The following is a 72089-nucleotide window of genomic DNA, read 5'->3' on the forward strand; positions in this document are numbered from 1 at the left end:
TTGGTAATTAGGAGTAGAAAGACATGGTTACATATTTTGGATACGGCAGAATCTGTAATTTTCAAAAATATATGTTTTCCTGTGGTAAGCCGACTAAAATATGCCATATTTTGTTGAAGTGTTTTGAAAATTCAGTTATTTATTGCTGGGATTTTTTTGATCTATAGAAGTCAGAGCTCTAAATCTTGCTTTAGAAGTGGAAATACACCAAATTTATCGTAGATTGAGAAAGTTCAGTTTCTTCTGAAAAAAAAAAAACGTATAATTTTCCTAGGTAAACTAAAAATCCCCCCAACCCGCCCAGGAGTGCAAATGAAATGGGAAATTCTGCTGGCACTGTTTTCCGACACATTTAGGGGCCGATTCACTTACTTCGAGTGAAGGATTCGAATTTAAAAAACTTCGAATTTTGAAGTTTTTTTTGGGCTACTTCGACCTACGACTATCGAAGGATTCGAAGTAAAAATCGTTCGACTATTCGACCATTCGAAGTACTGTCTCTTTAAAAAAAACTTCGACCCACTAGTTCGCCATCTAAAAGCTACCGAAGTCAATGTTAGCCTATGGGGAAGGTCACCATAGGCTTGCCTAACTTTTTTTGATCAAAGGATATTCCTTCGATCGTTGGATTTAAATCCTTCGAATCGTTGGATTTCGAAGGATTTTATTGTTCAATCGAAGGATTATTCCTTCGATCGTTCGATCGTACTATCTGCGCTAAATCCTTTGACTTCGATATTCGAAGTCGAAGGATTTCAATTCCCAGTCGAATATCGAGGGTTAATTAACCCTCGATATTCGACCCTTAGTGAATCAGCCCCTTAAACACATTCTTTTATCAGTAGCCAATAAATCTGCCTTTATGTTTTTTAAGCATGGGAGGAAACCTGAGTAACCAGAACAAACTGACGCAGATAGCTCCCTCTCTAAAATTGAAACTAATACCCAAGCACTACATTGCAACATCCATACTACTTGCTACTACTGCTACTGTATCCAATTTTAAATTATGTACCATAACATAATGTATCATTTTTGTTATCTTGCCGTTTTCATGGTGTCAAATTAAATGCTTTTTTCCCTTTACAGAACTAATGCAGAAAACAGAACCCATATCTGTGACAAGGAGTAAATTCACCTGATCAAGCAAGATCACAATCTCAAGGGGGACAGCCCTGTTATAAAACAAGGATACACCTATTTTTCATCAGGAGACAGCTGCATGTCAAACCAGGAGTGTTAAAAGAGAAAAGCTACTCTATTTATAACATTTATGCTAGCTTTATATTCATGGACACAGTTCAGCCCATGAGTACAGATTATTCTGCACTGAGAACAACCTTTTTGTACATATCTGTATCAGTTAATATGTGCAGGAGCTGCCCTATTGGTCTTTCTGTGAAATGTCAGCCATAGATTGAAGTAAACAGTGTCTCAAGTGGCCAGTCTTTCACCAAAACAATAAAAACTTGTCCCTACAAGTGTAAAATGGTGTCTAACTGGAGGGGGTGCCAAATAACAAAGGAATTGCATGGCCCCCATATTGGCACTTACCTATATACTTATTTTTGAACTTACTTTTATATAATTATTTTTGGATGACATCACCAACTTATTTTAAATTGGCACACCGCATGGAAAATGCTGGACAGAGCAACCAACCACCTTTCATGTCACAGGACACTAAATTATCTGAAATACATGGTTCTAAATTCTAAAGTTTAGATAAAATTAATTGTTGCGGTGGCTGATATGCGGACACATCATCCAGGTACAAAAATGGCACTTGTTGTTGGCAGAGTGCACTGCTGGTCACCTCTATGACCCCTAACATTTACAATGAAGTGAAAGGATACCTTCATATCAGTTCAATAACATGTGCTCTGTATCAATATGGAACTGACAAAAGGAGATGGTTATAAATATAAGCACAACATGAAAGGGAGAAACACCTTGCCTCTTTATAGGTTGATAAAAAAAAGCTCTTTGTTGTGAAGATCTATTTCTGCCTCCTGGGAAAGCTCAGTATATAATGTGGTTAGGAATAAATGGTAAAAGCACTCCAATAATGCCTCCATTAGCTTTACCGAAAAGGCCCTCCATAGAGAGCCATTGCCAGACAAAAACACACTTTTGTATAAAATGATGAGGGTATAAAGAGGGGAAAATGGTCGCTGGCAGGGATTAATTTTAACTGTAAATCCTATTACTGAGCCTGTAAATCCAGCTCTGTGAGGCACTGGGTAGACTCATTGTCAGAGCTGTACAATGATGAATAAATTATTATTGAACTCAAGGGTGGTGTTATCCCTTCTCATGTTGCCTGCAGTTGCCAAATTGCAAGAATGCAAGGGCCAATGGGATCAGTATAAACAAGCCTGTGATTGGTTGAGGGTTCTGGTTTCATCCCTTCTGCTACAGGCTGTGTTGGAGCAGAACAGCCCAAGCTCTGCAGATCTGCTGCTAGGAGTCAGGGATGACTTCTTCTTCCACTGCTCTGCCCAGGATGTGGCTGCTTGGTGACGTCACCCACAGATGTTTCTCCAGGCCACACCCCCACGTGGGACTGAACCCCATTCACCAGTGCAATAGCTGCGAGTAAAAAGGCAGTTCACATGACTGCGGGGCAGCTCGGCATGTAGCGCCGATATTATACCTTTTATTTTATATTGGAGGGGCTGTCAGTTTACCTCTACTCTCCCCAAGACTCAGATGCGTTTATTTCCCTATGCAAGTTGGGCGTGATCTCCATGGACCAAGTGCAATCCCGGCGAAGAAAGCAGCAGCTTTTCATATAAAAAGAGAATAGAGTGCAATTGGGGACAGGAAGGAAAATGTCATCGGCGGTAGCAGCAGCGTGTGTGGATCAGTTCGCTGCCGAGTGCCTTGTGTCTATGTCCAGCCGCGCTATTGTCCATACTGCGCCTACTGGCAGCACAGCGGCACCTCCTCCTCCTCTGCTGCCGCCGCCGCCGGGGGAAGACAGGAGAGAGAACGCGTCTCTGTTCGTGGTGGCCAGGATTCTGGCTGACCTTAATCAACACGCTCCCAAGCCCGGCGGGGAGAAGGCAGCAGAGTGCGCCCTAAGTCTGGTGGCCGCTGCCAATGAGGCTTCTAGTAGGGAACCTCCAGCCGGCAAACTCGCACACAGAGCGGCCACACCTCCCCTCATACAGGAGACAAGCCCTAAACAAAGAGCCAGACGTGGGAAAAGCAGAAGTGACCCCGAGTCACCCCTCAAAAAGCACAAGTGCCCCTACTCCGGCTGCGAAAAAGTTTATGGCAAATCCTCCCACCTGAAAGCGCATTTGAGGACACACACAGGTCAGTGGCGCCACGCACACGTTGTAGCATGCTGGATGGTACCATGGGGATGGGGGGGGGGTTACATATTGATGCCACTCGTTGGTTTGCCCCGGGGCTGATTATAACCTAGTGCATCCCAAACGGATAATAGGCGCACTGAGGCAACTGCACGGCCGGTGACGGTCACACCCATGTGTGTGTTATAGGCAGGTGCCATAGAAGGAGCACTTCTCACGGCTGATCCTAGTAACAAGTGTGTGAGGGGGAGGGGCAGCTGACTTATTTCAGTGTTAGGGCCCACGGGAGCGAGCGCTTCAGGCTCCTCGTGGAACGCAGGGTGCGACGACACTTTGCTTACACTCCATTGTCCTCTGAAATAACAGCATGGATTGGCATTTATATGCTAAACTCGCAGCAGCCGTCCTGAACTGTAGCTCTTATCAGCCACAAGGGAGCATGCTGGGAGTTGTAGTCCTTATCAGCCCGTGACTTTAACATTGGCTTTGCTGTGCTTCCTCATTGCGGCAGTTGTGGCTCAGGAGAGCGGGGGCGTAATTAGGGTCACATTTGCCACGACAGGAAAAAAAGGGGAACTAGAGGAGAGGTGGGAGGAGCGTTAGCGTCACGCAGGGTCCCGGGTTAGCAGGCCACCTCATATGACCTGTGACACACACCGCTCTGCGTTCCTCCGCTATGTACAGCAACGACTAGGCGCGCTTTAGTCTTTTAGCTGAATTCAGCTCTCACGGGTGCGATAATTAAGTGGTATAAAAAATAGGATTCGATTCCAAAGTGAGCTATGTATTAAAAGAAGAAAAAAAGTTCTGGGTGTCTTTGTTATGAGGAACACGCCCCTTTGACCACGCTCTCTTTGGCCACGCCCTCGGAGCGTTTGCCGCCCATTTTTCTTGTCACACTTTCCCTCCCACTAACCAGCGACCTCGCCCTTTGCAGGGCAGCCCACTCTTCTGGCCAGCAACAGACATCACTAACGGATCCCAGATTTAGGGCTGGCTCTCAGCTAAACGTGGATAAATTAGTGTGGTGGGGCCTGAGCAAGCATGGCGGGCAAATAACCCTGCTGTACATAGTACCATCATGTTCACATAATAAAAGTTCATCCTTCCCATCAGAGCTTGTGCCAGCTCGTTTTATACCAGTCACGTGTAATATTTGTATGGGGATTGGTACAGTGATGCTCACAATAACCTTCTGTTGGAAACATGCTTTACATGGAGAGTGAACATTAAATCCATGAATTGCCTCTGTTCATCCCTTCATTGGACTGGGATTTATTGTGTGTATCATGCAGTGGTTGAAATGGAGAGATTATACTCGTCAGTGGTTTCTTGGTAGTCTCTATACTGTATATTTTTCTGTGTTTGTATTTTATTGCTATTTCCTATGCTATAAAGCAATTCTGTAAGCATTCAGAAATGAAATTGTTCTAATGAACAATGTGATAGATTCTCATAAACAATAATACCCTACATCGAGCCCTTCAACACAAATCCAAAGCAACGTTTGAACTTGTTATTCTTCAGCTTCTAGAATTTAAGTGATTTTTTAGGCTTTATTTTTGGTGACACAGCAGGAGATAAAGCACTGTGTAATCAGACAGACCTCTTGCTGCCAAGCTGTAGTTAGTTTCCTAGACATGGAGGGGGATGGGCTGCTGGCATTAAAGGGGCTTGTCTGGCAAACAACGAGCAAGGAAGAAATCATATCCACCCAGCTGCAGTATTGCAGGGCTTGTGTCTCATTTATTAGTCGAGAGAGAGCCTGCTGCTAGGTGCCTGCTTCTTATGAACCACAGTCCCCAGATGTTGGACTACAATTCCCTGCAAGTTATAACCCTTGGTTATGTGCTGAAGAGTCCAGCCATATCCAGACATTGTTGAGTTAATACCTATGCATATAAGCCACATTTTAGGGTGGCAGTCCTGCATATGTGACAGTTCCTACCATTTTGCACATATTAATGGTGAAATTCATTAATATTGTGTCATCACACCCAAGCATCACCATAGATATATCCACTATAAAGTATGGGGTTTCATCTATGGATATTATTGCTGATGGTGCTTAGTGTATAAGTGCAAACTGGCTCCCCTGGCATCTGTTGCTGGTTAATTGGTCATCAATGGAAACAAATATTAGGGGACACTTTTTCAGTCAGCTTTATGAGCACATACCTCAAGTGACAGGGGAATTTGATTTTCGGGGGTCACTAGTCATTTTGAGAAATTCATGGCAAAGAAGTGCTGTGCTAATCCTGCATCCTGGCCATGTACTCTTTGGGAATAGCCACACAGAGCTGCTTTAAGTTCTGCCAAATGTGGCTCCAAAGTCCCTGTAGCAGACCATGACCATAGCTATCAATATAAATTGTCTGTAAAGCACTTATTTCAGCAGTGGTTAGTTGATAGTATCCTGTAAAAACATAGTGACGCATCTCCAGATTACTGTTGCTTGTAGGTAGAACTCAGGGAATAAGAGGGGAGGGAGAAACTGTGTGCTATTCTCATTTAATTTAGGGTACATTAAAGGTATTTTTCAGCGCTATATAAATAAATGATGATGATGTACATTGTCTCTGGCAAATTTCGTAGTAGTATACGTTAAGTAATTTCCCCTTCCTTCTTGTGATATTAACGTTGTCTAGAAAAGTCTTGGTACAGCTTCCTGACAATATCAGCTTTCACTTTTCAGACAATGTTATGCCTCAAATTCTACACCTCCTTTCCAAGTCTTGTCAGCACCTCTTTGCCTTGAGCTTCAGGTTTCTGGGTACATGTGATCCAGGCCTGCGCCAGAAAAGACTCCAGCCTCAAAGGAGTATTTAGGTGTTGATTTCTATACTGCCCATAACTATTTCAAAAGCCTAGAAGTGAATGCGATAAGGACTTTAAATTGTAAGCTCCATTGGAACAGGGACCGATGAATGAGGAATAATAAAGGATATAAAAAAAAAAAGACAAGTGTCTTTAAGTTGATTGGTTTAAGTTGTCGTAATTTAAAAAATATAGCACAAGTCCTACAATTATAGCAAAAGTCTCTCTGACTATTTCAGGTTTTGGTGTATGTATATAAATATTTTATGTTAAATTAAAGTGAAGCTCTTTTATAATCAGTAGTTCCAACAAACTATCATAACCCTTTCTGCTGCAGAAGTGGTTAAAATCTATGTGTTCAAGTCCCTAGAGAGCAAACATTTACCTGCTAACTTCTGCAGCAGTAAATACACGAGATCATTGTATTTCCAGCTGCTTGACTAGAACTTTGAACTATTTTTTTCTCTTTTGCTCTTACTCCCAATGGAGGCTGAGTGGTACTTGCTGAGTCTGCAAAGCAGGATGTAAGTGTCTGCATTTGGTCTGCACTCATATGACCCACATTGTATCCTAACAATGAAAGATCTTTATCTGCCAGGTCATATGATTTCAACAAACTGCGCAAAAAAAGTTGAAAACAAAAAGGGGAAAACATCTAGAAGATTTTATATGTATTAAATGTCTGTATCTGGACAGTGAATTGAGGGATTTTGTTTGGCTTTTTATGCATTTTGGCCTTTCCAAGCAGCCGATTTGCAAATGAAAATAATCGAAACACATGCTTTAATACTAAAAACAGAACGAAAACCACATTCCAGATATATTTAGGATCCACGTTTATTTTCTGCCTCTGGAGCCTCCATATTTAGCCATAGCCAAATAATAATACACTGTAATCCACATGCTTTTTATATTGCATGTTGTATAGCTAAAGACACTTTTTTTGGCTGACTTTGCAAGGTTCAAAATATCTAATGTGGAAATAATGTTGGGGAATATTGTTTCTTTTATAAACAGAATGGGTAACCATTTATTATGAATGTGCATGATCCATGGAAAAAAGACTGAAACAAACTCTGCATACGTTGCCAGTGTCTGACAGTTGGAGTTACACAGAGACCCTTTGTGCTTTTGTTTATCAATGTATGGTGGATCAACTGGGAATTTGCAAAAAAGGCAGTTTAGGTCAAATGGTGGTCCTTTTATTTTCTAGCATGTAAAAAAAATAGTTATGCTTTGGTCAACATATTTAATTGTATCTTTTTTACGTATAATAGGAGTTTAACCCTTTAAGTGCCAGCAGAATTTCACATTTTGGTTACGCGAAATGCCAGCCGTTTTTGAAACATTTTGTGCTCTCTCACTTTAGGGGCATTTTCTGAGGGGAAACCTATAGTTTACCTAGGAAAACTATACATTGTTTTTTTCGGTAGAAACTGAGCTTTCTAAATCTGCCTGAGTTTTCATGTATTTCCAACTGTGCAAAAAAATTTATAGTGCTAAATACCAAAAAAAAATTAAAAATTACCATTTTTCATCGTATATCAATTTATACCAGAAAAATATTTCATTTTAGGGATGAAAATCCAACTGATTTGGAAAGCATGATGTCTCTCGAACGTGCCAATACCAGATATGTATAGTTTTAGGGAGATTTAGGATTTCTGTACAGCAAAAACTCCCGGCAGTATATTACCGAATTTTGAAAGCACTAAGGCAGAAAACGGCATGCTTTAGATTCCAAGGCAAAAAATCCTGAAACCGTAGGTTTACCCCAGAAAACCATACATTTTTGAAAAGTACACATTCTGCCGATTACAAAATGGGTAACTATGTCTCTCTACTCCCAACTACCAAACATAAAAGCTTGTCTGAACATAGCGGTTTTTCAAAAAAAAATTCAAAATTCTGAAAAATCATTTCAAAGTTTTTATTTTGCTGCTCCGCATATCCCAAACTATATTAGGTACCAAGAAAAAGCACCTGAAATATGATTGCCAGGGGTCCACTGAACAGTTTGATACCCATTATGCATAGGTTTACCAAAGTATCTGGCATTTAGAGACACCAATATGAAGTTAGCACATCCAAATTGTTCAGGACTTTACTTCAGCTACTGGGAAATCAACACATTGACTGCATTTTTTGTGGGGTAAAAACACAGAAATATATGTTTACCCCCCAAACCCATATATTTTTGGAAAGTACACATTCTACTGAATCTAAAATGGGTACCCATGCCTTTCTGCTCCAAACTACTGAGTCGCAAGGCTTTCCCAAAATTGTCGGTTTTGGTGAAATATCTGAAAATTGCCTCAAACCTTCAACTTCCCAGCACCATATCGCCCATGTATCATTACGTACTAAGAAAAAGCACCCTAAATATGATTGCCAGGGTTCCTCTGAACATTTTGGTGGTCATTGTTCATAAGTTTACCAAAGTATCTGGCATTTAGAGGCCCCAAAATGAAGTTAGCGCATACAAACAGTCCCGTGGGTAACTTCAGCTAATGAAAGATCAACACATTGACTGCATTTTTGTGGGGTAAAAACACAGAAATATATGTTTACCCCCCAAAACCCATATATTTTTGGAAAGTACACATTCTACCGAATCTAAAATGGGTACCCATGCCTTTCTGCTCCAAACTACTGAGTCGCAAGGCTTTCCCACAATTGTCGGTTTTGGTGAAATATCTGAAAATTGCCTCAAAGCTTCAACTTCTCAGCACCATATCACCCATGTATCGTTACGCACCAAGAAAAAGCACCCTAAATATGATTGCCAGGGTTCCTCCAAACAATTTGGTGGCCATTGTTCATAGGTTTACCAAAGTATCTGGCATTTAGAGGCCTCAAAATGAAGTTAGCGCATACAAATAGTCCTGTGGGTAACTTCATCTAATGAAAAATCAACACATTGACTGCATTTTTGTGGGGTAAAAACACAGAAATATATGTTTACCCCCCAAACCCATATATTTTTGGAAAGTACACATTCTACTGAATCTAAAATTGGTACCCATGCCTTTCTGCTCCAAACTACTGAGTCGCAAGGCTTTCCCAAATTTGTCGGTTTTGGTGAAATATCTGAAAATTGCCTCAAAGCTTCAACTTCCCAGCACCATATCACCCATGTGTCATTACGTACTAAGAAAAAGCACCCTAAATATGATTGCCAGGGTTCCTCTGAACATTTTGGTGGCCATTGTTCATAAGTTTACCAAAGTATCTGGCATTTAGAGGCCCCAAAATGAAGTTAGCGCATACAAACAGTCCCGTGGGTAACTTCAGCTAAAGAAAGATCAACACATTGACTGCATTTTTGTGGGGTAAAAAGACAGAAATATATGTTTACCCCCCAAACCCATACATTTTTGGAAAGTACACATTCTACAGAATCTAAAATGGGTACCCATGCCTTATTGCTCCAAACTACTGAGTCGCAAGGCTTTCCCAAAGTTGTCGGTTTTGGTGAAATATCTGAAAATTGCCTCAAAGCTTCAACTTCCCAGCACCATATCACCCATGTGTCATTACGTACTAAGAAAAAGCACCCTAAATATGATTGCCAGGGTTCCTCTGAACATTTTGGTGGCCATTGTTCATAAGTTTACCAAAGTATATGGCATTTAGAGGCCCCAAAATGAAGTTAGCACATACAAATTGTCCTTTGGGTAACTTCAGCTAATGAAAAATCAACACATTGACTGCATTTTTGTGGGGTAAAAACACAGAAATATATGTTTACCCCCCAACCCCATATATTTTTGGAAAGTACACATTCTACAGAATCTAAAATGGGTACCCATGCCTTTCTGCTCCAAACTAGTGAGTCGCAAGGCTTTGCCAAATTTGGCGGTTTTGGTGAAATATCTGGAAATTGCCTCAAAGCTTCAACTTTCCAGCATCGTATTGTCCATGTATCATTACCAGCATAAAGCATCCTAAATATAAACATAGGGGTCTACTAAACAGTTTGATGCCCAATATGCATAGATATACCAAACTATGTGGCGCACAGAGTCCCCCAAATGACAATATGTATAGACATTTTCACGGCTGACGCGCTGGCTGCTGCAATATAACCACCCGGTGTGTGTATTATGCGACATTAGACCACCTAACAGTACAGAGACCCCAGAAAACCATATATTTTCAGAAAGTACACATTCTGACGAATCCAATATGGGTAAATAAGTGTTTCTACTGCATACTGCCAAACTGCAAAGCAATGCTGAACATAACGGTTTTTATCAAATTTCTGAAAATTGTCACAAAGCTTGAATTTTACCCCATTATATGCCCCACATTTCGTAACTTATCAGCATAAAACATCCTAAATATGAACGCCAGGGGTCTACTGAACACTTTGATGCCCAATATGCATAGATATACCAAACTATGCGGCGCACAGAGACCCCCAAATGACAATAGTGTATATACATTTTCACGGCTGATGCGCTGGCTGCTGCAATATAAGCACATGGTGTGTGTATTATGCAACATTAGACCCCCCTAACAGTACAGAGACCCCAGAAAACCATATATTTTCAGAAAGTACATATTCTGATGAATCCAATATGGGTAAATAAGTGTTTCTACTGCAAACTGCCAAACTGCAAAGCAATGCTGAACATAACGGTTTTTATCAAATTTCTGAAAATTGTCAGAAAGCTTGAATTTTACCCCATTATATGCCACACATTTCGTAACTTATCAGCATAAAACATCCTAAATATGAACGCCAGGGGTCTACTGAACACTTTGATGCCCAATATGCATAGATATACTAAACTATGTGGCACACAGAGACCCCCAAATGACAATAGTGTATATACATTTTCACGGCTGACGCGCTGGCTGCTGCAATATGAGCACCTGGTGTGTGTATTATGCGACATTAGACCCCCTTAAAAGTACAGAGACCCCAGAAAACCATATATTTTCAGAAAGTACACATTCTGACGAATCCAATATGGGTAAATAAGTGTTTCTACTGCAAACTGCCAAACTGCAAATCAATGCTGAACGTAACGGTTTTTATCAAATTTCTGAAAATTGTCACAAAGCTTGAATTTTACCCCATTATATGCCCCACATTTCGTAACTTATCAGCATAAAACATCCTAAATATGAACGCCAGGGGTCTACTGAACACTTTGATGCCCAATATGCATAGATATACCAAACTATGTGGCGCACAGAGACCCCCAAATGACAATAGTGTATATACATTTTCACGGCTGACGCCCTGGCTGCTGCAATATAAGCACCTGGTGTGTGTATTATGCGACATTAGACCCCCCTAACAGTACAGAGACCCCAGAAAACCATATATTTTCAGAAAGTACACATTCTGACGAATCCAATATGGGTAAATATGTGTTTCTACTGCAAACTGCCAAACTGCAAAGCAATGCTGAACATAACGGTTTTTATCAAATTTTTGGAAATCGTCAGAAAGATTGAATTTTACCCCATTATATGCCCCACATTTCGTAACATATGAGCATAAAACATCCTAAATATGAACGCCAGGTGTCTACTGAACACTTTGATGCCCAATATGCATAGATATACCATACTATGTGGCACACAGAGACCCCCAAATGGATATATAGTAGATAAAATTTACAAGGCAAAACAAAATAAGGCAGTAAAGGGTGAAATGCAAAAAAATCCAATAAAACCACAAAAATCAATGTTTTTTTTTTCCAGACTAGTGTTATCGGCCGTCAGAATCACAGTTTGAATATTTTAGATGGGCCAAACAGGTTATACGGCTAGAAACAAGTGAACACAATATATGCAGAACTGAAAATGCAATAAAATGGCTAAAAATGCACCAAAATACCCAAAATTGCAATATAATCACCGAAATAACATACAAAAGGTATTGCACAGTACGGTTAGCGAATACGCTATTCGTAATGGCAATAAAACATTTTTTTCAGCCAAAAAAAGAGACGATGCGATAAGAAAAAAAAAAAAAAGCCACAATGCCATGTATGTGCGTGTGCATGTGTACAAATGGTAAATTACATGTTATGTGTGCGTGTGCACGTGTGTGTAAGTGCAGTGAGTGTAAGTGACCCCCCAATCCCCAAAAATGTATGTGTAAGTGTGTGTAAGTGTGAATCTAAGTGTGTATTACTGTAATAAGTGTGTGTTGGTGTGTTTGTGTGTGTAATTGTTGCACTAACCTGAAAAAGTCGCTGGAGACTGTTGCAGACGATCAGGAAGAGCCCCTGGAAGACATCTGCGACGTGGTTCCTGTCTCTGTGCTGTGGGGGCGGAGATCGACGGCGCGGTGTATGCTGCAGCAGCAGGACACGTAAGTAACACGTGCCTGCTGCTGTTTTTGGGCCCCTGGGCGATCGCGCCCCAGGGGCCACTCGATCCCCTGCTCTGCTCGTTGCCTAGGGGCAGGGGATCGAGGAGGAACGGAGCGAGCTGCAGCCGCTCCTCCGCTCGAGAACCAGGAAGTGCTGCAGAACGTAGAATCTACGTTCTGTGGCATTTCAAGTACCTTTGCCACAGAACGTAGATTCTACGATCTGTGGCATTTAAAAGGTTAATAGGTAATTAACCTTTCTTTTGTCTGTTAGCGTTCTGTTAATGATGATTATTTAAAAGCCTTAGTAAAACTGTAAGCATGCACTTTTTATTACTCTTAATACTTGCAGACTTAACTAGATTTAGGTACACATTTTTGACCCAGGTACTATGGGGATCCATTATCTGGAAACCCATTATCCAGAAAGATACAAATTACGTTAGGCCAACTCACAAAGACTCCATTTTACTTGATCCCAACTAAAGCTGGCCATAGATGTAAAGATTTTTAAAAGATCCAATCATTATCGTGAGACCACGTTTATCTCGAAATGATCGTACGATCATACGAATTGTCCATCAACTAAAAAGACCATTTGCCAGGAAAACAAAGGGTAGCTGCCTGCTTGTCCCTGCAAACATAGATAGATTGCACTGGGCCCGATAAAGATTTTTTAACCTGGCCGATCAATTTTCTGAAAAACTTAAGATGTACTATTGTTTGAATCCAACCGCACGTTAATTTGGAAGGATTGGTTGAACTTCGCTAAAATCGGTAGTTCGGCATGAAAAATCTTTGCGTCTATGGGGACCTTAAGATATAATTAATCCTTATTGGAGGAAAAACAATCCTTTTGGGTTTATTTAATGTTTACATAATTTTGTTTTAGTAGACTTAAAGCATGAAGACCCAAATTATGGAAATGTTTCTTTTCCAGAAACCCCCAGATCTCAAGCATTCTGGATGATCCATACCTGTGTAACGTAGAAGTCCAATCTCATAGTCACTAGCAAAATTAGTGCCCCTTGGGCAGTCATGGAGTTTGTGCTCATAAATACCTGCTGTCAATAAAGAGCTCAATACATTCTTGTACTCCTACCTTCCATACATGTCATGAGGCAAGGTGAGAACGGCAAGGAGCGGCCAGTTACCAGGGGTGGCAAAAAGCCGCCTCTGGTAAATTTAAGAGCAGAATCTCCATTTTTTAAAACGGAAATTCGGCTCTGCTAGTGCAGCGAGCACTATAGCATTCGCTGCACTAGCAATGTGGCCCCTCCTTGACCCCCTCCGACGCTAGAAGTGAGAAGCAGGGGCGGCCTGAAGCAGCAGCACCTAAAACGCCCCTGTTTCCATACACATATTTAACCTGCAGAGGGGAAGGGAGAATTTAGGGTATAAATGAACTGACGTAATAGACCCAGGTATCGTTATACTATAGGTATGTATTTCTCAAGACCTATTACTACCTTGACCTAATAAATAGTGTAGGCATTCAATGGCCGGTCATTTATAATGGGCCTGGTAAGCCAACAAGTGTTACATTGGTAAGTTAGATAGCCCTACACAGCATAGACATCCTTTAAAGTTGACACTATAGAATTCTGAAGCTACCACAACTCTGAACATGGCAGTAATTCCAGGGTTCCCTCAATGAGTTGCTTCAATAGTCACAGCAGACTTGTGTCAAAAGAATTGTACACGTTTACCATTGCAACAGAAGGGACCCAGTACTGATGTTAGCTGCACCTTGCCTACAATTTGCTACCACATATGTGCAGTTGCATTCATTTTGACATATTGCTGCAGCATGAGCAGCTTCCTATGCAGCTGCATTTATGCTGGCATTGTGAGAAAATATACTGCATTACATGTTAAAAAAAACATGGTTATTTACATCCAAAGTTGCACTTTGCGCTTCTGCAAGCAAGGCACATTGGAATAAAAAATTTGGACCTAACCGTTAAGGTACAATAACTAGTGATAGTGGAGAACATATAAATAGCTCTGCTGTTAAGAGATGGATGGTGTGAGCCAAATGTCCGAATGAAGCATTAGGAATAGAGGGGAATATTCAGGAGCAGTTACATATGGGTTGAACGGTGGGCTGAGTATGTACTAGTGCAAGAAAAATATACTGCATTGCAGGTTTAGTTCAGGCTAGTTCAGAAACCCTGTGTGTATAGGTAGCATGTGTTTTATAGTGCTCCAGTTACAGTGTGCGTGTATGTGAACAGCTTGTAGCATAAGGATTATAACCAGTTTATGGATACATTTGGATTACCCTATCCACTCGGGCGAAATACTTGTCCAAACTATACAAATGCAACCATGTCCTGTTCAGCCATATATTTTTAAACCCTGAATTATAGTAATCTCATAATCCAAAATTGTTGTTAGTGATTATGGCTACCTAGAAATCACAGCCTTATATTATGGACAGTTTGCTGCCAGTAGTGTGGAGAAGGGAATGCATTCAAACCCTCTTTTCACACAGTTCTGCCAAATGGGAGAGGAGCTGCTATAAATTATAGTGAAATTCAGAGATTATTCAAAATGCATTATGTTGGAGGGGCACTCTCTACATTACCATGCACATGGGATTTATTATGTGGAATACTTGGGACCTGGGGTTTTCCAGATAAACTTTATATCAGCATACCAACACTAAAATATTATATAAACCCAACAGGATTTTTTTGCCACTAATATGGATTTATGCAGCTTAGTTAGGATAGTTACATTTACTGTGTTATTATTTGCTTAAAATGGACTCTAGGACCCAAATTCACTAAGCGCCGAAGCGTCTAACGCTAGCATTTTCGTTACTTCACAAATTCACTAACGAACGCTGTCGTAAATTCGCTAGTGTTACTTCGCACCCTTACGCCTGGCGAATTTTCGCTACGGACGTAACTACGCAAATTCACTAACGCGCGCCGTGTACTGAACGCTACCTTTTACGCTAGACTTCCTTCGCCACCTCAGACCAGGCGAAGCGCAATAGAGTAGATAGGGATTGCTTCAAAAAAAGTTAAAATTTTAAAAACGCTGGCGTTTTTTCTATATTATGGGTGATAGGCTGAAAAAGATTGAAATTATTTTTTGTAGGGCAAAAAAAAATATTTTATTTGATGTTTTGAAGGTTTCCCAGGCATTTGTAGTGATTCTACGTATTCCTCCATTGAAATTTGAATTTGGCGCCGTATGCAAATTAACCATCGCTAGCGTAACTTCGCTTCACTTAGCGAATCAACGCTAGCGCAACTTCGCAACCTTACTCTACCCCTGTGCGCAACTTCGGATTTTAGTGAATTTGCGGAGCGCTGGCGAAACTACGTCCGGCGAATTGCGGCAAAGTTGCGCCTGGCGCAACTACGAATCTTAGTGAATTTGCCCCTATGGGCGATGACGTTTCTATTATTTGGAGCTTTCTGGGTATCAGTTTTCCAGAAAAGGTGTGCCATACCTGTAATTAGTATCACTGGCTTGAAATATTTGTAATTCCTTCCTGTACATTAGAATAAAGTACTTTTTGCCTGGGTGTAGCACTAAACGTCTCCTTATAGCCACGCTTTAAAAACAATATTTTGCACTTACATTAAGCAGGCACACACGCAAGAGTAAAGGGGGGATGCAAATGGGATTTAATTGCTATTCATTCCAGGCCCCTTTGTAGATTTTTTGGCTGCAGGGGGGCTGGCAAGCTCTAGTTACACCACTACCAGCCACGCCTCATATGTGGTACACTTCCAACAGTATTATCTGTGTAACTCAATTGATTATCTTACAGAGCCTGGATAAGATATCAGGAGGCCATCATTATTAAATGGGCCAAAAAGTTTCAGAACCAACATGGTCCAGGAGTGGTTGTGTTGTCTGGCAATATCCAGCCTACTGAATCTTTCTGCAGTCACCCAGCTGTAGTCTTCAGTATTTACATACATTTCTCCCATGAATGCAAGTGAATGGCACTAGAACAGGTGATTCTGCCACATTGTAAATAGTCTTCTGTTCTGACTGTGTAGTTATTCCAGAAGCATGCAATGAAAGGGGCCTTTGAGTACCGGGATAGTTTAAATTGGTGGTCTGCAGTGCAGGAAATGGGGTCGTAATTAGTATGAAAAGTTTTCAATTGAATTTAATTCAGTCTGACAGTAACAAAAAGTTAAAAAACCCGAACTGTTGCTTAGCTGTATTTTTAGAATTGCCATATTTTGTCATATTTGGTTACAATACAGAAGCAACTTTGCATAATTCCATGCATGTCTCTGTGACAGGAACATCCTTACACTTGAGGTATTACACTTTCCTGCTGAGCCCAGTGTTTTGCAGTTCTTTTGTGTTACTTGAATTATTTGTGCCAGAATAGGCCAATAAGCTGTAACATTGGAAAATGGAAGTTGTAGAACAGTAACACAAAAAATATGAAAGTTTATCAAAGTAATAAAATTATCATGTACTTTTTCCCTGCACTCGTAAAAGTTTTGTGTTTGCTTCACCACAGCTTTGTTTATATAAACTATAGTAGTCTTTTTCCAGTGCAGGGCAACAGTACATTATAATTTAATTGTTTCGTTTTTTTTTTGGTGTTACTGTTCTTTTAAAGCAACAATGAGGGGAGTCATTTAAATAAAGCCATAAATATAGTACACTATTGAATTAAAAAGGAAGTAATATTATTATAATCGTATTTATAGTGTTGTATTTGAGAGGTAACGAGTCATTGTATTTGAGAAGCAAGATTGCTGAATGGTGGTTTTTCTGCAAAGCACTGTACGAGACAAAAACTGTATTTTGGCTACTTGACTTAAAGCACATTGCCTTGATCAGATTCTGTAAAATGCCATATGGATTTTAAATTTGTGCTGACTTATTTGCATCTGTCATTTTCAATAATAAATACAAAATCCAGGGCATTATGTTACTGCTATGTTCTAAACCACAAAATCTTGGTGTATGCAGGTTTAAAAAGGGCTGAAAAAGCATCACCACCCAGAAGGAAACCTGGTCTAGTAATATTCCCAAAATAGGACCTCCAAGCAAGCAGAAGGTTTCCCATGAGGACAGCTTCCCATCTGCCCACAATACAGAACCAACTCTTTTATCAGTCATTATTTGGTGTGTTGGGGTTTGGACTTCGTAAGAATTTGTGGAAAATTAGGGTTCCCCCCACACAACCCATTTGTCTCTCTTCCATAATTAACCCATAATTAGGGATGCACTGAATCTAAAAGTTTAGGATTTGGGCATATTTCTGCTTGGTGCCAGCTATAAATATTTATGATACATGTATACTTTCCCTTTCATAAGCCAGCAGGAACACACAAACCAGCAAGAACACACAAACCAGCAAGAACACACAGACTACCTGTACTTAGTCTGCTGAAAATACCACTGTATACAACCCTGTTCATATGGCCTGTTCATTCTACCATACCATACCTTAATTAGCAAGATGATTTATAAGTAGCCACTGGGTATATGTCAATAGCAGGGGTGAGCATGTAGACCGTACTACTCTTAGGATAATGTCAGATGACAAAATGGCCCATCTACATAACCTCTTATACTATTTTCTAATATAAAAAACAGTTATTTTAGTGGCAGGGGGGTGTAGGCACTCATTTATTTTTCCTCACCCGGCAAAGCATAAACTAAAATAGAGAACGGTATTTAAATTAGGTTTGGGAAAGTACCAGTAGCACCTGGTGATTATTAGATCCCCCTGATGATTATTTTCTTTAAGGATAAAATGTCAGATAACCAGTATTCCAGCTGTTGCTTTGCTACACTGACGTTTTACATCCAGACATATGGTCAAGTGTTGGGATTCTTGGGCAAATGGGTCTGTACGGCTTTGGTAGCTAAGGACAGCTTTAGAAACAACCACATTATCAAGGAAACCTTTTTTTTCCTGTAAATCCTTAATAGCCATTTACTTGTCAAAATAGAGATGTGAATCCCAAAGGGCTGAAGATTGCAGTTGGCTGCGTTCTGTTTTACAATAATGTATTATCAGGCCCTTACAGTCAGAGGATCAGATGGAAAATAATGAAATTGCTGCCAAATGTACATGCTGCCAAATTTGTTTCCTACTTCACTATTATCCATAGCATCTTACTGAAATCTCTACTGAGATTTAATGGAGAATTAAGTTTTAAGATCCCCATAGACGCAACGATTCTTCTTGCCGAACAACGGATTTTAGCGAAATCCTACCAATCCTTCGAAATTATCGTGCGGTTAGTGGGATTCGAACGATCGACCATCTTACGATTTTTCGGCTGACATCTGTCAGCAAATTGGTCGGCCTGGTTAAAAAATCTTTGTCGGTCCCAGTGCAATCTATGTTTGCAGGGTCTTTTTAGTTGATGGTCAATTCATCCGATCGTACAATTGTTATGAGAAAATCGTGGTCTCATGATGAGGATCGGATCTTTTAAAAATCTCAACATCTATGGCCAGCTTTACTCCTGACTGGCAACAAATCAAATCACCTGTTAGATACACCAGTGATTTAAAGGTTGTGACTTTTTGACTTTTTGACTTTATATGTAAAAATGACAAAGCAATTTCTTGAGCATTCGCACCTGAAACAAGGGGAGTGGCAGCACATCTAAATCCAGTGTTGATCTGATTCCTGAGGGTTAAGACTTAACCATGGGTATAAATATACAAAACAATGGCAACATAAATAGTCAGCATAAGCCTGTATTGCAAATTGCTCTATGTCTTCCTTTTAATGCACAAAAAAATTCCAAAGGGATGTGTGTGGTGTGTTTTGAGGCAACCCTTTCGCCCTCCATCTGTTTCATTTGCACAGCTCCCAGGAGAACTAACAAGGTATATTGGAAACTGTGGTCCTCCAACAGCATACATGTGGCCAAGAATGAAGCAGTGACTTAACATACTCAGTGAGATAATATCATAAGAGAAATCCAATTTAATCTTCCCTTTCCCACTCTGGAATCAGATATAATAATAAGGAAAAATTACAGTACCCATAATGCTTGAATGTATCTGTTTATTGTTACTCTGTTTAATGGTTCAGGACAATAGATAGTCGGAATAAGGGGCATGTTTACTAACATTGGAGATAAATATCTGGAGAGATTTCTGGAGATGTTGCCCATGGCAACCAATCAGCAATTAGATTTAAACAGCCACAGCCAAGTTAGAAAACAAAAGCAAAGATCTGATTGGTTGCTATGGGCAACATCTCCAGAAATCTCTCCAGATATTTATCTCCAATGTTAGTAAACATGCCCCTAAGTGCCTTAATTTCAGAGGCTCTGAGGAAGTGAGATTCTCACGAAACGCGTTAGGCCGAAAGTTTCAGTATTCCCTTTGAGGATAGTGGAGGAGTGGGAGATAGGAGGAACTAATCGATATTCAGACACAACGGTTTCCCAAAGAGACTCTGCGTGTGGGGAACGGGTCAGATTTAAATAACGTAACTTCAGTGACAGCTTCAATCAAAATGTTTTTTCTCATTTTAAGAAAATGAGAATGAGAAAGAGAATTTTGCCTCTATGCTATTTCTTCTTTTCCAAGTTTTGCCCATTTATGCGTAGTTGTGCAGTTAAAGGTGACCTATAGTCTTGTAAAAAGAATATCACAGAGAATGCCCAACGCCAACCATTGGCCTGACATTGGCCTTATTTTTGTGAGTATAATTGTAAATGATCAGAATAAATAAATAAATAAAGATAAAGTGGAAATAAATTTGTGTTGAGCGCTGCTGTTTGGTTGGTATCCAGCAGAACAGGGACTCCTATGCACTAAGGAAATAATACTGCAACCCTAGATAAACAGATGATTTCATTTTATTCTTAGAAGTCATGAATATTTCCCCAGATGTATAAATAAACTCAGGGCTGTAGTCTCTCCCTCCTTCATTGCTATACTCCTGAGACAGGAATTTATCTCTCCCTTATCTGAAAATGGTCTTCGCTGTACAAACACTTTATTTGGCTTCCCTGTCTTCCTCCAGAGCTCCTGCATCATGTCTATTCAGAGGCAGCAGCCAGAAAATATGCAGTGGTCAGTTTTGTGACTGTCAAAACATTTGTTAGCAGTTAAGCCTAAATGTATCCACTGGGCCAGTCATGTTTATATAAGGTATACTTTTCAGGATACAGTAAAGCTGATTCATTGTTTTCCACTCCAGAAATGGTTCAAGGACATAGAGAAATCTTTCTCTATGAATTTGCAGTTGTCAACAGTTGTTTCCCTAGACAATTGTTTGTAATTAAGAACACTCTTAAGCTGGCTATCGATGTAAAGATTTTTAAAAGATCTTTTGGTTATCGTAAGACCACGATTATCTCGAAACGATCGTTTAAATGTACGATTTGTCCATCAAAAAGATAATTTCAAGCGATATTGCCAGGAAAACTGAGGGTAGCGGCCTGTTTGGCCCTGCAAACATAGATAGATTGCACTGGGGCCGATAACATATTTGATCAATTTTCTGACAGATGTTGGACGAAAAATAGTAAGATCCACGATCGTTAGATTCCCACTAACCTCACGATAATTTGACGGATTGGTCGGATTGCATTGAAATCGATCGTTCACCAACGAAAAATCGTTGTAGTCTATGGGGACCTTTATGCTAACTTCTGGTTTCTTGTTTAACATTCCTACTTCTGAAGCTCGCACAGTTATTTATGCTGTATTCTCAAGTAATACAAATTATGCCACAACACAGTACATAAAGCCAGGTGGGTCATGTAAATCATGCTAAATGATAATGGGAAGCAATGGACATTATGGCTTTCTAAAGAAAACATTCATAAAATGCGGGACTGAGGGAATTGGTAGAATAGCACAAGAGCTCCTAGCAACAAGTACTGTGAAGTAAGTACCACAGTTCAAATAGATGATGGAATAACAAGACAGGGATATACAATGATGCAATGACCAAGAGGTGACATGTAGATCTAGGTGCCTGGGAAAATAAAATACAGCTGTATAAAGTGAACATCTTGATGTCACCTATGTGAGAACACCTTCTATAGTACAAACAGGGTGCTGTTGTTCAGAACAGACCCTTTTAAAAATTGAAATGTAACATTGTGGTGATATTAGAAGCCCGTGCTGTCCCTAGAACCCCTGTAAAAAGAGAATTCAATGTATCTGCTGAAACAATACATTCGATTGGTAACTGAGCTACTAGGGCTGATTTACAAACAGCAGCTAAATTCCAGAAGTGCAGTTGCCAGTAGCCACCAGTCAGCAATTATTTTTGAAAAGTCTACTACAAGTTTGAAAACAAAGGCCTGATTGATTGCATTTATGGCAGTATACCCCAGCCTCACCATTCCCCTTCTCAATACAGATGTGCAGGCCTATAGCTGAATATAGACAGGATCATACCATTTGTTGCAGACATTATATGAAGAATGAATATGTCCATCTGTCTCATCCATTGGTAGAATTATTTGGTAGAATGCTACTAGCTTTGTTACCTGCCTCTCACATAAAACTGGCCTCACAATGAGAGATAACAAGTGCTCTGCAACAAAGCATGTGTCCTAGGCTCTGTGAATTTAGGGCCATTGGGGAGAGTGTATTGACTTAATAACACTAGCATATTAAGTGCAGGATATCTGACATTAGTATTGCTTAAAGAAAACTGGGCAACCTAATTTACTTAAAGGAAAACTATACCCCCCAAACAATGTAGGTCTCTATTAAAAGATACTGAGTAAAACAGCTCATGTGTAAAACCCTGCTTCATGTAAATGAACCATTATCATAATAATATACTTTTTTAGTAGTATGTGCCATTGGGTAATCATAAATAGAAAATTGCCATTTTAAAAAATAAGGGCCGCCCCCTGAGATCGTAAGATTCACTGTGTACACATACAAACCACATGTAAGGTCACATGAGCCAATTAACAGACAGAGTTCTGCCTTTTGCTTCAACACTTCTTCCTGTTACAGTTAGTGTTTTAGTATTTCTGGTCAGGTGATCTCTGAGGCAGCACAGATAGAGTCACGAAATGGTGGTTCAAGGCAAGAGATGTAAAAGGGCAATATTTATGTAAATATATATTCCAGTTTGGTAAGATTCTTTAATATGTCATTCAATTTGATATAAACTATCTGTTGCTTAAGTATTCATTTGGGGGGTATAGTTTTCCTTTAATCTATATGAAGTTGACCAACCAAACGGAAGAAATATATTACAATTATCAATATACAGACAGCAGGTCTTGGGACAGTATTTTTGCCATTAATTATTATCAAGACATCATTTTAGCAATACATTTGCTGCAGCAATTAGTTTCAACACAAATGCATTATCTATAATTATGTATGACAACTTGAAGTCCCATAAATACAGTGTAATCTCGATTTTACATTAATTTAATTCTATGGTGAAATTCCATAGTACATCACCCCCAGAAAAGACTTGCCTTCTGTTCACATTCTTCTCATTTCTAGTGGGCTGAGCTGTACTGTTACAATTTGCTACATTTGGTTGATTTCAATTGATACATTTCTCCGCAGTATCTGTGGAATATTAGCAACTATTTTATCAATTCTAACAGCCGTCTTTAATGAAACTCAGGGATTCAGCTCAGCAGGACCAAAGATAACAAATGTATCAACTAATCAATTATCAATTGAGAGCAGTGACCCCAACCCTCCCAGACATCTTGTGTGTGGGTAGCTTTGGAAGGGGAGACTGTATTAAATAGAGAGATTACAATATAGAGCAATTAACAATTGCACTAGTGAAGTTTTTTTTTTTTTTTTTTATAAACCAGTCCTTTTATTTCCTGGTCTTCTCAGAAATGTATGCTTGCTATTAGACAAGAAAAAATATAATGTTTCATTTCTTAGAGCTATACCCCCACCATATTTACTGTATAGGCAAAGTCAACTCTGTTAAAAATAAAGTAAATGAATGTTTCTTAATGGCCTTGATTATTTGTGGTGTACTGCTTTGTGAAGGGGAGTTACCCCTTTAAATTGCCAGTGCCACAGACCCCAGATATATTGTTGTCTGGGAAGAGTCAACCCAGTCCATTAAAAAGGAGTATTTGCTTGTTTCTTTATGGCAATGTGCACAGGTTACCAGGGGAAGAAAAGAGACTCATCTGGTAATTTAAAGAACCAAATTTGAATTTTTAACAGCTGCTCTGACACAAAAGCGATAAGCTGGGAGTTAGGGGCAGCACATAATAAAGTACATTATAGCTTGTAGAGGTATTGTGTAGCAGAATTGTAACTCCCATAATAATAGCTTTATGTCACAGAGTGACTATGAATGCTTTTGGGCTAAAGCTGTCCATAGACGCAAAAATAAAGCCATGCGAATCGAAGCTTCGTATAATTTTCAGACCGTGATTGGATGATCCTGATATTTTTTGTACCATGGTGCTCGGTCATTTTGTTGATCGGACAGGTTAGAAGATTTCTTTTGGCTAACAATAATATCTCTGCATGTATTGCCTATCTGACAATGTCAATAGGTGACTGTCACTACTATTTGTCAGACATAACTTTTGTATGATTGCTGTCTGTGAATTAATGGCTAGAACATTGTCTGATTTGTTATTTTTAGTACTTTATTTAATCTAAATGATTAGTGGTAGATCAGTAGATTGCAATGAACCATCATCGTACATGAGAATTAAAGCTGCATGTCTATGGCCAGCTTTAGGCAACACAATATTTATTAATTTTATAGACCTGAAGTTGAGTAGGTTTCAACTACACTGGTGGTATGGTGGTTTCTAGGTCATGTTGGGCCACCGTTTATATGGAATATTACGTTATCGCAGTTAAACCACATAGTGTACAATGACAGGCAGTCCAGTCTATGTAAATGCTCTGTAGATTGGTTTAAGATAGAATGGCAACAAACAGATTTGCTAATTTTTAAACTGATTAAAAAAAACTGTATGTGCACATTCTCAGGGATTCCACAGAAATATTTACACTCGTTTATTGCTGACATTTAGCTTACATGAATTTTAACTTTTTCATTCCAATACAGAACTTAAAGTGGCTGCACACCATACAATAAGATATTTTCAACATTCTGTAAGGAACAATTAGAATTTGGCAATGTTTTTCTCTTATTCTTTTTTTCTTATTTTTAATTATTTAATATTGTCATGCAGCATTCCAGTGTGGGGATTTTAACTGTTACATTATTGTTAAAGGAGAACTAAACCTTAAAAATTAATATGGCTAAAAATGCCATATTTTATATACTGAACTTGTCGCACCAGCCTAAAGTTTCAGCTTCTCAATAGCAGCAATGATCCAGGACTTTAAACTTGTCACAGGGGGTCACCTTCTTGGAAAGTGTGGGACACTCACATGCTCAGTGGAATCTGAGCAGCTGTTGAGAAGCTAAGCTTAGGGGTCATCATAAATTATCAAGCAGAACATGAGGTTGGCCTGTAATATAAGCTGATGCTACAGGGCTGATTATAAAATTATGATGCACTGGTTTCTGTGCTGCCGTGTAGTAATTATCTGTATTAATTACTAATCAGCTGTATATTGTGACATTTCTATTCTATGAGTACTGTAAATTGTGAGTGGGTCCCTAAGCTCAGTAAGAGACAGCAGGACGGAGCATGTGCATAGAATCGGCAGAAAAGAAGATGGGGAACTACTGGGGCATATTTGTAGGCTGATACAGATGCCCAAACTTATTGTACAACATTTCTAACCTTAATTCTTTAGTTAATCTTTAGTTCTCCTTTAAGAATTCCCTTGAATGTTTTGGGTGACAAATATTAATGGGGTAACATGAAACTATAAAAAAAATACTAATCAGCATAACGATCTAGCCTTTATAATTAATCTAATTTTGATATATATGGCATTGGTCAGCTGGGTATTTAATAAATACATGTCACAAATAATCTTTATCATTTAAAGAAGACGAAGCCACACAGAGCTACTAGTAGCAGTTACTTGCCATGACTACAAAATAGACAATAGTGACCCTACGTGGTTATTTATCAAAATCTTTTTTTTTTTTTCGGATTTCTTGCCGCGGCAGAAACTGACTTTTCAGATTTGATTTGCTTATTGAACGAAACCCAGCACAGATCAGGATATATTCAAAATGTCAACGGGACATCTGCCATTGACTCCTACATGAACTCGGCAGGTCTGCGTTAGAGTTCTTTTTTTATTCTGACTTTTAACACCATTGGGGTTTGATAAATTTTGAAAAATTCGAGTTTCTTTTTCTCAGAAAAAATTGTGTTTTTTCCTTTAAGAGCCCAACCACAAATAACCCCTTACGTGTGTTTTGAACAGAGGCAACTATCAGTATTGTCTATGGCAGGGTATTTTGTAATTGCAAAAAGTAGCTGCTACTAGTAGCTCTGTGTGTCTTAACCCTAAAGGTTAAACTAAACTAAAGGTTTTCATTCAACCAGGTCATACTATACACTGTCTAATGAAAAAGTGTCCAGTGAGATATTCAAATTTTAGATATCCATTTGAACTGATATATAGTGAAACACAATATGCAGAAAACAGCGCTTACAAGTTTCAGCAAAAATGTGGTTGTTCCTGACAAAGGTCCATGTATGAACCAAAATGTCAAATACCCAATAACACTCAATTGGTTTTGCTGCTATTAAACATATGATTGTCATTCTCTACATATTGTATGTACCCAAGTCTTGCAGTAATACAGTATTTGGGTGCATCTTTTTTCCTTTTTGTGTTCGCATGCCCCAATGTCATATTCTTCATTAGGCTTTTATTGCATTGCGAATCTTAATTGCGCATTGCAAACAAAAGTTTAAAGTTTTTATAAAATAATAAAAATATAATACAGTGTTGCCCTGCACTGGTAAAACTGCTGTGTTTGCTTCAGAAACACTACTACTGTATATATAAATAAGCTGCTGTGTAGCCAAGGGGGCAGTCATTCAAAGGAGTTAAGGACCAAGTTACACAGCAGATAAGCTTTGTAGAACATAATAAACATAAAAAAATTCGAGATTTATTAAGTGTAAAAGCCACGAAAACATCTAAGGCAAAACTTCCCCAAGTAAAAGTTGTCAAGGTGCTATAGATGCCAATGGGAGCAACACTGAACCTATTGGACCATTTTTAATCCAATCATTTTTCAGTTCATTCAGTGCCTGTTTCATTCATACTTTGAAATCGCAGTAAATTCAATGACAACCGTGGTTTTAGAGTTTGTAAATTTAGCAGTGGTCTATAACCTATAAAAGCACTAAAATCCAACCTTTAATGTATAAGCCTTCAAATGTACTAGGCATGCACCGAATCCACTATTTTGGATTCAGCCGAACCCCCGAATCCATCATGAAAGATTCGGCTGAATACCGAACCGAACCCTAATTTGCATTGTTTTGTGACAAAAAGTCACGTGATTTCCCTCCCTGCCCCTAATTTACATATGCAAATTAGGATTTGGGTTCGGCCGGACAGAAGGATTCAGCCGAATCCTGCTGAAAAAGGCCGAATCCCGAACCGAATCCTGGATTCGGTGCATCCCTAAAGTGTACCCAATAGGATTATTTGCCTCCAATAAGGATTAATTATATCTTAGTTTGGATCAAGTACAAGGTACTGTTTTATTATTACAGAGAAAAAGGAAATAGTTTTTTAAAAATTACAATTATTTGATTAAAATGCATTCTATGGGAGATGACCTTCCCGTAATTGAGACCGTTCTGGATAATGGGTTTCCGGATAATGGATTCCATACCTGTACAATATATCCAAAACATTCAGATGCTTCATGCTTTCTAACATAGTTATTAGTACAATACTGTATCTCTATAAAATTGTGGTTTGCTAATATAGATATTATATTTTAGCAGGATGTGATGATACATTGTGAATTGGCAGTTCCACTAAATAAACATGGTTTGTTTATATGATCAAAGGATTTTGATTTATATTGAGAGCCAATATAAATTTATTTTAAGCAAAATGCATGCGATGGGACAAGTCTTTGTTGATCCTTGTGTAGGATTTAATAAGGCTTATAGCACAGAAATCATTTTGATTGCCGCTGCCCTCTGGCGGTGCATATTGGTAATCAAATCACCCTGTCTGTCTGTCACTGCTCCTGACAAAACTGAATGCAAATTGTCTTATTGAATGCCGCTCTATTTGCATGCAGTTTGGGCAGTTTTTCATGCACAGGAGTGATGACAGGTAGACAAGGCATTTTGTCCTCTGCTGTTTTCTGCAAGACTAAAACCTCTTATGTGCCATTAGCTTTTTGGAATCCTGTGTGTTTGATTTGCACAATGTGAATGGGCGTGTTCTCCACCTTACAGATTCTGACCTCAAAACTTTGAGCAACCTGATTTACTCATGCATGTGGAAAAAATTGTAGTATTTATCATCTGGAAGCAGGTTGTGACTTTTAAACTTTTTTTCTATGTAACTATGCTTCAGTCTGAAAATACCACACTACAGTGACATTTAGGGGGTTATTTATCAAAGTCTGAATGCCAAAAACTAGAAAAATGTAAGTTTTTATTTTACTATAAAATCAACATTTTAAATAGAAAAAAAAATCTTGAATTTTTCAGGATTTATTAAACCCCAAGGCTATAAAAAAAAAAGTCCGAAACCGAAAATCCACCATCTCAGACCGGCCAAGGTTGTATATAAGTCAATGGAAGAGGACCCTATCGAATTTGGAAGTTTCTGTGGTCTGCGCTTGAATTAGCCCAAAAATCTGATTATTTCTGACTTTTTGGGCAAAAATCAAAAAAATTTCCGGGTTTTTGGCAAAAATCCAGAGAACATTGTACGATTCGGGGGAAAAAAACCCTAAAAAAATAGTACAATCCGATTTTTTTGTACATTTTTTTTTCCGGGTTTTTCTCTAAACCGATTAATTTGTACTTTTTTAATAATAAATAAGGTCAAATCGTGGATTCTAGTTTGGTCAACTTATTTAACTTGGAAAAAAATGTAAAAAAATTTGAATTTTGATAACACCCTTAGAGAAGAAATGGCTATACAGGAACTGCAGTTAAAGAAAGCAAACCATTAAAAGTACCAAGCTCAAGTTTTAATGACTATTTGGTAGTTTAAAGTGTGATTCATTTCAGTGGAAAGATTCATTGACAAACAAGATTAGTAGTTTTTACGTGTCAGTGAATTTGGGGAAAGATTAGTTGAGAAACAGGATTATAAAGTGTGTTTTCCTAACCTGAGTTTACATTTACATTACATTTGACATGAGACAAATAAAAGACTGATCAACATTGATAATGCAAATACAGGTGTCGCCAGTAGCTGTACAAAAATGGAAAGAAAAGCATAGACGCGTTCTTCTGTGCTAATTTTTATTCTAAGAATCTCTCAAATTCTGAAAAATTATTCCCAGTTTTTCCAGATATAAGTAAAAAGGGATTTACTTCCTCTCCCCCAGAGAAGGAAGCCATGTTTCTTGCCTGCCAGCATGTTTTAGAACCCACTGTGTTCAGCCATTCCTAGCCACACACTGTTCCACACCATTTTTCTTCCCTTGGGGGGCTGGGTTGCAGTTGGGACTGTTCTGCCTAAGGGTAAGGACACACGAGGAGATTCAGGGAGATTTTGTCGCCTGGCTACTAATCTCCTTGTCTTTTGAGCAACTATCTCCCTGAACTGCCTCAGCGTTTTTCCCCATAGGCTACAATGAAAAGTCACCTGCGCTAATGCACACAGGGCGATGCGTTTTCAATAGTTGCCTGAAATTGCCTCAGTGAGGCAACTTTGGGCAACTATTGAAAACGCATCGCCGTGTGTGCATTAACGCAGGCAACTTTTCATTGTAGCCTGTGGGGAAAAACGCTGAGGCAGTTCAGGGAGATAGTTGCTCAAAAGACAAGGAGATTAGTAGCCAGGCGACAAAATCTCCCTGAATCTCCTCGTGTGTCCTTACCCTAAAAGGGGCAATAGGAAGATATCTGTAGACTGTATTTACCAGGCAATAGCTGTTATATGTAAGGATATGGTCAAGTGTAAATACGCCAATGAAACCACATGCGCATGATAATGTGCGTTTTTTTTAATGTGTAGTTTTTTTTTCCCAATATGCATTTATGTTTTTTCCCATGCCCCCCACTTGGAAGATTTTTTATTAAACTTTTGTGAAAAAAAGCCAAGTGGAAAAGCAATTTACATGCAAAATGCAGCCATTACATCAATACGCAGCTTAATTACGCCACAAGCAGACAACACAAATACGCATATGTATATTCCATCTCGCAAGAGTTTGCCCGCCATATTGAAAATATGCATCATATTTCAGCAAAGTATATTTCTTGAACCTGCAGATCCCATAGAGTTCAATAATATAGTGTTTCCTTGGCGTATTGGCATTTCTGTTGAGAAACGCAAATACAGGCATCTTGTGGTGAATGTTGGCTCGCAAACGCCCAGTGGAAATCGCTATAGTGTGTATTACATTATTTTCAGTAGGGTTTCATTTTGCGTGTATTTTTACATTCAACCGTGCATTTTTAAAAACACAACATAAAAACGGCCAAAGTGGCCTTGCCCTAAGGCTCTAAATCATTCTTTGTGCCATTACCTTTAACATGATGTCTGGTATTGTTAAATGTGCTTCATGCTCCCCTAGAATTTCACAAAATGCTTATGTGAACGAATACAGTAGGGGAAATAACTAATTTTCAGCTGGACTTTCTTTTTCCATCCCCATAAATAGCTTCACTATAAGACATAAATAAATCCACTTGGAGAAAATCATCTGCCATCATCTTCTGTAACAACCCCGGTTTAACTTGTTACGAGGCAAAGGAAAATAAGAGAAGCAGCCAAAGGTTTACCTTACATGAACTCGTTTCCATCCTGTTCCAAAATTATAGTGTTTTATTTAGACAGCTGAGCCGTCTGGAAGTTGGCACTTTGCACCTGCTTAGCTCAAAGGGTGGATTTTGTGAAGAAAAGCCACAAATTCAGCCACAGATGTCAGAGTCACATAGCCAAAATTAACAAATCACAATATGTTTTTTATGTCCCTTCTCTAGAAATGTATGGAGAAACACGAGTGAAGATAATGTGTTGCTTGTAGTAGATGCTTATGGACATATGCTCTGAATTAACAATATTTTTTGCTCTCATACTTACAATTCCAAGGATTATCATACTGGATAAAACTTGGCAATACTCACACAATGTAGGAATGTCTTTCAGTTGCCAGACTCTATCCCGAAAATAAAACTTTTATTAACTTTCAAAGCATATGATTTAAGTTCGTTGGAGATTAAATAAGGCGTATGAAGAATATCCTGCAGTTTGAGAGGAAAGTGGATGTAAAGAGATAGTTAAACATTTACCAGGGGCACAAGGCCAATCCCCTCAGGTATGAACATGTATATATTTTTCAGATCTACTATTGATTGAACATAATTTCTTAAGTAAGGCAGAACAAGTGCAACTCCACAGCATGCATTGATGGCATAATGCTGTTGGTATATATTTGGCACTTCTGATAACTTCTTATCACTAGAGCTTACTTACTACACAGAAGATTTAGTTTCCCCTCTTTAATTGGACACACTGTGGCTTATCAGATACAAAAAGCAACCGTGTGGCACCACACAAAATAAGTTTTCGGTATATATATTGAAATAAATTAAAGGCGAATAAGTAAAATTGTTTGGGACATTTTGTTATGTAAGGTAAAGGTTGAGGCAAATTAATTGCATAATTCTTTCCTCTGCTTTATTCAGAGAGAAATAGTTTACAACTTACCATACCTTGTATTAAGCTTGCCTACTAGAGCGCCGCCACTCTGTCTTTGGGCTTTGTCCCCTGCAGGTAACCCTCAATGCCAAAACTGTTTAGTTTTAATTATACCGTTTTATGGACTCCAGTGCAGCTGAAAGAACAAATATTAACTCAGTGTGTGAGTGATTTATTAACGTTTTAAGCACTTGGAGTCCTTTGACATAAAAACAATGCATAACTCACAAATAGTCCCACAATTAATCTTAGTTATCTTTAGTGTTTAATCCAGTGCATTCAGAGTTTCTGAGAATAAAGTATATTTATATGCGCAGCAGCTCTTTGCAATCAAATATAACTGCTGTGTTCCCCCTGTTTACCCCCTATTGTCTTGCATGGTAAATTCTGTTTCCCACCCTGAGCCTGTGTGGCCCTGCGATTTCCGAAGTTGCCTCACGAGGAAACTTTGGGCAACTTTGGAAAACTAAGCGCTCCAAGTGTCATCCGGCGATTTTTATATTCTAGCCCATGGGAAGGCTTTCAGGGAGATTAATTGCCTGAAGAAGAGGTGATTTGTCGCCGGGCGACTAAATCGCTCGTGTGTCTCTGCCCTAAAGGAGACTTGCTGTATTGTTTCTGTGGTACATGTAGTCAGGACCAACAGTGCAGAACATATCAGAGACATGCATATACTGTTTTCGCAATTTCAATTACACTTGCAAATAACTTCAAAACCATCAAAAAGTTAGTCAATATATATATGTAAATGTTTTAAGTATTAAATATGCTTTCATTACCAACATTTTTATAATTGGGTTTACAGCCCCTTTAACTATAAAATGGCGTACTATACCCCTTTGTGTGCTTTACCAAGGCAATCGGGTACATTTATTAGACATGTTAGTAGGTAAGGTTGGAGCTAAAATGGTTTATTTACATCTATCATTTCCCACAGACCTTCTTTGTTCTCCAGTTTGTAAGGCCTGTACTAATGGCAAACAGGCCCGCCTGTTGCCACATTTGCGTTGTTATAAGGAATTGCTAACACTGCTGTGTATATCTATGGCTGGCTTTCCCAAAAATACTAGGGCTGATTTATTATAGATTGAACTGAGCAGTTCACTCTATTTTACAATTTAACTACACCTTGCTAAACTTATTCGGAGTGGTTTGTGCACTTTATATTAATTTAAATATTTACATTTTTCATACTGTTAGGCATGCTTCAGCTCAGTAGCTTCTTGAAGGCCTAGTATCAGCAACTCTGTCTATATACTTGATGCACTTCCTGGATTCAGTTAACCCTCAGTTTGCCCACTCCCAGTTGAGCCAATAGACTGGTAATAGCAGTTTAATACTTTCACAAGTTGATATATGTATCAAAGCTTAGGCCAATCACACCATAATGTTTCTCTGCCTGGGTTTAACAGAGAAGTGTGTATTTTTGCTCCAAAATCCATGCTATGTGTGCACACAGACCAACACCATGCCTGTCAATTCACTTAGACTACGAAGCATTGCTGCACACTTGATCCTGACTAAATTAGCAATCCCCACATTCAGTTTGCCCACACAGTTATTCTCTGAATCTTAACAAATTGTTCCAGCATGGAAAATAAATTGTTAAATATTTAGCTGTTAACTCCTTTATGACCTGTACGCATTGGTATCACTCGTAAAAAGTTAACGATCGATTGTAAATCAACCATGTAGTGAACCTGCATTTACATCCTCATTATGCTTTTTACTCTCTGAATGTATGGAGGATAAGCATGATTTGCTTTTATTTTGCTGCACAATTTCTGTTGCTACAAGAAAACCAGACTTATTGCTATAAGCAAAGACTAAACAAAAGACGTGCACTGTCTGGACATGTACTCTTGCCTTTCCTCTTACACTAAAGTGAGATCTTGGTGAGTTATGGATCATGCAAATGTGTTAAAGAACAGCTACATGATCAGAAATCATGCATGCCAGAGTGATTGTGCTATTTTCTTTAAGAATCCAAACCAAAGGGATGCATGTTTTCATATCTGGATAAAGGACCACAATGAAAGCTGAATAATCATTATTTCAGGATCATTTCACAATTGTAACAAGATCTATTTTAGGAAGCAATTACAGTCTGTTTAGCCCCAGTCCCGAGAGTATTTCTGCCCTAATTTTTGCAGAGTAAGAGACAGGGAGTTAGACTTTATGAATTAACTGTGCTCTATGTTTGGCAGAGATGCTGTCTCAGAGAGTACTTGTGCTCTGTGTTTCTAAAGGGAAACAGTTCTTTTTAGAAATCTGTCACTTTAAAGGTCATAGTTTGCCTAATGCTGCTGACAAGCTGCCTGTGAGCATGAAACCTGCAGCGATTGCCTCTGTGAAATGAAGTTGTTTACTCCTACTCTGTTTAGTTAGCATCTGTTTAAACCAATAAACATTGAATACTGAAGCCATGATGCTATGAATATAGCTTGCTTTTATAATAAGTTTGAATCTCACAAAAAGAGAAATATTTTCAAACAGGACATGTAGGGAAAGCACAAGCACTGGCCAAATATCCACACCCTTTTTACTTTAAAAATGTATTTTACTGCCAGTGGTGTAACTAGGTACATTAACCCCCAATCACCATCAGTTATACAATCCCATAGCCTTAAGTATGCCTCAAATATGAAATTGCTCATTAAACCCTTGGGTATCTGTGAAGTCACAATATACAACATCTAAAGCTGTTCTCACAGATTTTGTGTATTCATTTATACAGAAAAATATGGATGGAAACAGATATGATCACATTAAGTGTTGAAAAGCAGTGGCAGAATTTGAAAGGCCATTATGTAGGATTTGTTTTTCTATTTATTGTCTGCCAATTATTTGCTCTAGTAATAAAGTTTACAAAGAGCTCTTGAATTGCAGGATAAGGTAATCGTTACCCATCGGTAGAAATGGATAACTGATGATGACCAATAAAATCTTTTCAGTATTTAAAATTTTCCTGTAAATATATTCCAAGCTCTTGTTTTAAATATCATTGAAGTAAAATAAAATATGTACTGAATACCTCTTGGCAGAACAAAATCACAGTTACCTCATGTGCCCTTACAAGGAAGATTAGCAAATTACTTGGTTTGATTTACATCACCATTCCTGTCTAGTAATGTGAATGGTTTCCAGTTTGTCATTATAATGGCTCTTAAAACAAGCCATTTGGTTTGTTGTAACATAAACCTGGCCAGATGAAGGATTTCTTGTAAAATACATATTATATAAAGTTCGCTTGAGACAACTGACAAAAATACACTTGGTGCATTTTAACCTATACACATTAACAGAACTCTGCTATTTTATTACCCTCATGCCTTACCTTTTCCTCATTTAATTATTGCACCAGTAGCTATTGTATGCTGCATACACAAACAATTTTAACTTTTGAACACACTTCTATACACACCTTTTCAGTACTCAAGCACTGCTGGGCACACATAAGTTATACATTTACTTTTTATTAAATGGGAGCCTGGAAATCAGACTAAACTATTCTTGTAATGGGACTATTTAAGCATTATACTTCTATACCCTTTGATATGATTACATTGGCAGAAAGGAGCCCATGTCTTCTAATTGATCAACTTTAAGCTTGCCAGTAATGTTTTTCACTTCACTTTGTGCTGAATGGATTATCCCTATGTCACACTTAAAAGACTGGTAGCAGATCAGGCTAATGCTACGCAAGTGATAAAGAAGAAGCAAATACCTTGTGTGTGCAGCAAACGGGGTGATCCCAAGTTTATTCCATGGTGCTAGTGACACAATTCAAAAGATCAAACGTTTCGGGACCTCATGGCCCTTCCTCAGTGAATGCTACGCAAGGGCTGTTCTCGGCCTATGGAAAAAAGCAAGCCAAGAATAAATTAATGTGTATGGCTTTGTATATATATTTATCGTAATGTTTACACCCCCTGTCTGTGCATTGTATACACATGTACAGCACTGCATATACAAGTAGCCGTATAATAATATATACACACCTTTGGGCCACTGGCATGTGATTTGGATAATGGATGGAAAGGAATTGTGACTGGATATGGCAGTGCATGGAGAAGTAGGCTATATCTGCTGAGATTCAGTAACTGAAGTGAAATCCAGAACCTCTTTGGTAAATTCAGAGGTCAATGCTACAGAGTCAGCTCTGGGTTCTATCAAAAACAACCCCCCCGAGTATTACATCAAGAAAGGTTAAGAGCCATACATAGGACATTGATACTACATAGCTGCGGGGAGAATGTTTGTTTTTTGGCATTCTATACAGAATACAAATTAGTTGTTGTTCATTTCTTTTGTTCCTATAAGTATGTGTGAGTGAGTGTTAAGCCAGCCCTAGGCTTTCAGCTTTCTTTATAAAATTGCTTTTCCTGTCTTCCTCAAGAGATCAGGATTGTCTGAGAATGATGGGATTTGAAGTTCAACAACAGGCTGAAGAGCTGAAATGTCCCCTCCCTGCTGTAAACTATTGTTTCCTTAGTGACATGCCAGAGATATTTATAGAATTCACTGGAAGACCCCGTTGTCTGCCTGTGCACTCACATGCATCCCACAGACAGGGCTCACCCGTATCTCCCTGTTTAACTGCTTTAATTTGTGCATTGGCTGGTGTTTTTGGGTCTCACCTTCTGCACACACAGCCAAAAACAACAAATTTGCTTTGCACACAAACTACATCATATAAGATGTTTTGTTCTTCACACTCCACTCCAAACCTTGTTCTGCATGTTATGTGCTTTTCCATTCCCTATAAAATCCTTTTATTGTTATTAATATTTCAAGTCATTGACTCAATATTTACACAATACATATTTGCAATCAACCTGAGCTGCAAAGTCCATATCCCTAGATATAAATTTTTCTGTACATTCTGTACACTTCTGTGCAACCTCTTTTCTTGTATTACTATTCTACTTGTAGAGGCCAAAAGAAGTGATTTGTAAAGGTGGCTAATTAGCTTTTCTGCATAAGTGCCATTGTTATGATCTAAGTTGAGGGGTAGGATAAACTTTCTGATGACGTGATGGTGGCCACATTGACTACCAATTTGGCTATATATGGGCCAGAACAACAGCCTCTGAAGCAACTTTACTTAAAGGGGAACTCCAGCTCTCAAACCAAAATTTGATAAAGAGGCCCACATAACACAGAAACACCTAATGTAGCCATCACAGTTACTGGTTTCTTCAAAAAAGTATGAATAAATGCTATTTTCTGTGCTGAAATCCAGCTGTTTAACAGTTCTTCTCATTCTGCATTATTTGAAATCCTGGCAGGGAAGGAGGGACTAAACGTCAACGCTTATAGACTGCATGCCGGAACTACATAACCCACAATGCACTGCACTGTGATGTTCTGTACCTTATTGAAATCATGTTTGCAGGGAATTGTGGGGTTTGCAGGCTAAGGACATATGGCTGCTGATAAAAAGTAACGGTAGTCAGCCAGCTCAGCAAAGTAGTCAGACAGAGCTGCAGCAGAGCAGGGAGCTAGGCTTAGGAATCTGTTCCAAACCATTAGAAATCATGAAAAGTCTGCATATTTTTTAATTGATGTATATAGTGGAGTTCACCTTTAATGAAAGGATCTTCCTACTCACTTGTTCTCTTATTAGCTACCCGTCCAGCAGGGCAGTGTTAGTAATTATGGGATGAGACATACTGATGCTAGAAAAGGATGCTAGAATAATCAAGGAGTGGCAGTGCCACACTGACATTTGTATCAAATCCATGCATATAAAATAAGTAAACATAAGCTAATATTACATCATTAACATGAATCTGAAGTGAGGAAACCGAAACATACAAAGCCACATCCATTGTAAATTAGTATATCTGATTAATGGCCCTGACCCTTCTCTAAAGTTCATTGCATATAACACAGATGACACCACTAATATCTGAGAGAGAGGTAGAGTGTACAGCCAAACCCTCAAATAGGGCCATTGCATGGGTCTGGTGCCCGGTTTGAATAACTGCTATTTCCTTTGATAACATTCTTTTGTGTGGCACTTCTATTTTCATGTATTACACTGCTGCACTGTGTGCAACAGGTGGAGCACCATACCTGCATAAGGGTACTGGAATGTAAGTAATATTACTGCTAGAGTCCCAGAAGTCCTTTGCATGCATTACTTTACATAAAAGAGCACAGCGTGCACAAATAATTATGTATGCACGCAAATAGTTTAGTACTTGCTGGGACCCATGCACTGTACTGTGAGTAGGCACATGTAGCCTATAGAAAATGAGAGAATGTTGGTGTCCAACATTTGAAAATAATGTATAAAGACATCTACTTTTGGGATGGTCAAAGTTAAAATCCTATGGGAAAATACTGCCTCTGACACCCTAAAGGAGTCTGCTAAAAGTGATAGGTGAAAATGAAATTTCTGCAATACAAAATAAACTTTCTACACAAGTACATTTTCCCATACTTTCCACTGAAATGAGGACTAAAGTCTTAAATAGAATGTGGCTAGAAATGCTGTATTTTCTCTACTGAACTTAAATTACTTAGCAGCCATATAATGGTAATGATCCACATTCTCAAAGTTTTCCTCAGCCACTCACGATCTTGGATTTTTGTTAGGCCATCCTTTAAATGTCAGTGACACTGCACATGCTTAGGGGCAGATTTACTAAGGGTCGAATATCGAGGGTTAATTAACCCTCGATATTCGACTAGGAACTAAAATCGTTCGACTTCGAATATCGAAGTCGAACGATTTAGCGCTAATCCTACGATCGAACGATCTAAGGATTATTCGTTCGATAAAATCCTTCGAATCGAACGATTCGAAGGATTTTAATACAACGATCGAAGGAATATCCTTCGATCAAAAAAACGCTGGCAAGCCTATGGGGACCTTCCCCATAGGCTAACATTGACTTCGGTAGCTTTTAGCTGCCGAAGGAGGGGGTCGAAGTTTTTCTTAAAGAGACAGTACTTCGATTATCGAATGGTCGAATAGTCGAACGATTTTTAGTTCGAATCGTTCGATTCGAAGTAGTAGTCGAAGGTCGAAGTAGCCCATTCGATGGTCGAAGTAGCCAAAAAAACACTTCGAAATTCGAAGTTTTTTAAATTCGAATCCTTCACTCGAGCTTTGTAAATGTGCCCCTTAGTGTACTCTGGCCTGCTGTTGAGAAGCTAAGTTTAGGGGCTGTCAAAAATAATCAAAAGTGCAAAGAGTCAACTATTGTTAATGTGAATGAGTAATCAAACTTGTATCATGAATGTTATATTCTATGTATACAGTATATTGTGACTCCGTCGCTAAGCTCAGGTAACTTGCAGCAGCCTGAAGCATGCACTGTGAAGCAGCAGAAGAAAATAGGGAGCTACTGGGGGCAAGTTTAAAGGCATAGATGTTTTCAATGGTGGCCTTGGCCTGACACACAATTAACAAATACTAATTCTTTATTGAACATTGGTTCTCTTTTAAAAGAGAGAGCTTTCACTTTCAATTTTTCAGTTGGTGAGCTATGTAAAGGAAACCCTGTGATACAAGACAGCAAAACCACATCCTTTCTAAGAGACAACAAAGTCTGTGTGTAAACAGAATGGCTCTCACGGTTGCAGTTTGAGTGCAGAGCATCTGGTGTAGCTTTCCATGCCACAAGCTTTGCTTTCCTGGCACCTTAACCATGTTTACTCGAGTAATTGAAAAGAACCGGATAGGTGTAACCCAAAGATAGCATGAAGTGTTTTCATAGGTGTTATACTCTGAGGTTTAGGCAACGTCACTGAAAGGAAATTTGACAGCTAAATGTGCAGTCAGCAGGTAAGGCTGTTTATTCAAGGCTGGTTAACACTTATTTGTGGTAAGATATGAACTTTAGGTTAAAAGTTCTTAGGTAATCATTTGTGTTTGAACAACCCAAATACTATTTTGTAACAACTACCATACACTAAAATTATAGAATTGTTGAAAACAGCAATTAAACCAAAATAGGTTTGAAGCATAAAATGCGGTATTAAAATACATATAAAGGAGATATACACCTAAAAGAAAGTAAATATGCCATCTGTAGAGCACTTTTTTTGTTTAACACGTTAAGTAAAAGTGGTATATATTAGAATGATACAGGGTGCCGTAAAGGCCACCTAATTCACGGTATGGCTACATGGACTTCCTTGCATTAAAAAATTACCCTGGACAGGCAGCAGATACAGGGGGTAAACTTTGGATCAGCAGCAAACGTTCATGCAGAACAGACACTACTGGTAGTTCCCAATTTAAGTTATTTCAGTGACAATCAATGACTTAATTTTAATCTAGTTTAGGACTATCTCTCTGGAGGTCTATAGGTATTTCTTTTGTCCAAAGAATTACAAAGAGCTTCATATGCTATAGTTATATATTTATAAAACATATCAGAATGATCCAGTCATTTGGCACAGGACCTGCAAACCAGATATCAGTTCAGCAGGACCTCCCAAGGGCCTTTATAAACAAGCCTATATGTTGCTTGAGTATTGACAGCTTAAAGAAAATATTTACCCCCAAAATGAATATTTAAGAAGATAGTCTGCTGAATATCAAATTTAGTGGCATATTAAACACTCTTTCCAAATTAAGTGGCATATTAAAGACTCTTACCAAACTACTATATATATTTAAGTAAATATTGCCCTTTTACATCTAACTGTAACAGGAAGAAGTGTGGAAGCAAAAGAAAGAACTCTGTCTTTTAATTGGCTCATGTGACCTCACATGTATGGTTTGTTTGTGCACCGCGAAGCCAACGATCCCAGGGGGTGGCCCTTATTTTTTAAAATGGCAATTTTCTATTTAGGATTACCCAATGGCACATACTGTACCACTAAAAAAGTATATTATTATGAAAATGGGTTATTTACATTACACATGAGCTGTTTTCTGCAATATCATTTTATAGAGACCTACATTGTTCGGAGATATAGTTCTAACACATTGGACAGCAATCATCTAGAGATGTATAAAAGCTATGGTAAATCTTATATTTAGCTAAAGGCTGCAATAACCATTTTATAAAAGCCCCTGTCTAAATAGAAGTTTCTGTTTTTGAAATTTTGATTAAAAGTGGTGGAAAGATGTTCTTATTTTATAATGGATTTACCTTTAAAGAAAACATCTCTCAGGCATTGATATGGTACTATTTTACACATCAAGAAAAGACCTGTAACACTTTTATCTATAACTGCTTTGTGTAAAGCTTTGGAAGCTTGAGTGTAACATAGTACCACAAACTGTAAAACTCAGATTAACATAAATTATACTTTAAGGCCCCATGCATAGAAAACCGCCCCCAAATAATGAATCATTGGTGTCCGAAACTGAGAATAACCTTGTGTTTCTTTGTTTTTGTCCAACAGGGGAGAAACCATTTGAGTGCAACTGGGATGAGTGCAACAAAAAATTCGCAAGGTCGGATGAACTAGCCCGACACTACCGTACTCACACTGGAGAGAAAAAATTCAGCTGTCCTATCTGCGAAAAGCGTTTCATGAGAAGTGATCACTTAACCAAGCATGCCCGCCGTCATGCCAATTTCCAGCCCAGCATGCTTAAGGGGCGAGGTGGCATCAGTTCAAGGAATGGATCTGTCAGCGACTACAGTCGTTCGGATGCATCAAGTCCAGCCATTAGCCCTGCAAGCTCTCCTTAATCTACTTGCACTGAACATTAGCACTTTGCTTCTGCTAATGTGGAACACTTTGTGAAATGGATTTTCTTTTTTATTACATGCATTTAAAAATTTTTCCTTGGTATTTTTTTTAAGTGGATTGAAGATTGCTTATTTTGAACTAACAATGCAAAATCTGAAATTCTGTAATTCCTTTAGGTCAGATTCTCAAATTTATCCTGGCTGCCTTTCTCTTGGATTTCCAGAATTTTATATATCAATCAGTTTTGGATCTCCAAAATTCAATACTTCCAGTTTTCTACCTCCAGATTACCATATCTTACCTAGATTTTATCTCTACGTGTCTGGCAATCCGCACATTTTGTACCTCCAGTATCCCATCAAAGTATCTCTTCTCTATTTCTAGAATTCTATACTTGGCTTCTGTCGAGCTTCCACAGTTCATGTATCTGATCTTAGCGGATCTCCAGGGTTTCATTCTCCACCACGTTTCATTACCAGTCTCCTAACTTGTGTCTTGTGTCCATCTCTCATTTACAAATGGCAGTTTTTACTCTAAAGGACAAAAAACATTTTAAACTACTTCACCTCAGGACTAAAAAAAAAATAAAGTTGCACAAGAGAAGCATTGATCTACAGCTTAAAGTTCAGTGTTGAATTTCACCTCTTCTTCAATATTCCCCTCTCTCAGGGATGAATTCCTAGATTATATAATGATGTCACAGCTTTTTCTGCAGCCTTATCCTCTCCCTTTCTACATTTTTATTTGTTTGCACTCAAAGGTATTTTGAGTTCAGGCACACTGGGAAATGCCAGTACTGGAAAATGGTGCCCTTTTACTTGGGTGGAAAACTTGGTTTATTTGCAAATAGTCTTATATAATTTTAATGTATATATTACGCATACTCATGTCAAATGTTAAACATTTATATACGCTACCAGTGAATCATTTTGTTAGTTTTGTGGCATTTGCAAACTTTAAGTATATTAGATTTTGTTTTTTAACTGTACCTTTGTTGTTCGCTCATGGGCTGTACTCTAAACTCTACAAGAGGGATAAGCAACCACGGGGCCTCCAGCTGTTGTAAAACTACAACTCCCAGAAGAGGCATTCTGTAGAGCTGTAGTTCAATGGCTGTAGTACCAATATTGTTAATCCCTGCTCTGCAATGAGCATTATTCCCATCAGTGTTTAAAGGAATTGTTCAGGATAAAAATAAAAACTGGGTAAATAGATAGGCTGTGCAAAATAAAAAATGTTTCTAATATAGTTAGTAAATGTATAAAGGCTGGAGTGACTGGATGTGTAATATAACAGCTACAACACTTCTTCCTGCTTTTCAGCTCTCTTGGTTTACACTGACTGGTTACCCTGGTTACCATGCAGTAACCAATCAGTGACTTGAGGGGGGGGTCACATGGGTCATATCTGTTGCTTTTGAATCTGAGCTGAATGCTGAGGATCAATTGCAAACTCACTGAACAGATATGTCCCATGTGGCCCCCCCTTCAAGTCGCTGACTAGCTCAGAGTTATAGAGCTGAAAAGCAGGAAGTAATGTTCTGGCTACTGTATTAGACATCCAGTCACTCCAGCCTTTATACATTACATTTTTGCCTAACTAACTTTATTAGAAACATTTTTTATTTTGCACAGCCTATCTATTTACCCACACTGAACTGTTCCTTTAAGGTTACGTGCACATTCTTTAATTAAGTTAGGTCAGTAGAAATCAATGCCTCCAACCAAGTCAATTGCAATACGTGCCTGAGAAAGTAGTACTTCCTGCAGCAGAGCCACACAAATGGCAGCTTCTAATGTACCTCATACTGCAGGACTGAGATTTTTGGGGAAACCCAATTAATTTCACCAAACTGTGCTATTTTCTCACCAGTTTATTTAAATGTCTCACTTTTTGGTCAGGGCTTGTACACTCTGGACTTTTTTCATCCATGTATTTTCAGACACTTAGACATTTTCTCCCAGTGTTGTTATGGTTTTTGCAAAACTACATTCATATTTCTTACACTTATAAAGGTGATTTTACCTTCCTTCTCCCCCACCCCCTACAGGGAGCAATGCAATGCATCACTTTACACCACTGTGTACAAGCCTTTAAAATGGTGCATTGGTGCAGACATGGCCAGGTGCTGTTACGTTTCTGCCTGGGAGTCATGGGTCCATTTGTGATTGGGAAAAAATTTGCAGATCCCTATAACGCATTTACCAAAGAGCAAAACAAAAAATCTATAACACTTTTGCTTCACTTCATTGTACAAATAACCCCAAAAAATTAAAAATTATTTTAACTGCCTACATGCCATTAGTCTTTGATCTTGCAAAATATATATCGGTGAGATATGTATATGTGTGGCATGTAAATGGTAAAAAGGCTTAGTAAAATATATTGACACAGATTATTCTGCACAGTCATAGTTGACAATATATTTGAATTTATGAAGTTGTGATGCTGCCATATTGGCACATTTGTTCCTTAAATACCCAGTGCATCAGGGTTTCCTGGAACTCATTAGAATGGCAGAATGCTCATTAGAATGGCAGAATGCTTACTTTAAAGCAAGTAAACACTTGCATTGCGGCATCTTATTGATCCGACAACTAGTACAACTGAATCCAAAATGTTATAATGTCCCTTTAATAGAGCATGATTGAGATGTATTCTCTTCTAGATATGGATAAATAAGGTTGGGTCAGCAGAAATGAGCTTAATGCAGTTGCCCACAATTGCTCCAGAACTGAGGAACTATAAACTAACTGCACCTGGCTGTATCTGCATCACATGTCACATGCTTAAAACTATCAGCTTCACTCATATTTGGGTACTGCACTTTGGGCTTTTATTGTGTTTCTGTATATGAAAACAATCTGCAATATGGCTAACATAGCAGGATCTATGGAGCCACACTTTACATTTTCTGGGTCTTCTCACCCACCTCATTGAGTAACGTGCTAACCATGATTAGGGTCTTACTTTTATTAAGTATTGTGACCTAGTTAGGAAAAAATTGTCGTAGATGGACAGGAGGGTCTAATGAATCACCTACCTGTGAATTTAGATCTAGGCAAGTGACCAGAGTTTAAAGGATTTTCTCCACAATGTTAGGAGTAATTATAATTATTTTAAAAAGATGCCTTGTGTCCCCGGACATCATTGTTATAGTTTAATCAAAATGGCAACCACAGGGTATAAGCAGGACCTGATAGGGTCTGTGCTTTTTCATCTATATGAGAGTTTGTACTTCAGCCATTTTGGGGTACAGACTGCTTTGAAGACTACAAACTCAAAGAGGGTTTGTTCAGCATGCAGCCTTCCAGCAGGAAAGCAGTTGGGATGTAGCTGGAGGACCTCAAGTTGAACAGCTATCGAGTATACATACAGGCTTATTGTAGATAAACTCACATAATTAAATCACAGATGTACTGTAGAAAAACACATATATTTACATGAATTCCAAATTAAAATAAAAAACAGGATATTGCATCTACTCTAACTAAAAGACTAAATATATAAATGTATAAATTCGACAGAACATACTCTTTCTTCATATGACAACATTGGTTCCTTCATTTTGCCAGCAAAACCTAGGTTTAATTATTGCTTTTAGTTTGTTTAAGGGGACCCTATGTGTATGTTTTTCCTACCTTGTTTTTTACTTGCACTTGTAGTAGTAGCAATCACTAAAATGAAACCCCACAACCAGATAGGTTAAAATATTTTATGCATTACACAAATCCCATCTTACAGCTGGACACATTTTCTGCCACCTAAAGTATCTACCCAATAGACTGAGTAAGTGCTCTTGATAGGTTCCACTGAAGTTCCTGACCGCTACTGTACAAGTATGTATTTCTATTCCCCAAACTTACAACCCAGAGCAGAGTGCTTAGGCCACCCAGTGACTTGGTGAGTGTACAATCACCTAACTTTATTTTGCTTTATAGTGTTTTCTTCTCGCCAATACACCCAAAATAGTCTTTATTGCCACAGTCAGGATTGCTTGAAAGCACTTGTGCTGGTAATTTGTAATGCCAATGGCTTTTATTCTACTTGATTGATTCCTGTATTTTAGATCATTATTAGTTGGAAGTTTTCATGTCTTTGCAGAACTTTCTGCCATATACTCTCATAAGAATAATATACATTCCTTTCCTATAAAAAAATTAACATAGCTGTATGAGTTGAATGAATAACAATATTCAGAAGGATATAATATATATATATATAGTGAATAAAGTACCCCCTCTTGTAAAATATAAGGGTATTATAAGTTACCGAGGAGTTTCATGACCATATAAAAGTACGAGGCCGAAGGCCGAGTGTTTTTATACAGGTCATGGAACTCCGAGGTAACTTCTAATATCCTCATATTTTACAACTGGGGGTACTTTATTTATTATAATACACAAGTTTCAGTGAGTCATGTGACAGAAATGACATCAGAACTCACCGTTTATAACTGATGACATCAGAACTCACCGTTTATAAGGATATAATTTACAGGATATTCATGGCTTTTGTGTATTATATATATATATATATATTATATCCCAAAGTAAACACAATATTACTGTATAAGGTTGAAGTCAACCCTACTGAAAATATTAAAGGTTAAAATATAGTGCACAATAGAACTATGTGCTGTCTTTAACTGGGAGAGGACAATGTTCTTTTACACTGATCTAGCAGAGGCATGTTCTGCTTTGTTCTACAAGAGGAAGCCAGGTGCATCTTCCTGTCAGCAGAAAAGTTAGTGAAGCAGACTAGGAATTATTTTTCCCTGTAAACAGACCGTAGAGATTCAAATTATGTATGAAAACTATGTCATTACAGAATACTCTTCCACAAAGGAGCAATTTGCATTTTAGACATGGTTTCTTTTAAGCAAATCAATATATTACCATATTGACCAAACTTTAAGCAAATGTGAAGACTAAGAAATATTTCAGGTTTTTATTGAGCCAAGCAATGAAACTATTCATTTTACATAATAGGCGATGAAGGCGATTTCCAAAAGTTCAATTTTCATAGGGGTTTTCATGAGAGCTACTCATTAACTTTAGTTGGATAATATAGGACAAACCATATTATGGTTGGTTTGGCTGTTATCAGTGGAAACACTTGCTTGTAAATATGGCTGTTACAGTAACCCCGCCCACATTATTACTTACTCTTAACACAAAGTGACAACAATCTGCATTGCTTGCATTAAGCCAGTTGTGTAGTGACAGGCAGATAAAGCAGCAAATCACTTTGAGCCCATCAGGGATTTCTGCACATTCAAATTTTTAGCTGCACTCTATAACTCTGCCCCTCACCATCATTTAGGGTCACACCAGGGTATCAAAGTCACCCATGTGGCCTTAGTGGTAAGACTACAAAGGGCAAATGAGTTGCAGTTGTTTAAAAGAAAGGTAAAAACATATCACAGAGATAAACTGGTCAGGCCATGGCACAGTTCTTGCCATGACATACATGCCCAAATTAATTTTCAGAAGTGAAATTATTTAGGTAGCCAGAGATAACAAAAGTTTTAACATCAGCCAGATTCTATGGCGCTCTGGCCTAAAACTGCTTACAAAATGGGACTCTGCCACCAATATCACCCAAACATTACAATATTACCCAAGTACGACATTTTTGAGAAGACAATGATTTTATTGCAGTGATCTTTCATTACGTCTTTAATAAAAGAAGTACAATACTGAATTTCCTCCAGAACTAAAATAATTTCTTCTACTCCACTGCAGCAGTGTTGTTTTGGATGATATTACATTAAACATGCCCATGCCTCAGTGGAAATTAGCTGCTGATTTGGCACTTCTTGATATCCAAATGGGCTTGTTCACATATTGATGGGCTGTGAGGAAATTCCATTAGCCATGCGATAAATGGCTTTGTTTATGCCAGAGACTGTCAAACTCTGACTTCCATACGTTGTTGCTCTACAATCCCAACCATCGACATTCACTGGGATGCTGGAAGCTGTAGTATAGCAACTGGAGGTTTGCAGGTTACTTATCTCTGGTGCATGTGCTCCTTACAGCGGCGCTACAATGTGATCTGTTCATTGGCCCAAAGACCAAACATTTAGATCAGCCCAGCCTGGGCGACCACAGGATTGACCATATTGACTTAAGATGCTGGTTGTCTGGGCAGCCTGTCTGGATAGAATGTTCTTATGTGCCATTTGGTCTGAGCTCTACATACACACAGCTTCCATACTCGAGTTTAAACAGGGTGTCCTCATAATGTTCAAGAGGTGTTTTATATGTCATTTTCTGGGGGTTGATGAACTTCCTCCTGCCTTACATAAAAAATGGAAAACCTTTGTTGATTAAATATTTTCTGGTATCAAGACAAGAAATTTCACAGGAATAATACATTTGTTTACTGGTTTAGAATGTGCAGTATGAGGGTGTTTTATACTTTATAATACAAATTTTTATTCTCAATTTACCATAAAACTATTTTTAGATTTTGCAGCTGAAGAGTTGAAAATAATAGCCATTATCTCACAGAGAAGCTGTCAATTCTCACTGTGTTTCAGTTAAAAATGAAACAGGCGTATTTTCTTATTATTCTCATAGTAATAATATCACATAGTTCCTAAGGTATAGAGTTTTCTATTACATTTACAAGTAAACTGCATATTTGCATAGATCTGGGATAGCTCTACTCAGATTACTCAGCATCAGTACCTCTGTACTCAATATGTAAAGGTAAAATCTCTTTAAATATAGCCAAACACCTTCTGCAGGGTAGTAAGTGTGTTCTACAGAAATTATATATATATTATATATACATATATCAGAGAATTTACAGCATAATAAATATATTGATTAATATGTGGGCATTGATACATAATATTCCATAGAACTATGTCTGGGCATTTATACTCCACTTATTTATCATAAAGTGCAATGCAGTGCTATTTCAGGTTTGTGACCGTCTCTTAAAGGGCAATAAAGGCAAGGGAAAAAAGTAAATATGCCAAAAGTGCTCCCATGAGAATTGTTGCTATTTACTTTAAAATGGCAATGAAGTGCTTACAAGCAATTTACATTTTTTTATTTTGCTAATTGTACAATGTTAAATTTAAAGGCTATACCATTTAATTAAAAGAGGAAGCGACATCTGTGCAAAGAACTATCTAGAGGTGCTTCCTGAATTAGGCACCTATCAATATGGCAGCTTGCTAGCACAACAGTGTGGAGCTGCTGTTGAAAATCATGATAATTGCAGTGTAAAGTTGCTAATATCATGCAAACTAAAGAAATAAAATGGAATAATGTAAATAGTCAGAAGAGCAATCTTAGCGATTGCTAAGGGCTGGTGGCACTGGACTGGTCTTGGGGATACTGCAGGAGCACACAGAGAAAAACAGGCTTTTAAAAGGTTTCCTTCTCAAAACTGCTGTAATAAAAATATAGTAAATTGCAACCTACTCACAGGAAAACACTCTGCATATTTAATTTTATCTGAGCCTTTTGACCCCTTTAAGCAAATGATTTTATTGATACGATATTTATATATATATATATATATAGATATATACACACAAAAATCCTTAGTGGTCCGCACTCCACATACATATAAACGTGTATACATATAAGTCCAAGAGGCATGAGTGCACACTGGGATTTACTTAAAAACATAATTTCATTTTGTTACATTAAAACAGGCCATATATATATATATCATCTTCTTGAAAACGGTCCAAGACCCGGACCGAAACGTCGATACATGTGAATTTTAACATTTGAAATAAATTAATCCTTTTAAAAAATCCCAGTGTGCGCTGCTAATTACAATTGGATTTCTGAATAATGGACACAACAGCAGCACCTGGTTTCTGACAATTTTTGAAGGTATGCGAGAGACCTTTTTTGTTTTTCATATATATATATATATATATATATATATATATATATATATATATATATATATATATATATATATAAAAATATGTTTTTGCTTGATTTCTCTCTTACTGAACACCCGATGCGTTGTAACACTTTATTAACAGTATTTCTCCTGCTTCAGAATTGATGTAATTTGTCTCTTAAAAAAGGAAGTTTTCATCCATCTTTGGAAATGAACCACATTAGAGACTAACGTGCTTAGCTAACTGCTGCATTCCGACAGAGAACAACTATTGCATGCAGGAAAATAAGGACAAACTTCTTTTCACAATGTGTAGTTAAATGTATAGTTAAATCTTACAGTTTTGTGGCAACTACAGTTTTTATAAAGGTTTAGATTTTGCTTTAAAAGTCAATTTGTCTAGCCATCTAAATGCTTCATTTGGTTCTTTTATTAAGATGTATAAAAAAAAATCTCACCACATTCCACTTTATAAAATATTATGTTAACGTTTTTTAATTATTTCAGGATTTTTTTTTCATTGAGTATTGTTTTGTATGCAATATACCATTCAGTACGAAAGAGAACTGCTGCAGCAGACCTGATGGTGTTAAGAAACACCATTAAATGTTATGTGAAATATTCTATGTTTGTTTCTCTTTGTGGATTTATATGAGATATTAACCTTTTGTGAGACATAATTAGGGTATTTACACTATCTAAGTAAGTGAAATTTACATTAGTGGGTTAGATCAAATGGGGAGTGGGGTTGTCAGGTCCACTGGGAATGATGAAGAGAGCCATGAACTGATCTGTATATAAAACTAAAGATAAGTTGTATTATGCACAATTCTGACACTGTATGCATACATTTTAATAATAAAAGCAACAACGTTAAATGGAGCCCATGATATTACTATAATTACTATTACTATAATTATACTATTACTATAACTTCCACCTGGCCATAAGGAGATTAGCAGACTGGGAAGTCAGTTTTATCCATGGTTTGAGTACAGGACATTAATGGATTATTCACCTGTCCCTATTTGAATGTAAAGCTAATAAGGTATGCTGAGGCCTGGGACCTGGGAAGTGCATGGACACAATTAGAAGTTGCAGGCATGTTGTAGCCACCACAGAGCACCCTTCATCAGTGACACAATCTTGCTACATGGTAACCGAAAACAATATGTAGTGTAGGACACTATCAAAAAAATATGCTCTCCTTGACTTTTGGTAAATGTATAGTTAATGTTTTGCCTGCTTAGTAAAGGGCATAACCACTTCCTCACAATACAACACTTCTGTCATGCTTTATGGCTAAGAATCTAGCTCTCTTTGTACCATGGCTTTTTTTGTCACAGTGGTTTAGTAATATAACAAATACTGTTATCTTCATCAAGGATTTATTACATAAAGATAACCGTAGCTGCACAATATCTCTTTAAACCCACATTTTTGTGAAGTGATTTCATTTAATACAATCAGCCCTCATCAAGACTAATTGCCAAACAGAGCTTCCAAGCAAAGTAATGTTGGGGGAAATACTGTGTCCAATGCAATGTTTCCTACCAGGTTTCACTTCACTTTTCTTTGTTAATGGCATACAATTTGTACAGCTGCAGAGGCAAATATGTTCCTTGTTCCTTCTGCTTGGAACACACCTCAAAGGCAGCATCCCTGTTTATAAATTTTTCAACTAAATCTTAAAGCAAACCAGCATCGTTTCAAAGACGTATGACTATATCCCTTTGTAAAGTTTTTTTTTTTTAAATTTATATCTTAAAAACTATTTCAGTTATAATGGAAGTGTATAAAAACCTAGTTATTAAAAAAAGACAGATTTTATTTACATGCAGTTTCTTGAGATCACAAGACTTCCTGCCTTTTTAAAAAAAAGAAGATGGGATTCTATATTCTGTAAATAACATGGGCCACAAGGTTGGTGGCAGTTTGTTAAGATTGGTCAATTGCAAGTTGGGTGTTTATGGCAGCAGCCTAGGGTACATAGTTATGACTTACTAGAACATTAGTACTTCTGGTTAAAGGGCAAGACAGCTGTCTTGGTTTGATCAAATATTGTATTACCGCACACCTCCTTCCACTTTTCTGCGTGGTGGTGCTGGTCCTCCGTTGACCAAGCCCGGTCTCCTTACTGCTGTGCAATTTCAAAAAACGGTCCGCACACACCAATGTTGCAGTCGGGGATTGTACCCCTTTTATTAATGCCACCAACAATCAACGTTTCGGGGGGAACACAGCCTCCCTTCTTCAGGATCGCTTTGGTTTGATCAAAACCACAACCCACACCATGGAATTCTAAAATGCTGTTCCCTTTCTTTAAAGAGTAGAGCAGTGTGATTTCAACTGTGAGCAGGGGGACACCATTTACCCCATAACTTGTCTCTCTTTGGTGGCTATTAAAAATAGCCTTCCTGCTTCTTTCGCTTAAAAGGCACCAAAACGTGTTGATATATACAAAGTGTCACCACATTATTCTAAAAATTCTAAAGCTCAGTTTTCAAGCTTCCTAATACAATATTAAAGGGGACCCGTCATCCTAAAAAATTATTCAAAATCCTATTTTATCACATTAGTCAAGCAAAATTAACTTTAATTACACAAAATAAATTATTTGAATCTTGTTTCCTTCAGTCTGGGAATTCAAGATTATAGCAAGCAGGCAGCAGCCATTTTGTGGACACTGTTATTAAGGCAAGTCTCAGAATCTTGTTTGTGCACCATAATGGGGGACCTGGTGTCCATCCCCATTCCCTGGCTACACAATTAAACTGTGAAGAGAAAGGGGGAATGTGTGGAGAGCAGTGACATCTAGTAAGTGCTGAATGTAAAGTGAAAGTAATTGTCTGCCCCGCCTCTATGCCTAAGGCATAGAGGAGTGTCAGACAATATTTGATTGACAGCTGAGATTTTTAAATGAGCTTACAACAGCTATGAATGCTTTAATAAATAAAATAAATTGGATTTCATGTTTAATTTGAAAATCACTTTTATTATACAGATTTTTGGGTCGGGTGACAGGTCCACTTTGAGTGAAAGCTTTTAAATTTAATTTAAAGAGTTTAATATATAACGGTGAAATAAAATTTAAATGCAAAGATGTACAATAGCAACATAAATCCCATTGTAAACATAATTATGGCAAATTGTATGCCCTGCCCAGAGCCACACCTAACAACCTAAAGGGAATAGTTGGCAAGACTCCACATACATTACCACTAAATGAATACTCTGCCTACCTATGTTAACATTCCTCTGTGTCCTTTAAAACTACAAAGTGAGCAAGAACTATATATTTACACATTAATATATTATACATAGAATAAATATACAATGAAGGTACAGTGACACTTTTTTTTCACTTATGTTACAGCCTTATTAGTGTTGCCTAGTAGAAGTTTAGTATTTGTTAATGATATAAGGACACTGGGATTCTATTTTGTATACTATAACCCTGTCCAGCTTCACTTTATGAAAGGATTTAGAATAAATGTTTCCTCTTAAAAGGAATGTCAACCCAAAAAACGAATTTATGCCTAATAAAAGAAAACATAATTCTAAGCAACTTTGCCATGTACATTCATTAAATTTTTCTATTGTTTTTAAGTTATTTCTATATGTATTGCTCTTGAAAGTAGTGTTTGTCCCTTTCTATTCTCTGCCATGATGGCTCAGACTGTTGATACAATGTAAGACAAGGCAGCTGATTAACAGACCTGTTGTTGCTGGGGAACTAAGACTTTTGCAAATAACTTTAAACGCACTGACATTTTTAATAATTGTATATTGAAAATTTGCTTAGAATTTTTTTTTTAATTCAGTGATTGACTTGCCCTTTAAGTTTCTTTTTTTATTTTGCTGATCAAATCCCCCATTCCTCTGTATTGCCAGATGCCTCTGCCGCCACTGTCTCTGTCTTGGTGTTCTTGTTTGCTGCCCATTGTCTTTTACTGTTATGCTGTACAGGTATGGGATCCGTTATCTGGAAACCTGTTATCCAGAAAGCTCATAAAAGCCATCTCCCATAGACTCCATTGTATCCAAATAATCAAAAAATGTTAAAATTGTTCCCTTTTTCTACAGTAGCTTGTACTTGATCCCAACAACTGGTAAGATATAATTAATCCTTATTGGAAGCAAAACCAGCCTATTTATTTGGTTTATTTAATGTTTACATGATTTTCTAGTAGACTTAAGGAATGAAGATCCAAATTACAGAAAGATCCATTATCTGGAAAACCCCAGGTCCTGAGAATTCTGGATAACTGGTTCCATATCTGTAAAATATTTCAACCCTTTTTGTCACTGTCTGTACAGAATATAACTAACTATTGCAGATCCAAGACTTACTGGGGCAAATTCACTAAGCCGTGAAGCGCCGAACGCTAGCGTTAATTCGCTAGCGTTTGGTATTTTCGCTACTGCGCAAATTCACTAACGAACGCTGGCGTAGTTTCGCTAGTGTTACTTCGCAACCTTACGCCAAGCGAATTTTCACTAGCGATGAAACTACGCAAATTCACTAACTTGCGCAGTGTACTGAACGCTACCTTTTACGCTAGACTTCCTTCGCCACCTCAGACCTGGCGAAGCGCAATAGAGTAGATAGGGATTGTTTAAAAAAAGTCAATTTTTTTTCTAAGTCCCAAAAAAAACGCTGGCGTGTTTTCTTCATGATGGCTGATAGGCTGAAAAAGATCGAAAAATTTTTGGGGCTCCCCTTCATCTCCCCTACATTTCCTGACTCATGGCAACTTACCTAGACAGTGGGCACATGTGTAAAAAAATAAAATTTTTATTTGCTGATTTGAAGGTTTTCTAGGCATTTGTAGTGCAGATAAGTGTTCCTCCATTGAAATTTGAATTTCGCGCCGTATGCAAATTAGCCTTCGCTAGCGTAACTTCGCTTTATATAGCGAATCAACGCTAGCGCAACTTCGCAACCTTACGCTACCCCTGTGCGCAACTTCGGATTTTAGTGAATTTGCAGAGCCCTGGCGAAACTACGCCTGGCGAAGTGCGGCGAAGTTGCGCCTGACGCAACTTCGCATCTTAGTGAATTTGCCCCACTGTGTTTTCAGTAAACAGAATCAGCAACATTTTAAGACCCTTATAACACAATGCAACCATGTTACAAACATCTAAAATATCAATCACTTGTGCTATGGATATAAGCAATAAAGAAATCTAAAGCATGGTGCCTCAAAAAACATTAACTCAAAAAACACTATTTTTAATCATAAAAATACTCAGCCTTGGGCTTAACTAAAAATAAGATGTGATAATGATGTAACCATCAATACAAAAATGTTAGATTTATTATTAATAGTAATTTGACATCACATCATGATGCTTTATAGTGAGGAACAAAGGGTGCTATATTGGCAGCCGTGCATATGACTAGTGATCTCAATGTAGGCTCAATAATACTGGCGGCATGAGAAAGAAGAATGAGAAGTTAATAATCCCTTACTTTGAAAATAATGTCAATAATGAGTAACACTTTGTGGCTGAATAAATATTTGTTAGCATATACATGGGTACAGGGAAAGTAATAAGTTCAGTGAGTTGAATTTACTGAAGGAGAAATCAAATAAACCCCCTTCAAGCCAGTTCATAATAGGAAAAGAAAAGTAAATGAATCATAACTTTAAGTCAAGGATAGTAAAACATAAATGCATAAGCCGAATAATAAAATAAAGTATAAATCTGTATAAATAGTGAATTTACCTGACTAAATAGAAGAGTTTTACAGTTACAGGCCCATGCAGACACAAGAACCACATTTGCTCAGAACTATATATTAACCTTTTAAACCCTACCATGAATATAAATTGGGCACATCTCTCCCACATGAACTACATCTTTTGTACTGTATATACCCCCTCTGTTGGCCAGTGCCATCACGTTTTCCAAAATCAAATAGCAGCTTTGACTCAGCAGCCCTTTTCCCTCTGACACATCATCAGTAACATTGACATCTGCAAACAGGACATGTATGCTGTAAAGTTCATGCAATGCAAAATGCAGTCTTATACAGGCACAGCTTACTTTGATAAAATGTTTTGCTTGGATTAAGCACTGTAAAATAAATTCAGGAGAGGAGATTAGGAGAAAAAACAGGAGCAGACAGCTAAAGTAGAGTTTTTATGGGAACCAGCAATGCCATCTTTTAATTGGCTGCTAGACTGGATGGCATGTTTATTAATCTGAGCTGAGAAGTACTGAGCATGCTCAGTAGCCAACAGTCAAAGTAAAGGAGCCAAGGGAGGGGGCCCAGTGAGTTAGAGGAGCAGGAATCCTAAATAATCATATGGATGCTCCAGACTTTTTATTACCTGTTTACAATCAGAGTGGCAGTTATTTAGGCTGGTTAAATCTTTTTGTGTGTGTGTGTGTGAGAGAGAGGGGGGGGGGGTTACATGTCCTTTAATCTGTGGGCAAAAATAGCCACTTCCAGCAGTTTTGTCCAAGTTTGTTTAGCTCAAAACTTGACATGCTTAGCTGCATCTCACTGGTTTCTTCACAGGACCAGGTGGAGTAGTGGGTTACTTACATGCACTCTCTGGTGTTGGGGGTGTGAGATGCATGGAAAATGTGAGATCCCTTCCCTGTGGGAAGTACAGAAAGACAGAGCTGCAGCTAAAAGGGTGATTAAAATAACCATAGAAAAACATTTTTGAACAATCACTTTTGTCTTCAGAGGCATATCAGTGTGCAAGCAGAGTAAGGAAGGGGGTCCTAATGAAATGTAATGGGGGTTATATATTCTAATGGTAGTGGACAGTGATCATCTGAATTGACCAGGAACCCTCAGGCAAGTGACTAATGACTCATTAGGTCCACCATAACTACAGGATTGGTCTTTTTTTGCACCCAGTCTGCTACATTAGAGTTCAGGTTTGCACATATTTCTGAATAAATCATTTGCTTTGCTGTCCTATAGTTAAGAGAAACAACAAATATTTACATCTTTGGCCACGGCTCATATTGCTTTATGTGTTTGAGGCATTTTCAATACTCTGTAAATTGCACCAAACCTGCCAAAATGGCGGTATTGGATTAAAATCTCATTCAGTGGAAACTGTAGCTTTACAAGGAGTAGGACATTTTGGTGGCAAAGAAAATATAACATTTTCCTGTAAAATGAAGTGAATAGAGAGATGCTCCAACCCTCACGTCTTAAAACACAATGCTCCCATTCTGCACATAAGTATTTGTTTGCTGGTGCAAAAGCCATCTCTGTTGCTCTGGTATCACAGAAGGACTTTAAAAGAACGACAGGATCATATATCCTAGCTGTGTTGGTTAACAGTTCCACCTTACATCACTGGTTTTTAATGACCGCATCTGTATTCAATTCCAACTTTATTGCTATTCTGACACTTTCTTTCTACCTCTCATTTTGTTATCATAAATGTCTCTGTCTGGCAAACAGCAGTGTCTTTATAACGAGAAGGTCAGGTGACCTCATTTTTGGCACAAGTGGCATTTATTTATTTGGCTATACATGGTACATGGTTCCTCAGTAGATTTTGTTTCCTGCAAAATCTAGTGCTGCATTAACACCTTCTAAAATTTGACTTTAATTACACTTCATTTCCAAGGTCTGAAACCACTCTCTTCCATGCAGTTTCACCTCACAGAAACTAACCGTCTTTATCCGGAAATATGCAAATATTTTTCTTTTTTCCTTATAATAAATGCAATAAATGTTCATTAGTTAAAAATGTGTAATACTTGCAGTGACAATCTGTAGTTAAGAAATTCTAGATAATATTATATAATTTGCTTGGAAGGATATTCATTTTTTCTTTAATATTATTCAAACTTTAATCCTAATCAAATATTAAGAAAGAACTTTATATCACTTCCAGTGAGGGCTGATTGTAAAACATTTAAAATGGCATGGATAGTATAAATTCCGTGTCTATATTTTGAATTTCAAGTTATTTTTTCCAAAATACACGTAACACCTTTTGCAATTGGTTATTCTCTGCGACTGTGATGATTTTTTAAATACAACATGGAGATTATATTATAGGAGAAACTCATAAGGGAATTGCTGCCTATGTCTCAATGCTGCCATTTTGTCCATATGTATTTAAGAAAAGCTCTGCCACTGAAATCACATAGATGACTAATGAGAAGACTAATGAGGCTATGAGCAAGCCTTTAAGTAAGGGAGATTGCATGAACACAAACATTTAAAGAGCCACTTTATAATATATTTTACTGGCTTTTATTTGGTGACATAAATAATGGATATATTAGAAACCTTTCTGATGAAATGAAGTGAAAAGAAACAGAAAAGAAAATCATTATAGATAAATATCAACAGTAAAACTTAAAATTTGCTTTTAAAAAAAGTCTCAGCATTTTAACTAGATTTGCTGAAGGGTTCAAATGTAACCAAGCAAATATTTTACCTGGCTTGGATATTTGTCAGGGTGTGGTTCTCAGATAAGTGACCCATTTTGAGTTGTTAAAAACGGGAATATAGGGCTGCCACCTTAAGTGACAAAGTCCATTGCTCCATGCTACACTATTGTCTGGCCTCCCTGATTTGATGGCTGCTGTGTAATCAGCTCTCAGGTTGTAGGTTTCCATGATACTCCTCTTTATAGGAAAGCTTCAAAATGCAGATTTATCATGTTGTTGAAAAATAAATATTTTATATGTATTTCTAGATCCCATACATATTATGCAAAGGAAAAAGGAATATCCTTCGATCAAAAAAACGCAGGCAAGCCTATGGGGACCTTCCCCAGAGGCTAACATTGAGTTCGGTAGCTTTTAGCTGCCGAACTAGGGGGTCGAAGTTTTTCTTAAAGAGACAGTACTTCGATTATCGAATGGTCGAATAGTCGAACGATTTTTAGTTCGAATCGTTCGATTCGAAGTCGAAGTAGTAGTCGAAGGTCGAAGTAGCCCATTCGATGGTCGAAGTAGCCAAAAAAACACTTCGAAATTCGAAGTTTTTTTAATTCGAATCCTTCACTCGAGCTTTGTAAATGTGCCCCTTAAACAAATGTCAACAACTACTAAAAATGCACATTCCTTTAAATAGTCAAGGATCATTATTCCAAATATTGCAACTAGACCAAAGGTATTTTTTTTTGTTTATTTGCTTGGTTGTTGTGAATTGCTGCATCCCTGCTTTATAAGTTAACAACTTATTTTTGGGAACCATGAGAAATGCAACTGTGGGATAAGTAATCTATGTCCACCTGCTTTTGCTTAACTGCAGCATCCAACAGCTTAAATTGCAGAGCAGGGGTCAATATGAAAGTTGCAGCTGAAGTGAGGATGATGCCTATCCCATTACTACTGTATTTAATACTACTGTATCAATATTAATGCTAGGAAGAGTGCATTATCAGTCACTAAACTATTGCAGAGAATCACAGGCAATGGTAAAGTATTTAATTATACATAAAACTGACTAGTTTATACATTTTTTTATCATAAGCAATGACGCCTCTACAGCTTATAAACAATATTAAGAAACTAGCATTAGTCATTCATTCTCTGTTCTTATGTGGGTTTCTCCGGAAACTCCAAAAACATACCTTCATAATATTGCCTTTGAAAGTTACTTATAACTTTGCCATAAAGTATTTGCACAATGCTTTTACATTACCTGTCTGATGCTCCATGTTCCTGTATGAGGGGGCTGCCATATTTGTGCAGCAGGAGTCCGTTAGCATTAGAAACTCTAACTGACAGGCTGAGATGGGACAGTCAGGTTGGCAAAATAGTCAGGTTTAGGAACTTCAACTTATAATTGCTTACAAAAATAAACCTTTCTGCTAAAAACGATCAACATGACTTATAGGTAACTTTAAATGTACATTCATATTTTAAAAAGTAGTTTTTTAGTGTCAGTATCACTTTAAATACCATCTGATTAAAATTACCTCTGAGGATGAATATGATAGGTTTCACTAGGGTAAGGATGTATACAAACTATAAAAAATCTCAGTAAAGAGCTGAAAAATAAAGGATAATATTGGGCTTGATAATAGTGGGTACTGAATAATAATGGTCTGTGCGCATTTTGCCTTGCGAAGCATTAATGTTTAGTTTGCATCTCAATGTATCAGCGCCTGGAACTACAACATAGTTGGGTAGCCACTATAGGCAGTTAAGCACTTTCAATTCAGTAATGTTTGGTGATTAGTGATGTTTTAGCCTTGAAACCCTGCACAAATACCTTGCACCCTACATGCATGTCACTTCTAGATCTAGAAGATAGGGGCCAAACTGCTGGAAGTGGATAATAATGCTTTGTTATTATACAAAACACAAACAAAACCAAACATGGCATTGCTTTAAAATAATATATGTGCTTACCTAAGGTGTTTAACAATGTTCCTTTAAAAGCAACAGCCATTGTGTAGCAAAGCAGTGTTCTTGGTCTAGAATTTGTTTGTACTGACAAAGCAGGTGAAACAGTGGGGCACATTGTTTTATATTTATAGAAGTGGGAAAGGACAATTTGCTAAGAAGAACTTTTTAATGGATTTAAAAATCCATCCAAGTTAAAAGCGAAGAACATTGAAAATCCAGTCAGTAGAGCTGTGGATTTTTCAAATGGTAAACTATTTGTTCACCCTTTGATAAAAAATGTCCCATTGTGACAAACAGAAAGACATGAACTTGACTCGAACAAAAGTGCATGGTTGTCCTATCATAGTTAGGTTGCAAGTAGACATTCCAGTAACAGCTAATCAATGGTTTTAATGATTTTGTGCATGTATATATGTTGTTGCTTACAAAATCATTTTTGCAGCCTTTCCAAGAAGCTGTGCTTCTATAAGTCAATGGACAGCTCTCCATAGCATTACAGAACTAGAAGTAAATATCAACTGAGGCAGAATCCTTTCCTAAATAAAGCAGACAATAATTTTAGAAACGACAGCTGTGATTCACAGACATTATACAGTTACATAAAATACTCATAACAATGCAAAGTTGACACATTATATAAGGCCATACTAATTAGGTTAGTTAGGAATTCCATCTGTGAGGCTATAAATCAAAGGTTTCTGAAGAAGAAGAAAACATTGATAGTTACTGACTGAGCACTGGGAAATGTGAGAAAAGAATTCCATAATTGTGACCAATAATAGGAGTGTTGTAAGTTTCATTGTGAGTTTTCTAAGAGAAAAGGAAAAAAAACAATATATCCGACCTTAGTTACTGTATTAATTGATGTAAATCACTTTATCTTTGTTGAAATCAATGAAAGTACAATACATATACAAAACTAATTGGCTATATAAAGCATGCAGCAAACATGGTCCAGTAAGACTTTTAAGAGTCTTTTTAAGAGTTTGTGGTCTTGATCCAACTCTGTTCCCATTTATGGTTCAGCATTTAGTTAGGCTCCCTTAGGTCTCCACACAATTCTAGTTACATGAATCTATGATCTTTACAGAAACCTGACTACAGTGCCAGACTTAGGCAAGACAGTAAATATATGTTTACATATTATTTTTGTCATAACTGAACTTTATCCTGCACTTTATTGAGTTTCTGAGCCACTGTTCTTGAACATATAAACAGGTAAAGAATCATGGAAAAAAGGTTTCATAGTAACAAAACTATTTAACACTTTTAGAACCACCCTATTATGTTAAGAATGTGAAATATGGAAAACCTAGGTGGTGGCAGTCCAAAACATGAAAGCATTTGCTGCAAGTATTATTAAAAGCCCAGCAGATTGGAGAAAGCTACAGTAAATAAAGCAATTATTATTATTATTGATCATTTTCCCACTTTTTGTAGCAAGAATTAGTAAAAACTCAGCATACCCCCCAATCCTCATTCCGTAATTGGCATGTGATGATATGCAAAAGGAAGTATATGGGTTTATGAAACAGTTTATAGGCCACAGTCATTTTGATTGACCTTTTCTAGATAATGCAAAGATTCCTTACAAATCTGCTAGTCAGCAATAATTGCAACTGGAGGTCGGGCAAAGAGCAACTCTTCAGCATGTGTTCCATAGATTTTATGTCTGGCAGCCTTAATTCAGTGGAACAGTAATATGATGTAATAATGGTTTGATCGTAGAGTTTAGAAAACACACCATGTATCATATGGCAAGATAATCTTTGGCACTCCGTCTGTTGCAGAACTACAATAATCGCATCCTCCCCTGCTTCCTCCCCAGCTATTGCTTCTGCAGCAGCCTAAGAACCAAAAGTTGCTTATGTGTTCCATACACATTTAATTGTGGAACATTGCTTAGTTTTAGCTAGTAAATCTGTTGTAAGGTGCTGGTCATGCTTATAGAACAGTGTTTTAGGATGCCTATATGAGTGAGTTTAAATCTGCATATAATGTGCACAACTGGCCGTATAAGTCTTGTGAGTGTCTAGATCGTTCTTATGTAGATTTATATAAGGCTTCAAATTTATCTTTCCATGTTGGTGTCTTCAGAAAGTATTCTAATTGTACAGACATGGTCTTTTCTCCACTATAGCTTTTTTAATGTATTTTGTATTGCATATAGATTATATATTGTCAAAATGTCTATTGCTGATAAAGAAATATAGACAAAATGGTTACCCATATTGTTCTGTATGCATGCTTATAAATGTTTGATTTTGAAATAAAGTTTCTTACAAAGTAGAAATACATGCATCTTGTGTCTGTCTGTCATTTTGATTTGTCAAAGAAAGAGACTGAAGTTTTTGTAAGCAGTGTCAACCATCGAGTACAAGGGCAAGTGGAGAAGATATCTGTTCGGAAGATCCTGTGAAGGGATGGTATTGATTGGGGTGTTGAATACACGTATTGCTAATGTAATCACTAATGTAATCAGAAAATATATGTGCAGTTTGTAGAATTTTTTTTTGTTTTCCCAACCGTGAACTGTACAGTTTATTTAAAAGAGGTGTAATAGGCACCAGGATTAGATGCCATTTGTGAAATACTGGAACTTTTATATTTGCAGTAAGGGTCTTATGTATAGCTCAACTGTCGCATGTAAGCCCTGTCCAGACAGATCCACCTTTGTGGAGAGCTCAATGCCTCTTAGGAAAAACACATTTATTGTGGTGTCAAGTGCTGTACTGGAAGACCCAATTGCCATGGGGTCATATCCATAGCAACAGAAAATAACCAGCTTTGGAAATTGCAGTGGTGCAAAACAAATTTATTCAGCCAAAAAACATATAAAATAAGGCAACCAATCATGGTCAGGACTAGTGGTGTAACTAGAGTGCGCCAGGCCCCTCTGCAAATTTTTTTTTACTCTGATCCTCATTCTCCCGCCCACCTTCCCATCCCACCTCTGCCCCGCCCACTCCCCACCCAACTCCCCCACTCCCACCCGACTTGCTTCCTCCTTCCTTACAGGTCCACAGGTAAGAGAGGCTGGGGAGGAGGGGCTTTTATATTAGCTATAAAGGAAGCAGACCCCACAGTCTGGGCCCCCCTGTTACCTGCTCCCCCCCCCTTGACTGCAGGTTCTGCTCCCTCTATAATTACACCACTGGTCCATTGTGGCCAGCATCCTCTGCTACTCCCTAACTTGCATGTCTCAGAAAATTAGAGGACTGGAGGGGGATTCCTTCACCCCTCCCACCCTTCATGAATAGAGCAGCAAATGCATCCAGTCCTATAGTCTTTCGAACAACTGTGTGAGCTGTGTGTTATAAGGAAACTTTATAAAATATGCTGCCACTATATAAATCAGGTCTACTAATATGAATTCTGCTCAGAGCACTATCTGTAAGGGGGTAATTAAGGAGGGACTGGAGGGGGTAATGCCTACATGCCTCTTACCCCTCATGAATACAGTAGTAAAAGCAGCCAGTCCTATATAGTTTAGGGCAGTTGTTTGCCATTTTGGACCAGAGACCTGTGGCAATGGAAGACAGCGTGCAACGAGCAGCCTTTCTCTGCAGGTTGCCGTCCCTCCTAAATTACCCCCTTGCAGATAGAACTCTGGGCAGAATTCATATTATTAGCCCTTATTTATACAGTGGCAGCATGTTATAGATCTTAACAGAGATTATTCATTAAGCGTTTAGTTCCCTAAGCATTCACACTATATTCATCTGGATGCACCATTAGGACCCTCAGTTAAAAAAGGAAGGAAAGGTGTCAGGCATGTCTCTTTGATCCGTCTTCTTGAGGGTTCTCTAACTACATATACAGAATAAGAGTTCCTCTCAGTAACAGTACTGTAGTTAATATTTAGGTTACAGTAGCACTCAGCAATTATGTCAAGCTCCATGAAGTACAATTGATCACAGAGCAGCAATTTCCCCATTGAGCTTACAGCAGACATTGTGATGAAGATTAAGGCTCTAGTTTGCCTTCAGAGTGTTTTTTTCTGTAATAAATTACTGACATATACTGCAAAAAACCATGTGGTATAACAGATGGCAGAACCATGCATTGTTTCATCCCATTTTCTTCTGAATGGAAATGTTAAAACTCAATATTGCAGTAACCAACAGCACTTTCTACACTAATGCTAGTTCTGCCCATGCCTGTATTTCAAGTTATAACTGTTACCAACAACTACAATAAATCCTGCATGTTCATGTTGTTGGATGTTATAATTGTTTTTCATTAAAAAATTATAGAAAAACAAGGTTAGATAAGCATTTTACTAATTGGCTTTGTACTGTACATTCATGTATAATTAGCCAATATATCAATTGTAGTACAGTGGCTTGCTAGTACTGCATTTTCCTGATTGTATTAGTAGAAACCATCTAGGAGCAGTGACAAACGAGTCAGTGAAGTTTGTGACTGGTTGTTCCCTTTTCTATTCGAGACCGTTTTTCTAATAATGAAGTGTAAAGTTTAATTTTTCACCTTCTTAGGGTAAGGCCAGACATGCCGTTTACGTCGGACGTAAATACGCCACTGAAACCACACGCGACCGTCAACGTGTGTTTTTCATGTGTTTTCAGCATGTAGGTTTCTTTTCCCAACATGCACTTCTCATTGTTCTCATTCCCCATAATTCTGCTGGCTGGAAATAGAAAATAGAAAAGCTATTTAGAAATAGAAAAACTATTTACATGCAAAATGGAGCAGGAATGGTCGTCAATACGCAACGTAATTACGTCACCGGCCGAAAAAACGTATATGCGTCATTTATCTTGCAAGAATTTGGACTCCATATTTAAAATATGCTGCGTATTTACGCAAGGTGTGGTTTCAAACTTGCAGATCCTATAGAGTCTATTGATTTGATAGTTTCCTGACGTATTGGCGTTTGCTAAAATATGCCAATAATGGCGTCCCGTGGTGGATTTCAGCTTGCAAGCACCCTGTGAGAATTGCCATAGTGCATTTTCCATTCGTCTCAGTGGTAGTGCAATTTGTGCGCATTTACGCCCGACTAAGCTTTTTTAAAAAAGCAATGTAAAAACGCCACGTCTGGCCTTGCCCTAAAGCAGCTCTGGGAGGGGGGGTTGCCAACTCTTTAACTGTTCTAAATTGATACATTTAGTTGTTGTCTTTGTGTGTGCTAAGCAGAATCCCTGAGTTTCATTAAAGGCAGCTGTTAGAATTTTACAGACACTGCTAAGAATTGTATCAACTAAGTGTAGCAAATTGGAACAGTTCAGATGCTCCTGGATCACTGAGCTGCCAGACTGAAACACCAGAGACAGGAACTTTAAACTTCAATTTTGGGAAAAAGTTAAAGAATAAAAGAAGGAAGGCAATTGAAAAAAGTACTTGTTTATGGTGAACAATCTGAAAACAACTGAAAAAAAAGTGTTTGGAAGTTGAACAACCTCTTTAAAACAATAAAGCAAACATATATGGATATTCAGGAGAGCATTGCAATGCATTCTGGTCAAGGAAATGCCAACGTATCAGTTTAATTGCACATGAGATTGAATATGTATGGATGTCATTAAGGCAGTAGTTCCTTTCCCATTTTACTTTCCCTCCCTCCAGTGTTTTGTGAACTGAACTTTAAAACAAAGAATGATTTGTGGACTAGGAGTGCTTTAATCATAGCTGCATTATTTGTATAGTGAGCCTAATTAACTTCTTTACTTCTATTGCATTGTGACACTAATATACTCCTATAAAGAAAAAGTTACATACACTTATATTAATGTATTTCTTCATACATGAACATAAAGTATAAGTTATTTTATGCATGCATGCATTTTTCTCAACATGTGTTTCCCAGTTTTGCCCCCTATTAGTAAACCACAATTAAGCATGCTGTGCCACAAACAATAATTGTATTATGTGCATTTATACAAATGCCTCATGGAGCAGATCATTCAGTAAATGCACGTTACATGCCTGTGAGTACAGCATTGTGTTTTCTTTCTTGGAAAGATCCTGTTTGAACAAGCCCTTGTATGCCAACTGCTTTTACTGAAACGAACATACTACAACTTCCATACCTTGACAGATCCAGATATGCATGATAATGGTGTTTTTCAGCAGGTCAAAAAGGCAATGACCTTCTGTATTTTGCTTAGTAAATTTGCTATGGAAGGCACAGCAAGAAGAGATAAGGGAACGTTATATTTTGCTCCAAGACTGCCCATAAATACAAATATCAAATATCTTCACTCTGTTAGGATATGGACTGGGGCACATATTGAATGTTTGTCTGCATAACCCAGTATTTTTCTGTTTAATAGGTGACTAGTCATTTTGATTAAATACATACTATTGTTAGATAATTACCATCATTTTCAAAGCCTTAGTACACTCAGGTTCTATAACATTAGAGGTTCAAATTACATATTAACAGGGGAATGTGATAAAAATTGCAAAGAGCAAAACAATCCCAATAAGACTAAAAAGCCACATCTCGCAATGTAATATTGTTCCTTAAACTGTTATTGCATTGCAAATTTTAATTGCGCATTTGCGAATTTTAATTGCGCACTCATAAGAAGTGCTTGAAGGTGTCGTAATCTTTTGGAACAAACATAACGACTTTTTCAGTAAGAAGTTTTATTACATTGACTGCGCATTGGCGCAAACTATAAAATTCGCAAACGGAAGTGGTCGCTAAACAGTTTCCGGGCTCGCAAAAGCTATATTAAATTCGCACAAAGCAAAATTTGTTCGCGCAAAGGCATAACTTTTCGCATTGCGAATAGTTTTTCCGTTAGCGATTTTTATTACATTCCCCCGATAGTGCCTTTAAAAAGTATTCAGGCCCTTGACCATTTTTTTACTTCTACATTGTTCTTAACAAATTAATTGCTAATGCTTACTGCCATGTTTTCAAACAATAATCACCTGACCCATAAATGCACCGGCAGTTTCCAGCCAATTATTGAAGAAGGGACAATTCCCAGCATTTTGTCACCCACCAACAAAGTTGCACACTGTGTGGAAACCAACCTGTGTCCAATTCACCATCTGCTCCAGGTTGTACAGATAAGTGGGAAGATGCTGGTGCACCTTAGCTCTTAGACATTCACCCAATCCGGTAGCTCTATAAGAAAAATTATTTTTTTTCTATGAGAATAGACCTTTTGTCTAATGTTCAAACCACTGTGCATGTTGAAAATCTACCAATGCCTATGTTTTCATCCAGTCATCAGAACACACTAGGCATCTTGTTATAATAGAATGAAGAATAGAAAATCCCCATTACGTCAACAGAGAAAATACCTTATAATGGTGCCCAAAGTCTCACTGGTAGTCAGAAGGTTTGAGTGACTGTCAAGGTCTCAGACATAATTACACTCCAGTTATCCAGGACCAGACATGTAATCCAGACAACACCCACACTGTTTTATATATTGGTTTTTATTACAGCTGTGATGACTTATTCTTTAAAAGAGTGAACAAGAGGCATCAGTGGATTATATTTAGAGAATTATAAAACAAAACAGATTATCACTGACACCTGCAGAATGCAGCTTTTGCTTGTTTGTAAAAATATGTTGATTCAGCTGTAATCTAATAAGTAAGAAGTGCCTTTATATCTGTGCATTTTCAGTCCTGTGCCATATTTGTCTCTGCATGTCATAAATATCATACATCAATCCCACAGGAGACAACATGAAGCTCATGTTCCACACAATTGCTCCTAGCTTCATCAGGCAGAACCAGCAATTAAACTAATCATAGTCTGTTTCTGACTTAGGATAATGTGATTTTGCATTGATGAGGGATGATTGGTGCAATCTTTGAAAAAAATTCTCTATAAATGTTTAACCCTATAGTTATTGTTAGGTATAATATACAAAGGGCTATAGAACAAATCAAAGCTCACCAAAGATATGCCCTAATCAACATGCAGTGTATATATTGTGTTTACTTGATATATATAAGATTTATTTAGTAGTGGCTCTAAATAATATCAGAATAAATGCATTTATGGGGGGGGCGCTAATGTTTCATTACAACTCATTATGCAGCTGCAGGGAAAAGTGCTAAATATATTCAGTTATTTCTAGACATTATGGAAATACAATATTTGTTTAGGTTTCTCATGAGGGTTTGCAAACTGGCAATTCAAAGCTTTCTTCTAAAGTCGACACCCCGAGGTTATTCCAGCAGGGGTATCACAGACATTCAGAGGCCTTTCTGCCACACGTCTATGCCAAAGATAGCATTTGTTTTTAAACATTTACAACACACGTGCAACTCCAGAAAAAATATTCCAACTCGATTTCAAATTATTTTCCAAAAATAATACGCTAAGGTTTGCCATGTGTTTTAGTAATTGCATGACCGTGTGGAGCACGTTTAAAAAAATGCCTACTTGTCGAATGAAAGTTTCATAATTTGCCAATGCATACATCAAAAACTTTGCAGACCTGAATATTAATATTTAGATTCAGAGAAACATCAGAAGAAAACAACAAAAAATACAGCAAAGCTTGGTCAGTGGCTGACTGAATAAAGAGGTGTTTCAGAATAATTCCTATGTTATAAAGCTCAGAAACTGAAGATCTGTAGATCTTCTATTGTCATGTGTGACCTTGCATTAGATTTCTTACCAGCTGACATGATGACCCTTCTTGGCATGAGGCTGTGCTAGTAGGGGGGGAAGAGTTACACTGTTTTCTGACAGAATTGGATAATATAATTTTGACAAATACTTTAATCCTTAAAACAGTGAGCCCCAACATATTGATCATGCAACCATAAGATGTTGTTCCCAGTGGCCTCAAAGTAAGTGCTTGCTTTTGAAGCAAGTTTTGGTTGAATAAAAACCATGTGTACTGCCAAACAGAACCTCTTTTAGGCTGCCCTCCAAATATGGGCTTCCAAATAACCAATCACAGCCCTTATTTGGCATGGACAGGAACATTTTTCATACTTGTGTTGCTCCCAGACTCTTTTTTACAATTGATTGTGGCTCACGGGTAAAAAAAGGTTAAAAGGTCATCAAGTTGCTTAGAGAGAACAAATAGGGGTGCACTCTATCTTTTTCATACTCAAGCCAAATGGGAAGTTCAGGACCATCACCAATTATCATATTAGCAGTAGCAACTTTCTTCAGAACCTACATTATTGTAATTCCTGCTTTGCACAATTAACTGCTAAACACACAATTAAAAGAAATCCTCTGCAAACAACATTTCTTCATTCTGCACACAGTAACTGGGATGGCTTATACATTTGAGAAAAACACTCACTTCAACCCTCATGTCACAATTAGTTTCAAGCAGGTTAGATCTTACCAGATGAAAAGCAGTCAAAATAAGAGGTAACGTTATCTGTTCACAATAAGACAAGCTCTCAAAGTTTTCAGCAGCTCTAGAGATTTCCCATAGGGTAAAGTTCACATGGATACCCTTCAGCAATTCATAAATATGACTTCTCAGACTTCAGATTCCTCAAATGGAAGAGGATGTTTTATTCTGGTGGCCCTGAAGAGATAAGCCTAATAAAGGTTGTTTCCTAAAGCTGGCCATAGACGTACAGATATAATCATATGAATCCTCGATTCGTACGATTTTCGGACCGTGTGTGGAGTGGCCCGTCATTTTTTGTGCCATGGCGATTGGTCGTTCAGTTAATCGGACAGGTTAAAAAATTTATGTCGGCTGCCGATATCTCTACATCTGTTCTTTTACTATTTTATTTAAACTGAAGGTTAGTGCCAGATCAGGAGATGGGGACGTCTGTTCATTCGTCCGATATTGCAGATAAACCTGCATGTCTATGGCCACCTTTATTTTGCTAATCCACTAGTTCTGTCCACGAAAAGAAAAACAAAGAAAAAAGACCTAATCAAATTAACCATGTAATGGGCAGAAAATACATCCAGTCTCTTTTTCAAAGGCACATCACATGTCCAGCAAATGTCCAAGCAGGTTTTCTAAGTCACAGTCCCCTGTTGCAGTGAAATTGTACTAATCAAACAAATGAGTAAGGTAATTGTTAACAATCACAGTGGTTCCTGTTTATTTTGGGTTCTAAGTGGTGCTACAGGTACATCTAAGATAGCCTTTACCTTCCTGTGTGCATCTTCACATTCATGCCATAGAATGTACTCTGGAGAGAAAGGGTATACTAGCATGACTGTGCATTTTCAAAATCAGCATTTCCATAGTTTAGTTTATAGGACAATGCTTTCAATAAGATCTCCATTAGGAACAGAGAACCATTGATTTACGTAGGGATTTTCAACTCTATTATGTGCAGTCATATAGAAATTGATCCATGCATAGATATTGTAGGATACGTTTTCACTTAAAAACAAAGAACTTTATAGCATAGGCAGAGTATATATGAGTGCAGGAGAAGGAACGTTTTCTGCAACTTTTACCACATTGCCAAGAGACATGTCTATGTGCTCATTTCTACATAAGGTCTACAACTACTACTTCTACTGAAAGGTTTATTCTGGTTGAGTTCATGAGTTGGCTGTGCTGTGCTAGATAAAAAATATATTTTAAAGCCACAGGTTTTGGTAGGTGAAGTGTGATATAATTCTGGCAAAACCAGCACATTCCCTTTGAATCAATGCCCAGACCTCAAGGCCCTGGTGGTCCGGTTGAATCATTTTGTTCATTGAATAATATAATATTGTTGTTTTTATTTCATTGCTGGACAATTCAAAAGAATTACATTTGTTTTGGTTAAACAATTGATAAACCACACCATTTTTTATCTTCTTTTTAAAACATTATTAAAGTCTATTTTGTAGCGCTCGATAATTGGACTCTCAGCATTTCTTTATAGTGCCACTAGCAGCAGGATATGTTTAATTAGAATAGGGAAAGCCATATGGAAAATATATGTGAAGCAGCCTTACTTCTGCAGATCTGGCTGGCTTTCAGTGCAATTACATTAGGCAGTAAAGCATTACCTCAGCTGAACTCTGCAGCACAGAAAAGGGTAAGTTGCCTGACTATTAACTTTTCTTGTTGTTAATGAAGCTATACTTAAAGAGAAAGTATAACAAGTTTATAAAAAGTTTAAGTTACTTACAACCTTCAGCTTTTCCATAACCAACCTTACAGACTGAAATTATTTCATTCCCTTTAAAAACGAATCTTTAGTCATTACATTTAAAGGAGAATAAGTATTTACTAAAAAAAAACCAAGAAACAGCAGGCTATTAGGGATAATGATATTAAAGGCACAAAGCCAGCCAGATTCAGATCAATGTGAAAACGTTAATTTATGGTTCCTCACATGAGTGAGATTCAATTTGAGGAGAGAATACTTATCTCCTAATTCATTTGCAGTTTTTATCATAGGGGGTGATTTATCAATGTTCAAATTTGAATTTTTGCCACAAATCACAAAAAAATGTTTAAAGAAACCTCACAAATTCTAATTATACTTTCATAAAACTAGGGGCAGATTTAGCAACGGTCGAGGTGAATTTTCGAATTCAAAAAATTTGAATTTTTTGTGTACTTCAACTGGGGAATAGTCCAAATTCGATTCAAATTTGAAATAAAATCAAATATCGAAATTTATCATTTACTGTCTCTTTAAAAATTTGACTTCGACCATTCACTATCTAAAACCAACTGAATTGCTGTTTTAGCCTGTGGGGGACCTCCTATAACCTATTTGGAGTCAATTGGTGGACTTTGAAAAATATAAGTTTTTTTGGGGGGAAAACTTTGATTCAAATTAGATCGCATTCTCTATTACTCGATTGTTACGATCTGAATTTGGCTGAATACGGACCTATTCGATCGAAAACTGACCTATTCAGCCAAAATAAAAAACTAACTTAATTTCGGTTGGTCTTTTTGAATTCGAATTTCGAAGTTTTTCAAATTCGATATTGCCCCTTAGTATTTATTTAAAGGGGTGGTTCACCTTTAAGTTGACTTGTAATATGTTAAAGACTGGCTATTTCTAATTGGTCATCAGTATTTAATTTTCAAAGTGTTTGAATTATTTGCCTTCTTCTGACTCTTTCCAGCTTTCAAATTGGGGTCACTGACCCCATCTAAAAAACAAGGCTCTGTAAGGCTACAAATTTATTGTTATTGCTACTTTTTATTACTCATCTTCCAATTCAGGCCTCTCCTATATATATTCCAGTCTCTTATTCAAATCAATGCATTGTTGCTAGCGTAATTCGGACCCTAGCAAACAGATTGCTGAAACTGCAAACTGGAGAGCTGTGAATAAAAATCTAAATAACTCAAAAACCACAAGTAATAAAAAATTAAAGCCAATTGAAAATGATCTCAGAATATCACTTTCTACATCCTGTTAAAATGTAATTTAAAGGTGAACATCCGCTTTAAGCACCAAAAACTTTGGTATCTTAAAGCTTGCAAGTTCATGCAGAGGTCAATTGAAGTTATCCTAGGCAAACTTTTTTTCCCAAAAATGTTCGAGTTTTATTTGAGCTTGTAAACTCCCAAATTTGATCTTTTTACATTTTTTTCACGATTATATTCAAGTGAGGTTCTTATATTCATTTTTCAATAAATAAACAAACATTGAAGTTTTTTTAAAATGTGAGTTTATTCGAAGTAGAAGAACAACTCTAATGGGAATGTAAATGTAAAAGTCGCAAAGAGAGCAAACCAATTTGCACAAATAAGAATAAATAAATAAATAAGAATAAAACTTGAAATTTGGTAATGCAATACTATTCCTTAAACTGTTATTGCACAGCAACTTTTAATTGCGTATTGCCCACTTCTAAGAAGTGCTAGAAGGTACCATAATCTTTTGGAGCAAACATAACAACTTTTTCAGTAAGAAGTTTTATTACATTCACTGTGCACTGGCGTAAACTATACATTTCTCAAAAGAGCAAACAGATTTTTTTATATTCAATTTTGAAATCTGACATGGGGCTAGACATATTGTCAATTTCCCAGCTGCCCCAAGTCATGTGA

General features: G+C 37.6%; 1 protein-coding gene across 1 annotated transcript; it reads left to right on the forward strand.

Annotated features, from left to right (window-relative positions):
• The first annotated feature begins 2146 nt into the window (after positions 1-2146).
• klf13.S (Kruppel-like factor 13 S homeolog) lies at positions 2147-41884 on the forward strand. Its single transcript, XM_018255505.2, has 2 exons — positions 2147-3324; positions 40603-41884. The coding sequence occupies exons 1-2, from the start codon at positions 2835-2837 to the stop codon at positions 40893-40895; spliced, it is 783 nt and encodes a 260-aa protein (XP_018110994.1). The 5' UTR covers positions 2147-2834; the 3' UTR covers positions 40896-41884.
• The last annotated feature ends 30205 nt before the right edge of the window (positions 41885-72089 follow it).

The sequence above is a fragment of the Xenopus laevis genome, chromosome 3S (assembly GCF_017654675.1).
Source record: "Xenopus laevis strain J_2021 chromosome 3S, Xenopus_laevis_v10.1, whole genome shotgun sequence".
NCBI classification, from domain to species: domain Eukaryota; kingdom Metazoa; phylum Chordata; class Amphibia; order Anura; family Pipidae; genus Xenopus; species Xenopus laevis.

Excerpts from the sequence above, each read along its gene's own strand:
- klf13.S (XM_018255505.2), top strand. The coding sequence starts at position 2,835 with ATGTCATCGGCGGTAGCAGCAGCGTGTGTGGATCAGTTCGCTGCCGAG. Across the intron at positions 3,325-40,602 it reads GCATTTGAGGACACACACAG|GGGAGAAACCATTTGAGTGC; the intron begins GTCAGTGGCGCC and ends TTTGTCCAACAG.